We start from the raw sequence: 72,089 nt of genomic DNA on the forward strand, positions 1-72,089 counted from the left end.
TCACCATCTTTGAAAAGGGTGTGTCTATTTTTGCTCAGATTACATAGCCTGTGTATGGTCCTAGAAACCATGTGCATGGTCCTAGAAACACTCAGATTTGGGTTGCAAGCTTGCTCATTTATATAGCAAGCAGAAATCTAGAAATCTTTAAGGGCCCATTCACACTAAAACATGCCATTGCAGCAATACACACTCATTAAAGGATAAGTTCACCTTTGGGAACATGTTACATGTTCCCACCGTTGTAGCCACTACCCTTCCCCCCTGAAAACAGCTGCAGTATGCGGGGCTCCGCCCACACAGCCGTGTCATTCATTCACAGAGTTCTGTGAATGAGTGAACTACAAGTCCTGGCAGCCTTTGTGACTGTCGGCTTGTAGTTCTCAATGAACTACCAGGACACTGATGAGTACCCTCTGTAGTTCATTGATGCTTCCTGTCATTTAGTAGCTGCCTGCCCGTACAATGTATGAGCAGACAGATACACTGACAGTCTGCAGGAGCCTGAGGTTGCACTTGCAGGTGCAATGTATTACAGGCTCCTAATAAACAAAAAATAATAAACGCACATTTTTTGTACCTTAAAAAAAATGGGCATTTAGTTATTTTTTTAAAAGAGAACTTATCCTTTAATGTTTGTTATGGCATGCAATAAGGTACATTGAATATAGGTTGCCCATTCCTTATGACATAACTCACTGCACATAAATCACTTTAGCCTGTGTTGCTGTAACACACAAATGTGTGTCCTAAACATTTTTGAAAAGCAGGACATCAAAAAGTATTTTGTGTTTTGCCTGAAGTCCTGTCCCTTTTCTTTTGTCTGTGAGAGCTCACCTACCCTCTTCCTGGCTATCAAAAATGTACTATATTACAGCTTACCAAGCGTTAGATGTGGTAACCACATTCATTTTCTTTTTTAGGCTTTTTTGTTTCACCTGGTGATCTGGCCAGTAACATATTTCCTGAGTTAGAGTGCCCCTACTCTGGAAGAATGAGCACAGGAGGCATCACTGGATAGCAGCATTGTCACTCTGGGGGGGGGGGGGAGTGTTAGATGCACTAGCAGACTTAAATACACTAACAAATTGAAGCCACACTCTAGCTAATATCTATAAGCAGTTATAGCCTTTTTTTTTTCCTTTTGGGTTTTAGATCAATAAATACATAAATAAAAGCTGATTATCATAAGCATCACTGGTAGTGTTAAATGATTTGTCTTATCTCTGTAACTGATACATTTGCAGGAGAGCTTGTTCTTTTGAAAAAGAAACACACTTACTGGTTGGATCACCAGATAAAAAGAGAAGAAAGAAAGCATAAAAAAGAAAATGAATGCAGCCATCACATCTAAAAAACGGTAAGCTGCAATAAAATACATTTTGGGTTTATTACCACTTTAAGTTGGAAGTTACGTTTTATCAAATTGAACAGCAGGAGGGTTTCCCAAATTGGTCTGTAAATTAAATTTCTCTTTTCTGATATTTCATGGCATGTGTTTGTCAGTGAAAATGCAAATATCTGACAAAGGAGCATTGTGGGAATTTACATCAGCATTTGATATTTATACATTAATATTGCAGTTACATGCCACGTGAGACAAAGTGAAGCTCAGATACTAAATTATATCCTTCCTTGCTCCTGATATCTTCACTGTTAGGCCTTGTCTGCTGCCATGGTATCTTTACAGTAAAACCCTTGGTCAGGTCCAACTCCCACTGCGCATGCGTGCTACTCAGCCAATTCATTCCCACAGTTGGACTGTACTCATGACTGCACCTAGTCATCCAGTGGAGTACAGCTCCAGCTATAGAAACTATATTACGATTTAGGCTACATTGAGGATGGTGGGGGAAAATGTTAACAGACAATTGCATTAAGGTAGCATTCACACTGTTCAGGTCCAGTAACACACATTAAGGGGTGTTGCATTTAGGCAGCCTGTTCATTTTCAATGGGTTGCCAATTAAAAGAAAAGCACACTTGACCCTTTTATAGCAATGCAACATACAGCAACACACTGATGCATTGCCTTAATAGGTTGGGGCAACATTCAAAATTAATGTCAATATAGTGTCATGGCCTTAAGTGAAGTTGTCCTTTAACCCTGGAGAAGTAGTGCAGTCTGCTTAACGAAGCATGCATGTGCTTTGTAGGATCTATTTGTTATTTAAAAGCCAGAAAACCTCAGCTCTGTTTACCTACTGTACATAGACTAAAAATAAAGACAATAATCTAAGGAATAAAAATATAACAGCAGTACATTAAGCCCTTGAGAAAGCCTAAACAGGCTATGTATCCTTGTCCAAATATAGATGTAATATTAGAGCACTATTGTAGTAGTCACAAAGTTCATAGGAAATACTCATTTTTAGACTTCTAAAATAGTAATAGCTTATAAAACATTAACGTGAAAAAAGGATAAATAAATATTTTAAAGTTGCAATTTTTTTAATGAGCATCTCCAGCAAAGCAAAATACCTGTGTGAAGAGCTTCAGACAGAAGCTGTCATTTTATGACTCCTAAACCACTTGCTAGTTCCTAGGCAAAGGATTCAGCTTAGTATCCAAAATATGGTGCGCAGCATGGGAGTCAGAGGACAGCAACTTCACCTGAGGCATCCCACATCGGCATTTTGCTTCGTGACAGGTCCCCTTTAACATCCAGTTCAGTTCTAGCAGCAAAAACGAATCATTCCTTGGCTCAAGGCTGTATTTTCTGTAACAGAAAATGTACATCTGTGGCAGGGCAGCAGGTTAGGGAGCAGCTCCAAACCTCTAGATTTAAAAACTGTAGGGGGTGCAGAGGATAATGGGAGGAGCCAGAAGGATTTTTAGGGTTCAAGAAACATTAAAGGCATAGCCTACCTTTCACAAAAAATAAATGTGTACCCACATGAATAAAATAAAAAAATGTGCATTTATTACATTTTTGTCTGCAAGATCATTGCGACCGTGATCATTGCGTCGTGGGTGACAATGACAGGCTCTGGCATTGTTTACATTCCAAAAGGAAACAATAAACTACAGTTCAGTAATGTCACTGCACTTGTGCGACGCTCTGGGAGTCTCTCTGCTGTGGTGGTAGATGAGACTTCCCATTCACAGATCCATGTGAATGAGTCTGTGAATGGATGACACAGCTGTTCAGATAGAGCCATGTACAGCTGCAATAAATTAAAAAAAACTAGGATGATCCAGGAAGAAGCCTTCCACAATTCAGGTAAGTGGTTTGAGGTTGGGGGATTGGGGAATACCAGCCTGTTTCATGCTACATCCTTAATATGGGTGTAGCATTGAATATAGTCACAGTGGTGGACTGTGCCTTTCAACCATCAATCCTTTGTGACAGCAGTGTTCTCCCGAAACCAGTCCCACTTTCAATATAGCATTTCATCATCAGCAAGCAGTGTGAGCTTTACAGAGCTATAGTTCTGTCTCTGCACTGAGCACATCAGACCTGTGCAGAAAGACCACTGCTCTCACACCTAGAGAACAGTGATCTTTAGCCCCAAACCACTGGCAAGGGAAAGGCTGTTTTAGTGGTAGTGTTGTGATGTTACACTGATACCACAGGTAGGACAATGAAAACCTGTTATGCTACACCTCGAAAAGCTGAGTGTGATTTAAAAAAAAAAAAAAATCAATTGGCCTTTAACCCTTCATAACTGAGCATATCATGTACATTTGTTATGTGACTACAGTAGAGGGCAGGACTCCAATTATTGGCAGGAAAGGGAGGCTTGAAGACTACTGTAAACAGAATTGCATTGTTGCAATGCCTATCTTGTTTCTAGAAACTACATACAGTCATGGCCGAAATTGTTGGCACCCTTGATATTTCTCCAGGAAATCATGTATTTCTCACGAAACGTATTGCATTAACACATGTTTTGCTATACACATGTTTATTCCCTTTGTGTGTATTGGGACAAAACAAAAAAAGGGAGGAAAGAAAGCAAATTCGACATAATGTCACACAAACCTCCAAAAATGGGCTGGACAAAAGTATTGGCACCCTTTCACAACTGCGGATAAATAAGAATGTTACAAGCATGTGATGCTCCTGTAAACTCACCTGGGGCAAGTAACAGGTGTGGGCAATATAGAAATCACACCTGAAAGCAGATAAAAAGGAGAGACGTTCACTTAACCTTTGCATTGTGTGTCTGTCTGTGCCACACTAAGCATGGACAACAGAAAGAGGAGACGAGAACTGTCTGAGGACCTGAGAACCAAAATTGTGGCAAAATATCAACAATCTCAAGGTTACAAGTCCATCTCCAGAGAACTAGATTTGCCTTTGTCCACAGTGCGCAACATTATCAAGAAGTTTGCAACCCATGGCACTGTAGCTAATCTCCCTGGTCGTGGACGGATGAGGAAAATTGATGAAAGATTGCAACGCAGAATAGTCCGGATGGTGGATAAGCAGCCCCAAACATGTTCCAAAGACATTCAAGCTGTCCTGCAGGCTCAGGGAGCATCAGTGTCAGCGCGAACTATCCGTCCACATTTAAATGAAATGAAACGCTATGGCAGGAGACCCAGGAGGACCCCACTGCTGACACAGAGACATAAAAAAGCAAGACTACAGTTTGCCAAAATGTACTTGAGTAAGCCAAAAGCCTTCTGGGAAAACGTCTTGTGGACAGATGAGACCAAGATAGAGCTTTTCGGTAAAGCACATCATTCTACTGTTTACCGAAAACGGAATGAGGCCTACAAAGAACAAAACACAGTACCTACGGTAAAATATGGTGGAGGTTCAATGATGTTTTGGGGTTGTTTTGCTGCCTCTGGCACTGGGTGCCTTGACTGTGTGCAAGGCATCATGAAATCTGAGGATTACCAAAGGATTTTGGGTCGCACTGTAGGGCCCAGTGTCAGAAAGCTGGGTTTGCGTCCAAGATCCTGGGTCTTCCAGCAGGACAATGACCCCAAACATACGTCAAAAAGCACTCAGAAATGGATGGCAAAGAAGCGCTGGAGAGTTCTGAAGTGGCCAGCAATGAGCCCAGATCTAAATCCCATTGAACACATGTGGAGAGATCTTAAAATTGCTGTTGGGAAAAGGTGTCCTTCCAATAAGAGAGACCTGGAGCTGTTTGCAAAGGAAGAGTGGTCCAAAATTCCGGGTGAGAGGTGTCAGAAGCTTATTGATGGTTATAGGAAGCGACTGATTTCAGTTATGTTTTCCAAAGGGTGTGCAACCAAATATTAAGTTAAGGGTGCCAATACTTTTGTCCAGCCCATTTTTGGGGTTTTGTGTGACATTATGTCATATTTGCTTTTCTGCCTCTGTTTTATATTTGTTCCAATACATACAAAGGGAATAAACATGTGTATAGCAAAACATGTGTTAATGCAATACCTTTTTTGTGTGAAATACTTGATTTTCAGGAAAAATATCAAGGGTGCCAACAATTTCGGCCATGACTGTACATTTCCTTTCCAGTTACAGACCCCAAAAAAGTAGTTGAACATGTTTTCTTCCAAATTGTGTATAAAAAAACGCTAAATCACTTTTTCATATTTGACTCAATTGTCTGTTTTGGAGTTGTTTTTTAAAGTCTAAGATACTTTAAATATCTATTTTTTTCTGTGTGTGTTCAGATATGTGTATTTTATAAATCGTAGTCCCTATCATTTCCATCATATCTTTCTTGTAATAAACTCACCAAACAGAAGCTGATCTGTGTTTGTATGGCCAGTTTTCATCCTTTGGCTGGCTGTTCAGATGTACAGGACACTGTGCAGACACACAACATGCCTTTATAGCATAGTTTGTTCAACCTCTACACCGCCTGACCAATCAATCACAGCCTGACTCTGGCTCATCTTCCGTCTCAGCCAATGACGAGAGGGAATTCTGGGATAGCCGAGACTCCAGTGCACATTGCTGGATCAAGAGGGGGCTTAGCTGAATATTATAGAACGCATGAGGGTAAAGAAACCTTGAGCCTTACGAATCACTTTAAAGGGACTTACTAATAAAAGAAGTACCTGCAATGAAGAAAGTAAATTAAAATCTTTCCTGCTTACTACGCTGCTGAACTTCGCTCCATTGAAGGGAAACCAATTTCTTTAGAAATCGAAATTTCCGAGAATGTTCTCCTTTGTCTATCTGCTGTGCTCAGTGGTTCCTTCTAATATCTCCTCAAGTCACTGCAAAATGCAGTAGTGACATGGGAGTTGATTGGAGAAACCACTGAGCACAGTTGAGGGATCGGAGACTGACACTCCAGGAAGTGTAAGGTTCTGAGGAAGACTTGGGGCCCTGCTGCCCAATTTGTGCCCTTCCACATCTTTTGTGTGGCTCTCAGGGGTTCTCTAGACAGTTGTCTGTGTTTTGATGTTTACTAGAGAAAAAAAATGTTTTTAAACTGGGTTCTGGTAGATAAATGGTTTGGTTTTATTCTTTCACTTTATCTTCATTTTCTGAGCTCTTCATCCATTTTATATTCTTTTTTCTTCTGATCCAGGCCTGGATCTAGGGGGGTGCTGGGGTGAGGTTTCAGTCTTGACTCCTCTAAGGTCAGATCGGCGCATTCACTGAGCCATGACCGTGTTTGGTCCCCAGCATTTACAGGAGGACAGAAGTGGAGCTTCCTCCATTCAGATTTGCAGCCCTCTTCACCTCTATTTCCTGTGCTCTGACTTCCTGGCCCTGAAAGATACAGGACACTCTGATGGGGACAGTTGATGTAAGGGGGCTAGCTAATGGGGACAGATGTTGTAGGGGGCACTCTTAATGGGCAAAGTTGATGTAAGGAACACTGATGGGGACAGTTGATGTAAGGGGCATTCCTGATGGGTGGGAGGACTTAGATAAAGCCTCCTGATGTATGGGAAGACTCTGATGTGAGGGGGGACAGTGATGGGGACATCTGGTATAAGGGGGCAGAGGTTGTCTTTACCCATCCTAATCTAATGACAGCCTAATACATGCACTTTTCATGGCAGCCACATAGAGACATAGGGAACTCCTGCACCGCCTCTGTACTTCTTGGAAGTAATGTCAGACCTTACTTCTTGGCAGTGGCTTGTGGTACAGAAGCATGCTAAATGAACAGGGAATACTGGTTCCCTGCATCTCTGTCATACTGTGTGACAGACTGTTAGTGACTAAGACACAATTTTGACAGTATGCCTTTTTTTTTTGCACCCCCAGATCAGACAGGTTAGAACCAGAACTGCGCCCCCCGACAAAGTTACCGGTGGCTAATAGACAGCTCCCGATCTCTACTTGCAATCAGGAGCTTTCTGATTATGTGGCCAAAAACGGCAGTCATAGAAACCCCACCCAGCTTCCTGGCATCTAAAACCCCTTTAAGGATCAGGAGGTACCGGTGCCAAGTGGTTAAAGGGGGCTGTAGAGAGCTCAGCAATCTTCAGTCTATGGCTGCCTCCATTCTTCTACCATCTCCTGTTGAATATCTGATATCTTTGACAGAGTGGTGTCAGCGACCATACCTGAGGCCCCATATGTTCACAAAGTTGACCACCACTGACTTGGAGGAATGATTTCTCTTCAGTGGAATGGAGTTTGACTATGCATGGATAAGGTAAGCATTTACTTTCTTATTTGCAGGTGTTTCTTTTATTAAATAATGTATGTAAGTGGCAGATGCTTGAATGTAAAACCTTCACCAGAGAAATAAATAGGATGCCATTACCAAGCACCTTCTAAAAATAAAAAGTAGTTAGGCCACACTATCAACATTACAAACAGGTAAACAAATCACTGACAGGTATGCAGTGACTTTTTAATCGAGTAAATATATTGTTAAATACCAACTCCAGACCTAATTGGGCCACAGCTTAGTTCAATGTCTACATCAACTAACTGACATCTGAATGGGCCTGCACAGTGCACCAATATAGATGTGCACAGTGCAGTCTCCTAAACATGGAGATGTTCAGGAGACGGCCCAGGTACAGCCAGCTGTGAAGTATTTGGTTGCAGGATGTAAACATTAGAGCAGGCTGTATAAATAGTACTTTTTTTTCCTGTGCATTAAATGTGTCCCTGTACAAAAGACAAAAAAGTCTGAAAAAGACCTGCACTATCCACATGGTGTTCGGGCCCATAACTCCAGGGGGTGCTCATAATGGCCAACACAGATAGTGCTGTGTATAACCAGAATCAAGAGCAGAAAATCAACAGCACTTAAAGATATGCATCTCAGTGATTTATTGTAAATATAAGACATCACATAGGTCAAAATGCAATGCCAACACTTAAAGATCCCTCAGGGTCAGTGACCACTAAGTTGCCCTGAGGAAGGGGATCCTGAAAGGGCTTAAAATGTTATCATGGCAGTTTGAACTATGTGACGGTCTATTTACAATAAATCACTGAAATACATTTCCTGGAGTGCTGGTGAATTTCTGCTCTTGATTTCTATACAGAAGACTTCTCTTCCATGTTAGTCTCTTCTATAGATATATAAATAATGCTCTATTGCAATTTCAGTAGTAAAATCAAATATTCTGTAATTGCTACTAACACCACTCTATGTAAAGGACTGTAGAACACATTTTACTTTTTGTTCAAGAAGCTCTTTTTGTACCATGGTGGCGAATCTAAACTAATCCAAGTAAGTATACGGCAGCGGCCCTGAAGTGAGACTGTATTCTAAAGAAACAGAGTGGGAGCCATGTATTACTATATGTTAAGGTCTGTTTGATATAAATACCAGCAACTTCAGATTTCTGTAGTTTAAAACAGACATGCACATATGGTAAAGCCATTTTAATACCACAGACTGTATGTATTAGATCTAAACCCAAATCCACAGCTCCGCTCAAGACTTGCCCCTCCTGTACATGGATAATCTGGGTGCTGGCCACTGTAGTCCATCTCCACTCCCTATCACACACACAAAAAAAATTATCAGCCTAACTCCACTCTTAGATCTTCTTTCCGTATGGATTTTTTGTCAACAAAATGACTTCATACGGCAATGTCTCCACCTGGGAACCAACTTTCCTTGATGTATTTCACCATTCCTGCTTGCTCACAAGGACAGGAGATCTAAAATCTCATATAAGGTTTAACAGAGGGATCTATGTTCAGCCACTTTTTGTTATGCAGTGACTTCTATCTCCCAGTGGTGCTCCTGCGTTGTCACCCTGTCACATATGCCCCAAGAGAGACTACAAGCTCACTGTTGTCACCATGATTAGGCAGGTCCAGAGCAATGATGGGCATCCCATGCAGGATAATGTACATCTAGTCACAGTAAGTATGTAAAAGAGGTTCCAGGAGATCAGCAGCACAGAGGCACAAAAAAGGATGGGGAAAAAAAAGGTGAAAACATTTTATGTGTAAAAAAGGCAGTTGTCTATGATACGAAGTACTTTTCCAAACTACATGTCCCCCAGTTAGAACTCAAATTTACTTTTATAAATTCTCATTATTAAAGCCAAGTAGAATGTTACTGTAATGCAGTCAGGCAGAGTAACCAGTAAAGGATGTGTCAGTTATTTTTTTTTTTTTTTAATATATGGTCTACTAGTGTGCCTTTGTGTTGATCAGCGATCCAAATCTCCAGTGTGATGCCAGCACAGGGAATTCTTCCAATCAACAGCACTCAAAATCCCTGTGCAGCATTGTTGATTGGAGAACTGTGCTGGGGATGTGTTGGACCACTGGAGCATCAGACCACTGCACTTTGTGTTGAGCACGCTACCATTGCTACGAATTTTAATAAAGACTACAGGATACTAGTAGGTTGTAGTAACTTGGATACTAGTAGGTAGTAACTTGGACATATCCTTTGCTGTCTATGAAGCCTGGCAGCATTACAGTAAGAAAAAAAATTGAAGGTTCCATTGGGCTTTAAATTGACAGTCCTATAAAGCAAAAGCAGAGCCATCTATTTTCTCATTAACAGCAGTTGTTGCTGTAACTACATACAGCATTTATGCTTATTTTTAGACTGCACTAAATAGTTGTTTTTTCATTGTGTCAGGACAGGTACACTTTAAAACTGATTGTGGAATATTGCTTTAGTCTTGGAGTCTGTACACTCTGGATACGGTAAATAGAATGTTAAAGATCTCCTGGAGAAGTTGCACGCTAGTTAGTTTGATATTACACAAGTGATCACAAGTTATTTGGAGGGTTCCATGACTGCTGGGACTCCCCATTTCCTTCCCAAAAGCAGCAGTCCTGGGAACAGCTTTGATGGTACACGGTGAAGCGTTGGAGGTGGCTGTTATGCAATATTAAACATTGTGTTGCAATGTTATTTTCCGGCGCTGCTGAGCATACAGACCAAATGTGAGTGTTTTCCACTCTATGTCGTGTTGAAGAGAACAGATGGATGGACATCACAAATATCATACCATTTGGAGTTAATCTTTTTCCTGGGCCATAGTCCATTCAGAGGAAGGGATGCGTTGGCTTGTCTCACTTGATCTTTCACCATTTTCCAGTAATAACTGTCTTTCATGAAGTAGGTTGCCTGATGTGTATAGGAAAAGTAGACTGTATCTAGGTACCCTATTGGATGGTCTCCAGAGTCCACCGCTGGGAAAACGTCTATGATGCGTTTTGGAAATCCTTCCACCAACTTATTCTTATCCACGCTGAATGCAGTTACCTAGAATGATTAGGGTTTATCAATGTTTTTTAGTAATAAAATTAACAAAAACAATTTCAAGCTTTGAAATAACATCATCAGTAGAGTCATTCTGGTGGGGTGGCACTGGTCATAGCCGCTTGGAATGCTTTACAGAAACCTTTACAGCTGTACCAGTGTGGACACGGCTGCAGGGTACCTGTCCCAGACTACCTTGGCTATCCTCTGCAGGTGGTCCCCATGCAAGTGAGAGGCTGTATTCCGTTCCAGGGAACTTGATTGCCCAAATTATCAGTTCATTATCCACATTGTTTGTTTGCCCCAGACTCTTTCCCCTCAATACCTGAATGGAAGAATTGTTGCTGGCATTCCTGTTACTCTGTTTTTTTATAACCCTCAGTTTAGTATTGGATGGATCTCTTTGTACCTTTTTGTACTGTATACAGTCTGTAAAGTTCAAGTAAACATCACTGTGTCTTTGGTCCCTGTTTGATATAGCTGTACAACTCATAATTATGAAATATACATAGACACCTTTTTTACAGTGACAAATATGTGATTATTTATTGCTGATTTATGTTGCTCATAGCTCTTACAGTAGTGATGTTTCAGTGTGTATTTACACTGCTGACTAGAAATTTTAAAGAGTAACTCAATGTTTGTAAATGTTTATAAAAAAATTCTTTCTATATTGCTGTTTATTGTATAGTAATTATTATATATATTTCTATCTATTCTATAGTTTAGAGTAATATATGCGTGAGGAAGACATATGTGCTCATTAAATACTCAACTTTTGCTTTTCTTTTTTTGTAGCACTATACAATGGTTTTTGGTTTGCTGCTCCATCCTACAGTACAAATCCTTGAAATGGTTTACCAACTGAAGACAAACATTTTCAATGAAACAGGAGGTAAAGAGAAATCTTTCAATAGGGACGCCTCTTCCAGTAACAGGAGGAAAAATCCTGAGAGGAAAAATCCTCCCTTTTCCCATTGTGTCTCTGGCACAGGAAGTAAATGGAATATTCCCAATAGGGCACCAACACCAAACAAGGATTGGCTGTTGGCTAGAGATACATTTTAAAGTGACCCAGTCAGTATGTTAAAAGAAATCAAAGACAATAAGGCTGTAATAAAATAAGGCTTTTAATTACCTTTCCAGTGGGAGTTATGGCGCTATGTCAATACTGTTTCCTGTAGTGACTTAGGGACCAGTGGAACAAATCACAGTGCCAAGCATGGGCCAGCTATCTGGCATCTGGAGGTCTTTGAGAGAGCGAAGATTTAACACACCACCTGCTGGAAAGGTGAATCTACTTTTATAGTGTTGCCATATAGGAGCTTCTTTAGCATAGCAACAGGGTCAATTGCTTGTCATAACCCCCATACTAAGCTAGAAGACCATAGGTTGTCTGCTTTTGCTGTAGATCAGTGGTACACACCCTATAAGTTAGCGTCACAAATGGGAGTCTAAAAATTCCATTTTAGTCTCCAGATTATCAGAAAAGGGAAAAGGTGCTGTCATCAAGGCCTAAAAAGGTTGAAACATGTTTGAAAATTAATTTCTCTCCCAGACTTTAATAAAATAAATAATGGATTGTTGTCTGATAGGCTGATCATCTCTTTCTTTGTTCCCACATACGCCAGAACACACCAAGCATGCACTTCGATTGCAATAAAAAAGAGCTATCTGCCTTACAAAGTCAATCTGAAATTAGTAGACATAAGTTTTTTTTCTCCAGCATAAGGAAGCCAATGTTGACCTTGTTTTATGCTTATCTGTTGCCTGGCTGTCTCTGGCTTCAATGTTTTCTGATCCACTGACTTAGAACAAACATACAGAATCCCTGATCTGCATACTAGTTCTAGGTTAGGGTATTGAGCTACTGGTTCAGTATGACAGCCAAGCAACTGGCATTTTTACAAGGAGAGGCAATCTATCTCATCTTTCTCAAAACAATAGGTGACTTTCAAGCAAGATTCCAGGTAAAAAATACTTGAAGTCCAGTCATAAACATATTGCAATAACCAATAAAACTACATATATGGGTACTCAACCATACATTGTTTTCTCTGAAGAAATATATGAGACGCTCCTTTTTGTCAAAGAAAGCTGCATCAATCGGACTTGGAGCCCCAGGGAAAGCCTCCGATATGAGTTGAGGGTACTTTTTTTTCTTCCAGTCTTCTGTATAGGCTGTGTCTTTGTCAGGGTCATAACGCCAGACTAGAGTACCTTCAAAGGAAGGAAGCCAATATAAAATATCTGTTTGCATAAGATCACATGTCTGGCAGAGTTTGTGGGCTCCTGATTTACAGTAATGCCTCCTTGGGAGTTGTTTCAGTGAGGTAATCTACTATATTACCAAGAAAGATAATTTTCCACTAAAACAACAAAAACAAGAAGGAAGGCCCAGGAAATGGAATTTATAGGATAATGCACCATTCACCTGGCCATTTAAAGGCCAACTCCAGTCAAAAATATTTATTCTGTTTTGGTTAGAGATGGGATGCTTTAGAGCCCCAGTGTCCAACCTGTGGTCTGAGGGTTGCATGAGGTCCTTTGGCACCTATTGTTTGACCCTTGGGGGGCCCTGCAGACAGTAGTCTTTGTTTTGGTGCTTACTCAGAACAGTGAAGGAAAAACATTGTTTATACTGGGTTCCAGTTAAATTGCTTGCTATATTATTATCTTACTTTGTTCTGTGCTGTCAATCCATTTTTTCTTTTTAAGTCTTCTCCCCTGATCTTTTAAAGTGGTTGTAAAAGTAAAAGGTTTTTTTACCTTAAAGCATTCCCTTCATTAAGGTAAAAAAAAAACTTTTTTCACTTGCAGTGCATCCCCCCCTAAACACTTACCTGACACCACTCCAGAATCCAGTGCTGTCCCGCTGGCAGCCCTTCTCTCCTTGCTTCCTGCATTTATAGGCTTCACTGAGAGCAGTCATTAAAATCCTATGAGGAAGGATCGGGGGCAAGGCTGAGCTGCGCTGTGTGTGTCTATGTACCGGTACACACACAGCTCAGATCGGACCTGCGCCCACACATGTGCCCGCATAACACACGGCTTGCTATGCGGGCACACGCAGAAGAGGAGGAACAAAGTGCACCAGCGGGGAGCTCCAGAAGAGGATAAATGGCAAGTATTATTATTATTATTATTATTATTATACAGTATTTATAAAGCGCCAATAGTTCGCTCAGCGCTGTACATTACAAAGGGAGACAGAACATGTGACAGAACAATACCAATACAATGCAAAACATGAGGGGATCGAGGGCCCTGCTCTTTCGAGCTTACAATCTAGGAGGGAGGGGGTGGTGGCACAGGAGGAGATAGCTGTGGGGGATGGAGTGGTAGGAAGAGTGGAGGAGGGAGGCAAGTTAGCAGGGGGTGGGGTAGGCTTCCCTGAAGAGATGGGTTTTCAGGGTGCGCCTAAAGGAGAGGAGAGTAGGTGATAATCTGATGGGTTGGGGCAGGGAGTTCCAGGGGATGGGTGACACCCTGGAGAAGTCCTGGAGGCGGGCATGGGAGGAGGAGACCAGGGAACTAGAGAGAAGGAGGTCTTGTGAGGAGCGGAGTGTGCGTGCTGGGCGGTACTTGGATATTAGGTCAGTGATGTAGTTCGGGGCAGTATGGTGGACAGCTTTGTACGTCAGCGTTAGGATTTTGAATTTGATCCGTTGCGCAATCGGAAGCCAGTGGAGGGATTGGCAGAGGGGGGTGGCGGAGACAGAGCGGTTGGAAAGGTGAATGAGTCTGGCAGCCGTGTTCAGGATGGACTGAAGAGGGGATAGCCAGCGGCGAGGCAGGCCAGTGAGGAGGGAGTTGCAGTAGTCGAGTCGTGATATGATGAGGGAGTGGATGAGCTGTTTAGTGGTTTCTGGGGTTAGGAACGTGCGGATTTTGGCGATGTTGCGGAGGTGGAGTCTGCACGAGTTTGTTAAAGATTGGACTTGGGGCTGGAAGGATAGGTTGGAGTCCAGAATGACACCCAGTACTCTGGCCTGCAGGGCGGGTTTGATGGTAGCGTTGTTGGATGTGACGGAGAAATCAATGGGGGGTGGTGTCCGGGCTGGGGGGAAGACAAGAAACTCGGTTTTGGAGAGGTTCAATTTAAGGAAGTGGAGCGACATCCAGTCTGATATGTCGCTCAGTAGGTGTGTGATTCGGGCTGAGACCAAGGGGGTGAGGTGGGGTATAACATGTTTATTATTTTAATGCCTATAGAACTGCTTTAACAAAGGATCTTGCTGAGAGAAATATATCAAATATAGCACAAGTAATTTGTAAGGGAGCTGTAGGGGGCTCAAATGTGAAAGCACTGATTTTGTAATGACAGTTATCTGTAGTATTCTCCTGTAGGATGCCCCCAGTCTCTGATCATCTTCTGTAGCATTTCTACAGCCACTGAGCATCTCTTGCATCATGTCTGCAGTCCCTGACCATCTGTTTTACCATGTCTGCAGTCTCTGACCATCTCCTGTAACATGTTTGCACTCTATGACCAACTGTTGTACCATGTCTGCAGTCTCTGACCATCTCCTGTAACGTTTGCACTCTATGACCAACTGTTGTACCATGTTTGCAGTCTCTGACCATCTCCTGTTGCTTGACAACTTTCTGTAGCACTATATTCTCTAAATAATATTTGTGGTCCTATAGTGATGTCAGGGGGGGTATGATGCCCACCACTGGTTTAGAGCCTGTGTTGGGTTTGGATTATCATCTGTGAACAGATTAACCCTTACTTCCTGTAAGTAGTAGTTGATTGGGCAGAGGTTGGAACTTCTGAAAAGGTTTTTTTTATTGCAATCCAGACCTTCCTGTCCTTTATGATTCAATCCTTACCTTTAAAGAAATACTGAGCATCTATATTCCATGTCCAGACATGTACATAGGCATCTATGTCTTTCTCTGGAAGTCCCTTCCAGCCTGTTTTAATTGGCAGAGGGTCTCCGAATCTTGTTCTGTTACTCTTGTTTTCATACATCCAGTACCAGCCAGTCTTGAAGAAGTAGGTGTTGAACCTGTAGAAGGTGTCTCCACGTGAATTCCGTTCCTTCCTCACCCAATCAAACACTGCGCTGAAGCTACCATCACATGAGCCTGGTGACCAAGAGATGAAGATTAAATCTGTTGCTCCTAACATCTGCAAAAGTAAATTCTGTATACAGCATATTAAACTATACATGGAACATAAGTACAGATAGGTAGGTTTATTACAGCTACTCTCGCTTGAAATTGAGAAAAAAAAGCATGGCAGGTATTTATACTTACTGGTCACCTGATTAGTGACTTCAATCTTCACTCTTCTACAAGGTGATACTGTCCAAAAAATATTTAGCAATTGACACTTCCAGGTATCTTGAACGCCTAGTAATATTACACCAATAATATGCAAATAACCATCCACACCTATAATTATGTAATATAAATAAACAATACATTTATAATTGCAACCGCTATCCCTTCTCAAAAATAGATTCAAAATAACGCATACACCTGATAGCGCTTGCAAATTAATAATCTATGTGCAATTCTAAAAAAATGATAACAAAAAACACTTTTCACATTCCAAAAAGTCCAAAATTATGAATCTGTGTTCAAAACAAATAACTTTTCAAAGTCCCAAATAGTGTGTATTTCCATTGATTCCAACACCATGAAATTATGGAAACTCCATATGTTGCAATGAAAGTGCTCTTTACACTGATCCCACCATCCAGTGGCCACCACCAAAATCTCACTCACCAGGTTTCATTAACCTCCTTGTTATACAACAAGAAAAGTCAAATACACTTTGTTGTCTCCCAGGGACCAGTTACCATCTCTTGCTCAGCACTCCTCTGCGTAGTTATCTCCAGCAATCCCAACAGAGTTCCAATGGCGATAATGACAATGTTTAAAAAAAGAGAGAAGAGGAATCCTCTCATAGTGTAAACTGTATATTTATTAAAATGGTATCGTATAAAGGATTGTGCCCATGAAAAAAAAACCAAGCAATTCCGTTCCGATTTATCGGAAGTCACCGATCCCTCAGCGTGCGTTCCACCCAAGACCGGAAGAAGGAATCAATGGAAGTACATGCTATTTGGGACTTTGCAAAGTTATTTGTTTTGAACACAGATTATCAATTTTGGACTTTTTAGAATGTGAAAAGTGGTTTTTGTTACAATTTTTTTAGGACAATTGCACGTGGCACAGAGTATTGATATAAACCCTGTATAAAAATTGATTTGCAAATACTACACCAATGCAGAGCTGTAGTAATGTTGTGACCAGTAGGTGGAACCAAAGCACACAGTGGGGGATGCAGATTCCTGTGGAAATGTCAGATGCTAAAAAATCTTCAGCCAGTGTAGCTCTGCAAGAGTCACTGCTGGCTGGACTGATTATTAAGTATTATTAACCATCTTTTACAGCTTGATTTATGTTTAATTGGCAAAAGTCAGCAGTAAAGGCTAGAATAGAAAGTGCCCGTGTTGCATCATTCTTAATTCACTATTATTATTATACAGTATTTATAAAGTGCCAACAGTTCGCTCAGCGCTGTACATTACAAAGGGAGACAGTACATGCGACAGTACAAAACAATACAATGTGATACACGAGGGGTTCGAGGGCCCTGCTCTTTCGAGCTTACAATCTAGGAGGGAGGGATTCATATTCAGTGGCACCCAACCCACTAAGGAAATGTACCTGTGAGGCCTTGTGGTGTGCTGCATCAGAAAAGATGGCGCATGTCCATTTTTAAAAATGTTTTTGTATTCCAGTACATATTATACACATATATTGGAACAGGAGGAAATGGCTGTGGGGGATGGAGTGGTAGGAAGAGCGGAGGCGGTCGGCAATTAGCAGGGGGTGGGGTAGGCTTCCTTGAAGAGGTGGGTTTTCAGGGTGCGCCTAAAGGAGAGGAGAGTAGGTGATAGTCTGATGGATTGGGGTAGGGAGTTCCAGAGGATGGGTGATGCCCTGGAGAAGTCCTGGAGGCGGGCATGGGAGGAGGAGACCAGGGAACTAGAGAGAAGGAGGTCTTGTGAGGAGCGGAGAGTGCGTGTTGGGTGGTATTTGGATATTAGGTCGGTGATGTAGTTTGGGGCAGTATGATGGACAGCTTTGTACGTCAGTGTTAGCAGTTTGAATTTGATCTGTTGGGCAATCGGAAGCCAGTGGAGGGATTGGCAGAGGGTGGTGGCGGGAACGGAGCGGTTGGTAAGGTGGATGAGTCTTGCTGCCGTATTCAGGATCGACTGAAGCGGGGATAGCCTGTGGCGAGGCAGGCCAGTGAGGAGGGAGTTGCAGTAATCAAGTTGTGATATGATGAGGGAGCGGATGAGCTGCTTAGTGGTTTCTGGGGTTAGGAACGTGCAGATTTTGGCGATGTTGTGGAGGTGGAGTCTGCAAGAGTTTGTTAGTGGTTAGTCCAGGGGTCTCCAAAAAATAGCTCAGGAGCTAAATGTGGCCTGCTGCAATATTTTATCAGGCCTGTATCTAGAGTCAATGGCCTTTCACACAGGTCTTCAGGTCAGCCTAAAGTTTCCATTTCTCTCCAACATGGATGGGGCTGGGGACCCTGATGTAAGGGAAATTCTGATGGGGACTCTCCTGTATGAAATGGAGCTCTGATAGGGACTCTGATATAAGGAGGACACTGATGGGTTCAATTTTTTGGGGAATTTCTTTGCTTTGTTTTACTAAAGTTCTTTCTCTGTTGTTTTGAATCATATCATGCTGATTACAATAACGCTCCAAATAAAACCTATTCATTCATTTGAATTGTATTCATTAATTTATAAAACTGATTTTTTTTTACCCTTTAATACTTGAAAAATATATAATGTGGCTCTCTTACTACAAACTTTGCAGACTCCTCCTCTACTTTAAACTTTTTTTTTTAATAACGAGGATAATGTGGGGAAAGGTCAGAACCTCATCAAGTTTTTCTGTGTCTTTGTTAGGAAGGATTTCACTTCACAATTTCTAAAGTGATGCTGGACACCACCAAGACCAGAGATATCTCCATTGAGGACACACTCAGCAAAACAAACATTATTTTGTAAAACAAAAAATAATACAATGTCTAAAATAAAGGGTCCCTTTCAAAGAAAAAAATAATTATTAATAATGAGGTTCAGGGGTAGTCCGGTCAGAGAGGAGAAGACTGATTTACAGTACTCTCAGGATTGGTAAGTCCTCATTCAGGACCTGGAGTTTGGAGGCTCTGAGAAACTTTGGTTGGGAAAGAGCCATCAAACCCTGATTACAGTGACTTTGATCCCATAAGGGTTAATCCTCAAGGGAGGCTTGAAAAGCAGCAGGAAGGAGTCAGCACCTGTCTATAAGATGGAGTGGCGTTGTCCACTGCTGTAAGAAAGTGTGGGCTGTCTGGCCACTGAGCTGTCTCTGTTTGCTGAGCTCCTGCAGCTTGTCTTGTCTGTACCCCAAAACAGATGGGAACCCTAAACACAAGTGTGGGACCAAGATACTGGTGCTAAGCCATGTGGTCTTAATATATCAGAACTATGGACTGTTTGCCTTTATGTTTGCTAGAGAAAGCTGTTTGTTGCTTCTTTTGAGAGACCAATAAATACTTTTTTCCATTTATAACCGGCTGGCTAATAATTGCGGGCTCTCCATATTACAATATACACACATATCACCTTATGCAATGGAACAGCACAATGGAAGCAGTGGGCTCCTAGTTCAATTCCCATCAGGGACACAATCTTTATGGAACTTGTATGTTCTCTTCTTTGGCATGTCTTCTTTAAAGCTGGCCATAGATAGGGTAGAATTTATAAAGAATGTTCTAAGAAAGTTTGTTTCTTTAATCATTAGTGGGTCAAATCAATGTTTGTTTTCAACTACAAGGAAGAGAAAATTTGAAGGAACAGGATGGAACATTTTTCTCAAAGGAACAGATTTTGAATGGTGTATGTGGTTTTCGTTCAGTAAAGCCCATTCATTGAAAAATGAAATGCTAAAAGCAAATGAAATCTGAATGGCATTTGAATGTTCTGCGTATTTTCATACAAATATTCCTAAGACTTTTCCTAAGAATTTTCATTCAAAATTCAATCCATCTATGGCTAGCTTAAAGTGAAATTTAGGTAAATAGTAAAAATGGGCGAACAGGCAGGAATTTTAATGCAGAAGAGACTAAGTTACTTACCTGCCAATCCACCCTTGTACAGTGAGCCTCATGTTCCAAATCTGACTGAACTCCCGCGCATGCACAGGAGTGGCTTCATCCCCTCCCAGCCAATGACAGTGACCGGTGATTGAGACCTGGAAGCCGGCCACCTGGAGATGTCAGCAGCTGGGTGGGGAGATCCAGGACAGCACACCGCTGGATCCAAGGTGAGTTTAGTTCTGCTTTAAGTTTTTTTTCACTGTCCAAAAGCATACTGGTATATTGATAATCTTGTACATAAGGCTACAAACTCCCCTGAAAAAGGGGCTGATGAAAGTGGTTCTACATGCTCTATGAATTAAAGGTAATACCGTATTTTTTCTGTACAGCTTTTCTGTCCTCCCAGTCCAACTCAAAGTGCTTCCCCTGAGGTGTATAGTTTGGCTGCATCACGGACCCCATGCGATTTATATGGGGCAGGCCAAGAGCATGACCAATTTCATGGACAGCAACCTGCAACAGAAAATGTTAGAAATAAATACTCTAGGTTTTAATGTACGGGTTGTGCATTTCCAGCTAAAGCAAACTGGGTATATGTGCTAGACTGTTTTAAATTAGGTGTTTTATATTTTACTTCAATATAATTTTCTCATCAATTCAGAAACATTAATATTGTCATTGAATTTGTGGTTTAACCCATGAAAATTCATTATTTCTTATGAATTTGTATATTATCTCTTTTATCTCCTCTGTAAGCTGTACCTTAGCCTTCAGTGCTGGGAATTTTGTGGCTTATGCAGCAATCCCCTACCCTAAGCTGCCCTCACACTAATCCTCCCAATAACTCTAACATTAAAACTCTGTATATTATATATATATATATATATATATATTACACACACACAGTATATTGTCAAAAGTATTGGGACACCCCTCCGAATCATTGGATGTGATGTTAAAATCACCTCCATGGCCACAGGTGCATACAATCAAGCACCTAGGCATGCAGACTACTTCTACAAACATCTGTGAAAGAATGGGTTGCTCTCAGGAGCTCAGTGAATTCAAACACTGTAATAGGTTGCCACCTGTGCAATAAGTCCATTTGTGAAATTTCCTTGCTACTAAATATTCCACGTCAACTGATAGTGGTATTATAACAAAGTGTAAGCAACTGGGAATAACAGCAACTCAGCCACAAAGTGGTAGGCCATGTAAAATGACAGAGCAGGGTCAGCGCATGCAGACTCAGTAGCTAAAGACCTCCAAACATCGTGTGGTCTTCAGATTAGCACAACAACAGTGCGTAGAGAGCTTCATTGAATGGGTTTCCATGGCTGAGTAGCTGCTTCCAAGCCTTACATCACCAAGTGCAATGCAAAGCTTCGGATGCAGTGGTGTAAAGCACGTCACTACTGGACTCTAGAGTTACAATACCACTATCAGTTGACCATGGAATATTTAGTAGCAAGTAAAATTCAAGGATGGACTTATTGCACAGGTGGCAACCTATCACGGTACCACGCTTAAATTCACTGAGCTCCTGAGAGTGACCCATTCTTTCAAAAACGTTTGTAGAAACAGTCTGCATGCCAAGGTGCTTACACCTGTGGCCATGGAGGTGATTTGAACACCCGAATCCAATGATTTGGAGGGGTGTCCCAATACTTTTGGCAATATAGTGTATATACATTAAAAGTATATAGATATATATATATATATATATATATAGAGTGTATATGCCCTGAAAAAGTATTCATGGCTCTTGAAATTTTCCACATTTTGTCATGTTACAACCAAAAGCATAAACGTATTTTATTGAGATTTTATGTGATAGACCAACACATAAGTGGAAGTCTAATGGAAGGAAAATGATAATTGTTTTTCAAAATTTTTTACAAATAAATATCTGAAAAATGTGGCATGCATTTGTATTCAGCCCCCCTGAGTCAATACTTTGTAGAACCACCTTTCAGTGCAATTACAGCTGCAAGTCTTTTTGGGTATGTCTCTACCAGCTTTGCACATCTAGAGTGAAATTTTTGCCTGTTCTTCTTTGCAAAATAGCTCAAACTCTGTCAGATTGGCACTGTATATACCCATTATATAATCCCAATAGAGAGCTCAAATTTCCACCAATTAATGTTGAAACGCACAAAATTTGACCCTTGGGATGCTTTGCAAGAACCACCAAAATTTACATCTATGATATATATATTTATATCAGTGGAACAGTCACTGCATCCTATCAGATATGGTCACTGTTCATCAACGACAGCAACCGCGGCTGAATTAAACCACTGGAGAATTCGCCATCCACGTTGTTGGGCTGAATGGCACAAATTCAGGCTGCTTATGCAGGCACACTCACCCTCACTTTTGTAAATGTAACCCTTGTTGACATACTTCTGTTGTGCATAAATATCTGATCCAAAGGCCAAACTTCCTAAGCCAGGAGCTAGCAGCACCAATGTTACAGTGCGCCAATCTCCTTCAGAAACAGTTTCATTTTCTTTTCTCTTCAATTGACAGCAGTCAGGAACTAGCAGTATTTAAGAAAAGATAATCCATACTCTAATCTTTGTGACTTTTACATACAAAATACCATAAAAATCTATACTATAGTACGCATATGCTAAATCTTTAGTGAATTAGGGACATTCATTTGTTAATAAATAAAGGATATAATGAAAGTAATGAAAATACCTGGCATATTATTTTTTAGTGGATTGACCCTAAAAAGTGTTGTTTTTCTTTTTACTTCTGGAATTGTTATAGACCCGTTATTTGTCAGCTAGCAACAGTACAACTCACTTTTAAAAGGCTGATTCCTTGTTCACTTGTTGGGCCAACAAAGTGTTCATCATCATCAAAATGAATGTCTCCCAGGTACCAGGCATGGGCAAACTCCTGCCCGACTCCATCGAATGCCTGAGAACAGCCAAGGTGCTGCCCTGTGAAGAGCCAGATCATCATTATATACATATAGGAAAAAAAATGGGAAAACGTGCGTTTGGTGCTCTCAAATTTATTTCACTAAAATACGCTAGGATAAAATTCTTGCTGCTTTTAAACACTAAAGCTGAACTTCAGGCAAACAACCTATACACCTCAAATGCAAAGCAGCATATGTAAGCTGTTTTAGCTGCCAAATGATCTGTTTTTCTGTCCATACAGTCCAAAGATTTACACAGCACAGCCCAATTAGACAACATAGCCACCCTGGCAAACTGAATTTTTTCTCCTGCCACTAAGAGAAAAAGCTAGACCACCTGCCTGCCCTCAGCCTGTGTCTGGACAATAATCAAGCAGCAGCAGATCGATGGCCCCCTCCTTTTGCTCACATTTCTTTCTTCTGTCAGCTCCTAATTGGCCTCTAGTGCTGCCACTTCCTTCCCCAGCCTTTAGCTCAGGGTATTATAAATGGCTGAAACCAGAACAGGTTCAGGTATTTAGACTTGCTGCATCTAAAAGTATAGTGCTATCAATGATGCTTTCATGAACAGGTAACTCAAATCATCAGTGTTTTGTTATTTCTGTATGGAGCTCAGCTTTAAATGGGTTTAATAAGTCAATTGTGCAATTCAATTGTATTTTTTAGCTTTATATCCATCCAGGCTGCTATGTGATAAATTCCACCTACTACAGTTCAGCAAACATCCCAACAGGCCCAGATTCTGCGGGAGTGTCCCAGAATTTTACCAAAAGTTGGCTCCAAGAATTACCTTTCACATCATTTCCCCATGACTACATTACTCTAAACAGCTCCACCCACACTTTAATTCACAACAAGTATAGCAAGCCTGCTTTGAATCATGAAAAGGGTGTCCTGGGGACAGATTAGATTAGAGTGGTGCGCAGGATGTGGAGGACAGTGCTCTGGAGTGTTGGGTGAGCCAGACAGGAGTACAGCAGTCAGGGACTGGAGTCCCTAATCCATTCATCTAGTAGCAAACCATAAGCTACTTCTTCTGCTTCTGTACCTACCTAGACCAGGACTTCAGCATCGAGTTCAGCGAGGGGCCCAACAAGTGAGACATAGAACCTCCTTCTCCATACTTGTCCTTTCTTCTTCTTTTTCCAAACCTGTATCCTGTTCTTCCTCCACACCCCTACCCTCTTCCACCTCTTCCACACCCATACACTCTTCTTTCTTCCTCCTCTACACCAGCACCCTCTTCTTTCTTCCTCCACCACTCCAGCACCCTCTTCTTCCTCCATAACTGTACCTTCTTCCTCTTCCACCACACTTGTACCCTTCTCTTTCTTTCGCCACCACACCTGTACCCTCTTCTTTTATCTCACCTCTACCCTTTTCTTCCTTCACACCTGTTCCCTCTTCCTTCACCTCAGTATCCCTACTTTCTTCTTTCTTCCTCTGCTATACCTGTACCTTCTTCATCCTTCACACCTGTACCCTCTTATTTTCCTCCACACTTGTAGCTTCTTCTTCCTCCTTCACACCTGTAGCTTCTTCTTCCTCCTCCACACCTGTACCCGTTTCATCCTTCACACCTGTACCCTCTTCTTTGTCCACTTCTGTACCCTCTTCTTACCCCCTGCACACCTGTACCTGCTTCTTTCCTCTCACCTCTACCCTCTTCTTGCTCCTGCACACTGTATCTTTTCCCCTTTCACTTGTACCCCCTTCTTCCTCCTCCATACTTGTACCTTCTTCCTTCCTCTGACCTGTACCCTCTTCTTTTTCATTCCTCACACCTGTCCACTCTGATTGTTCCACCACATCTGGCTCTGCTTCTTCCTTAACACTTGTCCCCTCTTCTACCTCATCCACACCTGTACCATCTACTTTACTCTCACCTGTACTTTCTTCTTTCTCTTCCACATCTGTACCTTCTTTCTCCTCCTCTGTGTCTGATCCATTTCCTCCAGATCACCTGTACCCTCTTCTTCCTCTTCCACACCTGTACCCTCCTCCTTCCTCTCATCTATAGTTTTTTTTCTTTCTTCTCACCTATACCCTCTTCTTTTTCATTCCTCATACATGTGTCCTTATATTCTTCCACACATCTATCCCCTGTACTTGTAAACCTATCCACACCACCTATCCCTTTTTTCCACTACACCATTGACACATCCCCCTTAAAAATTGTATTTTTGCTAGAGTACATCAAACCACATCATCTGCAGGTTTAAGGCATTTTACAAGTATGTTATTTAAAGGAATTGTGTTTTTAAATGTTGGCCTTGAAGATTTATTAAAAGATCCACTCTCCACTGAAGGGTATTTTTTTCATCAGTACATATCCCAAATGGCAGTGTCAGGCTACCCTTCTTTTTTTCCTTTACCAAAATATTGCAATTTGACATTGAAAAGGGCCAGAAAAAAATAACTAGATTTATCTATCACAGATTTCAATAGGGTTCGGGCACTATGTTTGGGGTTTGTGGATTTTTCAAGTGTTCTGTGAGTATCCAGCAAACCTCAGTTTGCTCATGACTAGTCACTATGACCAGCACAGGGTTTCATTAAAAGAAATGAGGCAAGTGGAAAGTGGTATTGTATTTTCTCTGTTCAATTACATTATCTAGACCAGTGGTGGGCAACCTTTTTTTTCAACTGAGCCAAATCTCGCCAAAACCATGATTGAAATTTATTTTGAGAGCCACATTTTTAAAACTGAAAATACATCTCCCATATAGTAATTCATCCCCCATAGTAATTCATCCCCCATATAGTAATTCATCCCCCATAGTGTAATTCATCCCCCATAGTAATTCATCCCCCATATAGTAATTCATCCCCCATCGTAATTCATCCCCCATAGTAATTCATCCCCCATAGTAATTCATCCCCCATATAGTAATTCATCCTCCATATAGTAATTCATCCCCCATATAGTAATTCATCCCCCATAGTAATTCATCCCCCATATAGTAATTCATCCCCCATAGTAATTCATCCCCCATATAGTAATTAATCCCCCATAGCAATTCATCCCCCGTATAGTATTTCATCCCTCGTATAGTATTTCATCCCCCGTATAGTATTTCATCCCTCGTATAGTATTTCATCCCTCATATAGTATTTCATCCCCCATATAGTAATTCATCCCTCATATAGTATTTCATCCCTCATATAGTATTTCATCCCTCATATAGTATTTCATCCCCCCATATAGTATTTCATCCCCCTATATAGTATTTCATCCCTCATATAGTAATTCATCCCTCATATAGTATTTCATCCCTCATATAGTATTTCATCCCCCCATATAGTATTTCATCCCTCATATAGTATTTCATCCCTCATATAGTAATTCATCCCTCATATAGTAATTCATCCCCCATATAGTAATTCATCCCCCATATAGTAATTCATCCCTCATATAGTATTTCATCCCCCCATATAGTATTTCATCCCCCCATATAGTATTTCATCCCCCCATATAGTATTTCATCCCCCATATAGTAATTCATCCCTCATAAAGTAATTCATCCCTCATATAGTATTTCATCCCCCCATATAGTATTTCATCCCTCATATAGTATTTCATCCCCCCATATAGTATTTCATCCCTCATATAGTAATTCATCCCTCATATAGTATTTCATCCCTCATATAGTATTTCATCCCCCCATATAGTAATTCATCCCTCATAAAGTAATTCATCCCTCATAAAGTAATTCATCCCTCATATAGTATTTCATCCCCCACAGTACTATTCCCCCCCCCCCTTCTAGTAAGCCAAGTCCCCCGTGTCAATTCACTTACCTTTTGCGTTCCTCTCGCTGTCTTCCCGCGCCGTTCGGGTCTTCAGGGCGGACTGTGAGAGGAGCCTAGCTCCCCTCCCCTCACGTTCGGCACGCTGCCCCGCCTACACACATCCTGACAGCCACATCCGCGGGCCGGATTAAAAGGTCCGCGCGGACTTTTGGGGCTGCCAACCGAGAGGAGGCAGGGGAGCGGCCGACCGAGAGGAGGGAGGGGAGCAGGCGCCCGGCACACAGAAGAGCCGCATTAGAGTGGGTAAAGAGCCGCATGTGGCTCGCGAGCCGCGGCTTGCCGACCACTGATCTAGACCCAAGGACCAAAATGAAATATACTGCAGCTTACCATGTGTCAATGTGCTACATTCATTTAAAATTTGTAGGCTTTTTTAACTTTAAAGCGGAGTTCCACCTGAAAGAAAAACAAAAATTCAGCAGCTACAAAAACTGTAGCTGCTAACTTTTAAAATACAGCCACTTACCTGTCCCTGGGTCCAGCAGTGTCCTCACCACCGCTGATTTCACCGGCCGTCTTCTCTCCCTGGCGCTGGCATCTTCAATATGGGCACCTGGCTGTGACAGCTTGGGCCCATGTGTGAGAAGTGCTGCACTTTGTGAATGGCCCTGTAGTCTTCTGGGACCTGTCAAGTGTCCCAGAAGACAACGGGGGGGGGGGGACGGACAGCTTCCGCTTCTGATCGCGGCAGAAGTGGGAGCGGATACCTGTCAAATTCGGGTACCCACTCCCCAAAGGTGCCAATCCTTAATGGGGAGCAGGGGACAAAGTCTTAAAGCGGAACTTCCCCTTTTGGGTGGAGCTCCGCTTTAAAGTGATTTTATGGCTCTCGCTGCTGCATGAGGAGATGAGAGCCCCAGAGCAGTAGCTCTCATGCACATTGCTGAATTGAGATGGGGCTTAGGTAAGTATAAGGGGGGCTGAGGGGGAAGCTGTAGTCAAAAGGTTTTTTACCTTAAAGCGGAGCTCCACCAAAAAGGGGAAGTTCCAATTAAGGACTGCTCCCCCACTCCCGATTAAGGATTGGCACCTTTAGGGGGCGGTGGGGGTAGTGGGTACCCGAATTTGACAGGTACCCACTCCCACTTCTGGTCTGAACGCCTAGGCGATCGGAAGCGGAAGGTGTCCTCCCTCCCTGTAGTCTTTTGGGACACGTGACAGGTCCCAGAAGATTACAGGACCATTCATGAAGCTCAGTGCCACTCGCGCATGCGCAGTGGGTATCCGGCTGTGAAGCCGCAAGCTGTCACAGCCGAGTGCCCACACGGAAGATGCCGACACCTGGATCACAGGACGGCCGGTAAAACGGGCTGCGGGGGACACACCGCGGGACCGAGGGACAGGTAAGTGTGTTTTTTAAAAGTCAGCAGCTACAGTTTTTGTAGCTGCTGACTTTTATTTTTTGACAGGGTGAGTGGAACTCCGCTTTAATACATAGAATACATTAAGCTAAAAAAAAAACCTTCTGCATTTAGAACCACTTAAATTTTTATGTGGCAATCCTGTCAGATGAAAATTAAGGTTTAAAAAGCATAAAACATTTACTTGATCTCTGAGGGAGCAGCACTGTAACCCTGGAACGGGACTACCATAGGACTCCAGATTTATTAAGAGATCAACAGATTTAATTTTTTTTTTCTCACAAACAAGTATAAAGAATAGTATATTTAACAGACCAAAGAGAGCAGATAGGAGAGGTTAATTGTTAGTTCTCTTCATATCTTGTTCTAGTGACAACTGTCTAAAATGGGATTTCCTATCACTTCATGTTCAGACAACAGTGGTTATCAGGACAAATATAGACAATGATTCTCCTCACAGGAAATACTTTCAGCAAAAACTGGATACAAATACAGCAATAACTGTTGCTATCCAGCATGGAAAGGTTTTTGGCTATAGATGCACCAATATTAGCAATTTGTGGCAGACAACCCAGCCTGTGAAATATTTTGCATGTTTGTAAACTCTCACCAACAATAGTCAGATACTTCTGTTTTTTTCCAAACCTGCACTAAATCAGTGGCATCTGGCATACCATTGGTTGTTCTGCTGTATGCACTTTCATTCATTATTACGGTTTTTCTGTATAGGTCTACTGTGTCCACCAAAAAAAAACCATTTACCTTCTCCTTGTCCCAATGTTTCCATTGGGGATTTTAAAACTGTAATATAAAAAAAAAAAAAAAAAGAGAGCAAACTAAAACACTGGAATTGTATGAGTAGTGTTTTGGTTTAGGTTTACAGGTTTGTGTTAGGATTGGGGTTAGTTTTAGAGGTTATTTAGGAGTCAAGATTAAGACACTTTCCCAGAATTATCCCATTTCAGGAACTGTCGTGTTTTAACTAATCAAAAAATAAAGATAAACTTGCCTGTTCCAAATCCAATTCGAATGTCTATATCATCTCCAGTGAGATCCTCCTCAAATTGCAGTGGAATGACCTCGCTCCACATACGGAAAGCAGTACGAAGTATTCTCCTCTGCTGTTCGATGGTTAATTGCATGCTGTATCCCTCTCCCATGAGCTTCCACTTCAATGATCTCTTGGAAATACTCATGGCATTTGCATTCTCCAGAGCATTTCTCTCATCTCGTTTTTTTCTGTAGTGAGCAACCAATGTGGACAGAACACTTCTCCTTCTACGTTGATTTCTATCTGGTTGTGTGGAATCATGGTGTGTTTCATTTGTGGCCAAAAGGCTCAAAGTTGCGTTTTTGCGTCTTGAAGGTGCTTTGCGGTCAGGAACACCACAACGGGGTTTATTCATGGCCAGTTTGGTGGATGTGTCTAAGATGCCCGTGACATTCAGCCAATTGGCTTCTTGAAACTTTTTCAAAGAATCCGAAAAAGATGCGCTTAACTCAGTCTTGTTAGGAGAAGGGAAAAAGGAGCGCTCTGATGATTCGCCTTCTGATAAAAGCTGAGAAACATCTTGTGGAGCTTGGTCAAGTTCAGGGGAATCTCCAAATGCCTGCTCCTCCCAGTTCACAGGATTCACCCAACCATATTTCACCAGATATTGCTACAGAACAGAGAAATTAAAACAAGAAACTCAGAGCCAAGTGACACACATATTATGTATGTAACCTAATTGCAGCCCTTGACACTACCAAATAATAATCAGTAAATGTATTGGTCCAGAAAGCTGTCAGAGACTGCAGACATGGGCATGCTACAGGGGATGGGCATGCTATAGAGACTGCAAACATGCTATAGGAATTGTTGGAGGCTGGAGATATGTTATAGGAAAGATCCGAGAAAAAAAAAGATGAAAAGAAAAAATGAGACATTACTAAAATGTAAGATAGTGTGAAAGAACTACTAGACTAGTCAGTCTAAAGAATACTGAAGAATATTTGTATGCAGACTGCCAAAAGATAAAGGTAATGGATAGGTAATGCACACATATGATGCTGAGCCTCCAGAAGATGCTTCCAGAAGAAGAAGTGAGGCCAAAAGATGCTGGATGTCCTTCATTCAGGACATGAGGCAGGCTCATCTAACTTCCTGCAGCTTCAATGCACACTGTGAAAGGCTCAGAGCACTCAAAGCCAGGTCTATAAGGACATGGTTTGACATGTTTGGTGTGGAGAAACTCAAGTGTCCTGCACAGAGCCCTTATCTCAACCCTACTGAACACCTTTGGGATGAACTGAAATGTCAATTTTGAGCCAGTCTTCCAGGGGCGGATTGACCATTTGAGCACTCGGGCACTGCCCGAGGGCCCGGGCTCAGTAGGGGGCCCCATGAGATGCCCCTGGTACCTTTTCATTTGCTTTTTCATAGGCTCTTTTTGGGTTTGGGTGAGGACACAGGGGCCCCATGATCCCCTATTGCCCGAGGGCCCCATGAGTTGTCAATCCGCCCCTGCAGTCTTTTCATCCAACATCAGTACCTGACTTCAAAAATGCTCGTTTGGCTGAATAAGCACAACTTTACATAGACATGCTTCAAAATCCTGTGAAAAGTCTTCCTAAAAGACTATAGTGTCTATATCTAATGCACATTTGGGTCAAACATTGAAATTTCAGAGACTAAAATTTACCCTAAAGAGCATCTCTTAAAGGCTAAGTTCACCTTTAAGAAAAAAATAATAACACGCATTTTTTTCCAAGTGAAAAAATGTGGATTTATTATTTCTTTGCACAGGAGCCTGCAAAGTATTGCACCTGTGATCAGTTGACTGCATTTGTAATGTCAGTCTCCTGCAGACACTTCCTATAGCTCTCTACCCATACCTATGTATGGGTTTTCAGTCACTGAGCTGCAGGAAATGTCAATGGACTAGGAGTGCACTGATCAGCAGACGGGACTTGAAGTTTATTAATTCACAGATCTTTGTGAACGATGACGTGGCTGTGCGGGTGGAGCCCTCATTATAAAGGGGACCTCCAGATACCACCAGGAGTACACCCTATGTACTCTTGGGGCACTTGGAAGTGGAGAAGAGGCCCTTGCCCCTCAAACCTGAGATAAGGGTACTTTGCAAGGTGGGGAAGGACTTGCCCCCCCTTGCAAAGTACCTTTCCAATGTTGAAAAGCATGTGGTCTGACATGGAATAGGAAGGGGGGCTGCATGCTCACTGCCCTCCCTTTCATAGCCACCCAAAGTGCATGCTTGGATGTCATGAACAGCAACCCTACCTATCTATGAGTCCTTCCCTGTGTAAGTATTTGCTACTCTGTTTATTAATTCATATAACCCTTTGATACACCCTTTTAGAAGTCTGTTTAACCTGGCTGCAATGTATTATAAAAAATTTAAACTCATATCTTTTATTTGTTGCCTGGGTTTGCTTTTTGATATATTTCCTCTGAAAACCTAATTTTAGTTAAACATTATTATTCTCTCCAGATGGAACATGGTGAAATGTTTCCTGGATGAGCATGTACATGTTTTGACTGCTGAGCTGAATGATGAGTGTGCAAATGAGAGATATTCTATCTCATATCTGTTAGTAATTCACATCCAAAAAAAAAGAAAAAAATAAGCAGTACGCCCACTCTTCTGCTTGGTGCAGGTTTGACAGAAGAATGTTTATGTTGCCTTGTTGCTCATGTTAAACTGAGATATTATCACGTGTTTTCTTATTTACTGGCACATTTCCATTCTATCATCCTGAAGCAGCCTTTCTCAACCAGGGTTCCATGGAACCCTAGGGTTCCTTCAGAAGTTGCTAGGGGTTCCTTGAGCAATGATCAATTTATGCCTCTCAGATAACTTCACACAGACACCAATTATTTTTTTAGCTATTTGTAAGAGGTAGATTCTTCCTATTGACCACATTAATGGACAGTGAATTACAGATATGATAATTGTTAGCATGGATTCCTTGAGACTGGAAAGTTATTTCAAGGGTTCCTCCATGTTCAATAGGTTGAGAGAGGCTGTCCTGGAGGTTTCATTTCTCACACCGGCTTTCAGGGGGCTTAAAGTGTTTCTAAACCCACAACAGTAAAATCAGTCTGTATATGCAGTAAAACATGCTTGTTATACTCACTGTGGAACCTAAGGGGTTAATCCTCCACATTGTGTAAAAAAGCTATTCAATCCTGTCTTAACTTTTCCTCCCCTTCTACTGTCCTCAATCCCACAGCTGATAGTACAGAGCTCTAGGAGTCACTCTGCACATGCTCAGTTTAGTGTGTATTGCTAGAGAGATTTATTTTTTCATTGGGAGGGTGCATGTGAGCAGCACAGGGCCAAGCAGCACTGTCCAGACAGAGGGTCACGGATTATGCAGCTTCATAGGACAGTTAGAGCAGAATGAAAAATCCTACAAGCTTTAACCAGTGCTCAGCTGGAGACTGATAGAAGTCACAAAACTGCTATATACTGCTGATAGAAAAGGTATTTGGCAGTTTATATTTACTAAAATATTGGCATTTCCATGTTCTGTGTACTGTGGAAGACCAGATATAGTGAATGATGGGTCCTGGATTTAGTAACACTTTAAAGAGGAACGTCACTCCTGTGTTTTGCGTACTCAGTTCACATGCTGACCAACAAATACACTGTAGTTCTGCTACAAGGCTTGGGCCTTGAGCAAAAATAATTACCTTTGCCTTGGCTTACATGAGAGTACTGAGGAAATGCTTCTTGCCTGCACAAAACTGGTGACATAATCTCAACCTAGGCTAGGCAACGTCACTTCAAATGATCTCAAGGTCTAATCTAATGATAAAAGGTGGACCTTTTTGAAAAATAATAAAGTTACTGTATATTGTGACATGTCCAAAAGCTGTTCATGACAAGACTTGTAAAATTATAGAAAGGTTCACTTCAATCATAGTGGCTTATATTGACAGACAAGCCTTAAATTGGAACTATATTGTTTCAAGCACCAAAACAGATAATGCTATTTAATTAATTTTTTATATTCAAAGCAAACTCACTCATCCATCCATGTCTCCATGCTTAATTTTGTTGAGAAATCGCTTTGCAAAACACCCCCTAGCATTTCTAGCTACAGCCATCTTGAGCAAGGGCAGATGATTCATGTAGTATTTACTTCCTGGAATCCATCTACCCTTAGCTCAGGCATGCAGACAGGAAGGCGTGCTTAGCTGAGAAAACAATTCATCCAGATGAAAGAAAAATGAAGGCTCCTGTGATGTATGACATAATTTTGGCCTAGACTAGAAACCAGGAAGCAACTGAACAAACGTAAAAAAAAACATTTAAAACAAGTAAATATAATATATACCTTCCTATCTATTTCATAATGCTAGCAACATAAGGATTAAAATAGTTAAATGAAAGAGTTTAGTTCCACCTGTGTCCAAATAGACCAAAGCTACAGGTGTAGTTTATGGGGCCTTGTCAGTTGCACAGGGACTCTCTCCTCACCCCCATGAGACAACACTGGGTGTCTGAGTGGCCAATCATTAGGCACCAGCCTAATTATAATCTCTGTGTGACCAGGGTGGTCCTTCCCTTCTGTTAAGTGCTGAACCTTGCAAGGATGTCTAATGGGACCATTAGAGAGAGATAGGCTTCATGGACATGGGTGTATTTGCCCATGCAAAGTGAGGAGGCTGTGTATTTCTGGTGCCCAGGATGTCCTGAAGCTGTGTACAACCACCCATTGACATGAATGACTGTAGGCACAAGCATCATCAGAAAAGCTATCAAACTGATACTGCATTGTATGAAATAGTGTCAATGAGCAAAACGTATCCTAATCTTCATACTGTATGTTCTATAGAGACATTCCCTGCTGAGGTTTTGCATCACCCCGAATATTTTTCCTTGATATTTCCATTTTATTTAATCTACAAGTACAGTATTGGCTAGAGTATGTGCAATAAAAAAACAAAAGCCTTTAAAGTGGTAGTAAAGCAACTTTGTTACTGTTTACCTACAGGTAAGCTTATAATGAAGCTTACCTGTAGGTAAAAATAATATCTCCTAAAGGTGCACTGCTTAGGAGATATTCAGGTTTTTCTTACAGCAATGCATGCTCTCTGCAGGAACAGCATACCTGCACCATTCCTTCAGAGTACTGTGCCGTGTCCTGAAACTCCGGTGCACATGCACGGGAGTGACGTCATCGCGGCTCAGCCAGCCAGATGGCCAAAGCTCACAAACCTGGAAGGAAGACTGGGTGAAGATGGAAGCCTCTACAGCGGTGACAGCGCACCGCTGGAGGGCTTAGTTTTAAGGTAAGTTGTGCATAATGTGCTAGAATGCGTTGTACAGTTGCAAGAAAAAGTATGTGAACCCCTTGGGATTACGTGGAGTTTTGCATGAATTGGGCATAAAATGTGCTCTGAACGTCATCTAAGTCACAACAATAGAAGAACACAGTCTGCTGAACATAATACTACACAAACATTAGATGTTGCCATGGTTTAATTGCACATAACATGTAAACATTCACAGTGCAGGGAGGAAAAAGTATGTGAACTTTTGGACTTAATAACTGGTTGACCACAAAACTGTTTCAGTGTAGCAATATTCTTGGGATGTCTGGTGTGAATCGCTCTCTTAAGGTCATGCCACAGCATTTCAATCGGGTTGAGGTCAGGACTCTGACTGGGCCACTCCAGAAGGCGTATTCTGTGCTGTTTCAGCCATTGTTTTGTTGAATTACTTGTATGCTTTGGGTCATTGTCCTGTTGCATCACCCATCCTCTGCGGAGCTTCAGTTGGCGGACAGATGGTCGTACGTTTTCCTGCAAAATGTCTTGATAAACTCTAGAATTTATTTTCCCATCAATGAAAACAATCCGTCCAGGCCCTAATGCAGCAAAGCAGCCCCAAACCATGATGCTCCCTCCGCCATGTTTTACAGTGGGGATGAGGTTTTGATGTTGGTGTGCTATGCCTTTTTTTCTCCACACATAGTGTTGTGTGTTCTTCCCAAACAACTCAATCTTGGTTTCATCTGTCCACAGTATATTTTGCCAGTAGTGCTGTGGAACATCCAGGTGCTCTTTTGCAAACTTCAAACGTGCTGCAATATTCTTTTTGGACAGCAATGGCTTCCTCCGTGGTGTCCTCCCATGTATTCCATTCTTGTTTAATGTTTTCTTTATTGTAGATGTGTCAACAAAAATGTTAGCATGTGCCAGAGATTTCTATAGGTCTTTAGCTGACACTCTGGGATTCTTCTTTACCTCATGCAGCATTCTGCACTGTGCTCTTGCAAACCACGCCTAGGGAGAGTAGCAACAGTGCTAAACTTTCTCCATTTGTAGACAGTCTGTCTTACCGTGGACACATGAACATCAAGGCTTTTGGAGATACTTTTGTAACCCTTTCCAGCTTCATGCAAGTCAACAATTCTTGATCGTAGGTCTTCTGAGAGCTCTTTTCTGCGAGGCATGGTTCACATCAGACAGTGCTTCTTGAAACCAGTAAACCCAAAACAGGTGTGTGTTTTTTAAGGGCAGGACAGCTGTCAGCAACACATCCAATATCATCACACTGATTGGAGTCAAGATTGGCTCACTCCTGGCTCCAATTAGCTCTGGGAGAAGTCATTAAGCTAGGGCCTCACATACTTTTTCCTCCCTGCACTGTGAATGTTATGTGCAATTAAACCATGGCAACATCTAATGTTTGTGTAGTATTATGTTCAGCAGACTGTGTTCTTCTATTGTTGTGACTTAGATGATGTTCAGAGCACATTTTATGCCCAATTCATGCAAAACTCCACATAATCCCAAGGGGTTCACATACTTTTTCTTGCAACTGTATACTAGCACATTATGCCTTTACCTTGCAGGGGATTTTTTTTTTTTTTGAAACACGGTTTAGTACCGCTTTAAGGAAATCAGAATAAAATCATACAGACTTTTGCATTTTAGGCCCCATGTACAATAGACACTTCTGAACAATGGAAACTGACTGCTGGAAAGTGTAGGTTAAAAAATGTCTGTTTAGCCGTGTTTGCATACCACGTTTATGCGTGTTTATACACGTTTGCATTTAGAAGCGTTTTTTAAAGATAAGCACAGGAGAACCTCCCAAATGCCCAGAATGCACTGAAAAGTGTTAAATTATTAACTATTTCAGACTGTTTCAGAGAAATACAGAGAGTAGAAGCAGAGACAGCAGTATGTGTTGACATTAGCTTAGGTGTGAGTTGCTCATTAACATTTCTTTTGTTTCCAAGGGTGGGAAGGTGTCTGGTGGAGTGAGTCATTAAGGCCACCTGGCAGGGGGTCTTCATGAGGAATTTGAGGTGTAATTAGTCATTAACTTATCTTTTGTTTCCAAGGGTGGGAGAGGTCTGAGGTGTGAATTGGTCATTACAATGTGTGATAAGCTTGGTGGGAACATTTTGTATTCAGTGTTTTGTCCATTTGAGTACCTTAAAAATGATTTGCATGCATTTTTGATGATGAAAAAAGTCTCTGGACAACATCGGAAACGGGAAGAGTTAAAAAAAATTTCAAACACAAACGCCTATAAATGCAATTTGCAGCATTTACAGGCATTTTGCGTTTGAAACGCTGCTAAAATCGACTACTGAACGCAAGTTTTATGCGTTCAAAAAAACGACTGTAAACCCAAATGCCTGTAAATGACTGCAAACGAAGATGTGTACATGGACACATAGGAAAACATTAGGGTGAGTTCAGGGGCTGTTGAAAAAAAATGTTGAACAGCTCCTAAACGTGAGTTTATCAGCTGCAGTGTACATGAGCTCTTAGCAGGGGCGGACTGACAATTCATGGGGCCCCTGGGCAATAGGGGATCATGGGCCCCTGTGTCCTTGCCCAAACTCATAAAATCCTATGAAAAAGGTACTAGGCGCATCTCATGAGGCCCCCTACTGACCCCGGGCCCTCGGGCAGTGCCCGAGTTTCCAAACGGTCAGTCCGCCCCTGGCCTTTAATAATAATAATTTCTTATTTTAAGTCAGAGGGAGATATATATATAACCCAGCAATAAAAATCAGGTATTAACATATATGTCATTGTACTAGCCCCAACCTTATTTCTGCACAGTGTCTCTCTGCAGTCTATATCCACCATTGAATAGTCATACTATCTCATTTGGTCATACCTGTGCTGCCTCCGGGCTCAGAATGGCATCAGCTTGTGGATGGTTTTGTAATTCTACATCGGAATGGTCTCTGTTATGGAAGAGTTTTTCTGAGCTTGTCCCCTCTAATGAATACAATAAGTAGAGGAGAGCAAATGAGATGGACACCGTTTTCAGGCAACCAGATTGCTCCATACCAGTTCCAACTGACCGTCTTCTGTTTTCATGTGATCAGCGTTCAGTACACTTGTTGTCACTTGTAATCAAGTGCTTCCACTAAGGACTAATACTTTTGTCACCTTGTCAGTTCTGTAAATTTTCACAACTACTTGATCTTCAAAGCCTGAAAAGAGTAGAAAAGAAGATTTAACTGTATCCAACACTGTTGACTTAAAATGACACAGCTTTTAGTCATTTTATGCAAAAATTGATGATTGCATTATACAGTTCATCTTACTTCTCTTTTGGAAATCGCCCAATTATATTATAGAATATAACAAATATCAGTTTACTCATATTCATATTTATTAAGAGGCTAAAAATTAACTGATCATTGGGTGTTCACTGAGCATGAAAAGCCGTTGGGTTATCTAGCATAGTTATACAACCGCAGCTTCCTAACAAGTTACCGGTAGCTAGTGTTCGCAATACATCCAGATTTCCCATATTTCAAAAGGAAATTAAATGTTGCAGCCACTGTCCCAAAACTGCATTTGGACATTTGCCATTAGTGGACAGCAAGCCAATGATTTTATCAGTGATTCACTCTTGACTTGTAGGACCTGAGGGGTTTTATCCAGCACACTCACTGCCCTACAAATGAGGTTTTAAGTGAAACGCTGCCCTTACTGTACTTACTGCCCTGCAAATGAGAATTTTAGCCTTAAAAGTATAATTTTCATTTATTTTTACTATAATGTTAGACTACAGGGCAAATGTTACTGAACAGCCAATTAATACACCACTATACACATTCTACGTACTGCGGTGCATCATAATTAAGTACATTTAAAGCCAGGGCATTTTTTTTATTTTGGATAGCATAGAAAATGGTTAGAACCTCTTTCAGGTATTCTTAAATCATCTTTTCCCCGTGTGGATATTTGCCTTTATTTTCTGTCCTGTCGACTCAAAAAATACATTTTTGGAACTCTCTAAAGTGAGGAAAACCTCCATCAAACAGTTGTCACCAGTGCAAACATGGAAGATTCCCCCTGTATTCTTGTTTGGGTGACAGCTCAGAATTTTGGCTTTCCAAACACTTTTAGTCCTGTGTAGGTGGCATCAAGACAAATAGAATAAATCTCCCTAGCAGGGTCCCATACGGCAAGGAAAACCTGAGAGTGGTTCTGATCCCTCACCACTTAATCCAAACTAGAAAGCAAAAGTTTTGATTTTGTATATACTTATGTTACATACACATATGTAAATGTGCACTTTGTTGTAAAGAAGACATGACAGAAGAATGTAATGGATTGAAAGTCAAATAGCTCATTATACTACAAAGTGTATAAATAGTTGCTAGACAGAGACTTCTGTTATAAAGACTCTCAAAATATAAACAAGAGCAGTGAGGGAATGAACTAGTTTAATGCAATTAATTATATTTTTTCACTCCTTTTTCAGAAACAAAGCCCAAAAGGAAAATTTTTTTAGATCCCACACTTTTATACATTTTTACAATAATTTTTTCCATGGAAATTGAAGTAAAAGCCAAAAATGTACAATATACAAAATAGGACAAAACCAGTAATTGGATAGTATTTATTCAATGTCAAAACATAGTATAGCTGTCATGTTTCAAAACTATATATATATATATATATATATACATATACACACACACACACCGGTGTGTATATATATATATATATATATATATATACACATATATACTGTGTATATATATATATATACACACAGAGTATACATTGTCTATATTTATATAACACTTTTTTTTATTAAGGAAATTTCTCTTTTGAAGGATCTTAATTTGCCATAACAACATAACAGCAATAACGTGCATCTGACACACACTGTATCTTCACCCCGGAGCTTGTCTCACATTTCATAATTTCTGTCTATCCATCAAAGAACATATAACACAGATTTAGTTTTGTACCACTATACAGTAGGTACCCCATATCATGCTGCAAAAAAAGGGGGTTGTGAAAAGAAATTCACAAAGAAAGCGGCTACATTATGAACAGAATGTGATACTCAGAAAAATTTCCAAAAATTATGCTTTATTACACATACAAATTTGACATATGGGCAATCGCCCTGGTTTACCATCACCTCAGTATGAGACAATACACACAGACCTAAAACCATATAAAATGACACCAGTACCGGTCTAAATGCATGTGCAACAAGGACAATGACTACAAGAGTCTAAAGTCCCTGTAGCACTGGCGCATAGGTGAACACTTCCCAAAGGAGGTGTATACAAAAATTATACCATAGGTATACCATAACACGTGTTATAAATATGTAGACTAAGCTACTACCAGAATGGTTATATCCCAAACAGGGAGTTTCAAAAAATTATACCATAGATATAAATATCACATGTATGCAATGCAGCAAGCACAGTATGCGTCAAAAAGAAGGCATGCCTCTAGGCCTATAAGAGACAAAACATAAATGTCATGTAAATGATGCAACACATTCCTATGCCGGCACAAGTGGTTGGGGCCCATTCATCTGTGATTATTACCAGCTGTTTCCTAGGGCTCTTGAATAAAAATATGCCCCATTTTTTACCAGGATGGAAGGATAGATGCATAAAGCAGCGCACTGCTTGAAATGGTTTCTTCACCACTGCATGTGGACTACATACCACTTTCTGTGAGAAAAACAAGACACATCCCAATAGATCTTCTGCCTGTTGAAATACATGTGGTATATCTTGTTTCTTATATAAAGCACCATGATGTCCCCATCCTGTAGTGAAACAAACAATATGTGGAAAGTCACTGAAAGAGCTTTCACTCTATATAGGATATATAGGTCATATATGTCACATAGGACCATATATCTAGTGTCCTGCAACAGTCCACTCACCACCTGTGCAATGGATAATAGGAGAGGAAAGAATATCCTTCATAGGTGCTGCCATACAAGGCCGGGGAGGCCAAGGAACCACCGCTGACATCCGCCGATATACCGCGGGTTCCAGCCTCTTCTCGGCGCCTGTGCTGCCTAGGCTTGCCTCATGGCATGTGAAAATGGCTTCCTCCTTGTAGGTCAGCGTGCGTTCCACCTAATGCGCATGACCGGAAGTGACGTATCTGACGTATGACGTCAACGCGTTTCGCCGATGGGCGTATCTCACTCAGCTTCGTCAGGACCCCATACCCATACCCCATATCATGCTCCATGCACAGAGGGATAAACATGTTCTAGCCATTGTGGCAGTACGGTATCCTGCCACGGTGGAAATCATGATGGAGACCCAGGATTCTCAACTATACTGGTTGAGGGGCTCCAGGCAGTTCTCACAATGCAGAGGAAACTGATTTATAAGTTTCCTCTTTGGTTTGTAAAGCCTGTTTTGGGACCTGTAGCCTGGAGATTTCTTAGAGATTTGGGAGGGATGAAATCTCCAATCCTGGGCCCATATTTTGGTAGCAGCCAGCGTGCTGATTGCACAGGTGTGTGCAGGCCTTTTTGTGGAGGCCAGGACATGATTCTGAGCTCCACCCAGGCAGACGGGAGGTCTCTGCCTAGGAGGCAGGAGGGCTCCACCCCGGCAGGCAGGAGGTCACTGCCTTGGAGTCAGGTGGGCTTCACCTAGGAGAGGTGGAAGCCAGACTAGCTGTGTGCTAGAAGTTTGCTGTGTGCAAAAGCAACCTCGTGGAAGGCGTCTGTAGGAGACATATATAAAGCGGGATATCTGAGAGAGCCAGAAGGCTGAGTATTATTTGCATTTGTGTGATGGTGGAAACCCCTGCGCGGGAAACCTTTATGTTACAGGACTTTCATTTAAATAAAAGTGGGCAAAAAGGCCCTTAAAAATAAGCGAGTTGCCGTGTGCTTTGAAGAAGCTCTACCACTAATAAGCGAGTTCCCACACCATGTAAGAATATATAGGTCATTGGAATAAGGGGGCAACTGCCTGAGGTTTCTAACCGTCAACCCCATAGTTTCTCAAATTCAATGGTACAGCCCCGATGCTGGAAAATAAGGTGTTCGAGTCTCAAGGTATCATTCATATAATATAGCCATTCTTTATGTAATCTGGGGGAGGGGGTCAGTTGGTTTTCAGTGTTGTAGACATGTGAACATCGGAAATGTTTGTTTATTTTTGGATTCATTCATACATTGAATAATTTTTTTTCCAGCATATTCATTTTTGGTATTTGTTCTGTATCTAGCAGTTGTTGGTCCAAGTGCATTCGAAAAATTTTGCAGTTTTTACAGAAGATTGCTATACATTCAATACATTATCCAATTGGATGGATTTGAATCAAAAGGATTCAATATTTTCAGACACTAGTTCAACCCACCAAGAGAAATGGCATGGGCCAATTGGACGATAATGACTGGTGTCATGTGCATCCGAATTAACCAATGGAACAAAATTTGGACCCAATTGGTATCCGAATTATAAAACAAATTTGAAAATTGAGTTCATTTGTCCATGGAACCGAACTAATATTGCATCATGTGACATCATCCGAATAAAAACAACTGTATTCGTCCGAAAAATGAATCATAACAAAATGCATGTGTCTAATTTGGAGCATCCGCACAGCAAATTAATCTGGTCACTATGGTCTCTCCGACACCTACCGCAGGTAGGTTCATCAAGTTTACATAATTTCGATGGTGTATAATGTGCCGTTAGTGTGTCGTTGGGTCACATTAAATAAGCATTGGTTAAATTCATAGTGTTTCCCACTGTTCTCCAGTAACAAATACAACATCCATCTCCTATTTATCAATATCTTTACAGGAGAATCCATTAGGAAGCGTACTGTAGCAATTACATTTGGTGGGTGTAGTATTTTGCCAGAGAATAAAAATAGGAGGAAAACTCCCATACCAGTTAGTTGTTCCTCCTGGGCCTGTAAAGCATAACCGAGTTCTGCATAGTAAACGTGCATCAAATGCAGAATGTTAAACTTTTATTTTATTTTTTTTTTACAAAAAATAGAATGCATGTAAACCATGGTTGAGTTTTGCATAGTACAAGTGCATCAAATGCAGCAGGTTAAACATTTTTCTTTGTTTTTTTAACAAAAAAATGTAAATGTTAAAGATAACTCTAATCTATTTACATATAATCTGCTTAGTATAAAAAAAAAAGTTTTACTGAGCCGGTAAGACTGGTATTTGCATTCAAATTTTATAAGGTATAGCAAATGATAACAATTTCATAGGAATTATTTCCTAAGACAGGCAAATTTTGTTCATAGACAGAGATAGTTTCACTTCCCTCTAGATTTGTACTTACTTGTTTGGATGTTTTCTGTTCTGTGAGCTTCTCTCTACTCTCTGCAGCCCCTTGGCAGAGGTTTTTTTAACAAGGTCTGAGCTGGGAAGAGACTAGTCCGCCCCTAAATAAATCATAGACTATCATGAGAAATGTCAGACAAGCTGTTAGCTTATGACAAATAGGGCAGTGAATACTAAAGAAATTAATGATGTATTTCAAGTACAGAGGCTACCTGGCTCCACTTGACTGGTCCTAGCTGTTCCCAGGCAGCTGAAATGAGGACAGTCACCTCTGAGCGGGACTCAACACTGAGGTCTTTAAAACTTGAAAATATTAACCTACAATGTCAAGAATGGGCCAATGTCTGGTATGACATCACCATCACCATTACTTCTGGAGAAACTTGTGTTGTTTTCCCATTTGTTTCATTCCTTTGCTCAGCAGAAAGTCAAGTTAATCATCTATGCATAGGAAAATGTAAAGGATAACCACCTTCCTAAAAAACTATACGTGGAATGCAGGTCAGTAAATGTAAAAGAGGATTTCCAGCTAAACCTTTTTTTCTACTTCTACAATGAATGAGGAAATGTTAGTGCCTCCATCAAGAATTTCTTGCTATCTGGAGAGATTCATTTTTACTTTGTGTCAAGTAAAAGGAAATTTTAAAATTGCACAGTTGTCACTGGAATAGAATGACAGGATATTTCCACTGGAGAATTTCTATAGCTTTTCTATAGTTGACCGTAACATTTGAGTACTGTCTGTGATACGTATTTATTTGTACTAACATACAATTTTTCAGGACAAGCTTTTGGGTGTGCCTCCTTCTTCCCGAAGAAGGGGGTACACCCTGAAAGCTTGTCCTAAAAAAGTATATTTTAGTGCAAATACAAAAAGTATCACAGACAGTACTCAATTGTTTCTGTTGCAAGTGCACTAATATGGCTACAATCACCTCAAGCTATAGTTGACCGTGAAATATTTCTGTGGGCCCAGTATTCCACTGCCCTTTGTTACTTTGTGGCAAATCACAACATTTTAAGCAAATCTGGAGTAAAATAAGTACCTAATCCAAACATAGTAGGCACATGTTTGCTATTCAGTTTAGTGCCTGGATGTCTCTGGGTTGAGAGATGATCGCCTGCACCATCCCACCTTCAAAGCCTGTCTAGTAGCCTAAACCTGACTGGTTAATAGTGAGACTCAGGAAGTGGGCTTAGTGCTAGGGAAAGCCAACGCTAATGCTAACCCTTTCCCCATACCCCAAGCTTAACCCAACATCTTGAACTATCTTAAAGCCTAACTATGGTTCATTTTTTTAAAACTCAGCACAGGGGATGGTACTTACATTTAATGAGAAATATTTCTTAGGCTGGTTGTCCTTTTTTGAAATCTTTCACCCTCTGCCTCTCGTCAAACCCCTCGCAGTAGTAATCTTCCAGTACTATGGAGATTATTACAGCCACTGGATCTGTCATAGGCACTTTAGATATAGATACGGTGGGAGATGGAGACCAGAGGTCTCCGGATCCTTGGTAGAAGGATTTACTGGTACTGCACCCCTAAATTATATATTATTATACATTTTTGTAAAGTTCTCTTTAATGTATGGTATGGTACCTTTAAAACCCTATTAGCTTTTCTGGTTAGGGTCTTATTCATAGTGTCATAGGCACTTGTCAAGAGTGCTTACTATGCCAACACTGTCTTTCTTCATTCATAGAAGTTTGATTTTAGCAGCTTCTATCAATGAAAAGTGCTCCATGAATCGAGGATGGGTGGATAAATAAAAGGTCTGTCTCCTCCATTCATAAAGAGCTTTTTATTCATGAAAGCTAAAGTACAGTTTCTATGAATGGATGAGGGGGGGTGGAAAGGGCAGACTCTTTGCAAGTGCCTATGACCGGTCCAGCAGCTGTATTAACCCCTGTAGAACCAGAATATTAGTGCTGCGGCTGTTTGTGTTGGGCTGGAGGATGGCAGAAGATTTCAACTAGTACAGCTGGCACCAGCACAAGGGACACTTCTCATTAAATGTTTTTCCCAACTAGACCCCATCATTATTCCTAATGGTGCTGTTGTCAATATTGTTATAATGTCATTTTTCTATAATGGATATATTATAAAGGTATTTGATTTTAGGTTTCTAGGAGGTGGTTTTAAAACCTAAGTACAGACAATTTTTTACATTTGGTTTTGGATTGGGTGCATAGTTACAACCTTTGTCAGGTTTTTATTTTATTTATTATTTATTTTATTCTATGTGCCAGCATATGCCTTTTTGCCTTGACCCCCGCAGTTCAAGTTCACAAATTAAGCATGGTCAGTTGCATCATTGCTCTATGCTCAATTGGCATTGGTTTTTTAACTTTGCACCATAGACACATGCACAAAAATGAACATGCACCAGGCCTGGAGCATGAATGCACTACAAGCAGCAGCTGCAAACAGCAGTAAGTTTTACAGAATAAAAATAACAAAATTCTTGTTCTGCATTGTGTATCTGTATGGCGGCAGCTATCTTGGTAGAAGCAAGGCTTTGTTTCCTCATGCCTTCAGCCAGGAGAACAGTGAGAAACACAGTAATAACATTACCAAATCTCAGTCAAAATCTCACGAGACTAGTAGTCAGAGAGAGCAGTGCCTTAGATCTCGCACTGCCTAAGCACACACACATACCAGGAAGTGCACTGCTAATTTTCAAGAGGAGAGGAATGCAAGACAATGGGACATTTTTCCAGGTAGTGCTTAGATGTAATTAACAATTCTATATGTTCCCAATTACATAGCAAATCTTCACTTTTTTGAATTTAGGTCTACATTAAGGACTTCTAACACTTCCAATCTGCATATATGTTTTGGGTCAGTGACCAATAATGGCGTAGATTTACTAGAACTGAAGAGTGCAAAATCTGGTGCAGCTGTGCATGGTAGCCAACAGGGGCGGACTGACAACTCATGGGGCCCCCGGGCAATAGGGGATCATGGGGCCCCTGTGTCCTTGACCAAACTCAAAAAAGCGTAAAAAAAAGATACCAGGGGCATCTCATGGGGCCCCCTACTGACCCCGGGCCCTCAGGCAGTGCCTGAGTTTCCAAATGGTCAGTCCGCCCCTGGTAGCCAATCAGCTTATAACTTCAGCTTGTTCAATTAAGCTTTGACAACAAAACCTGGAAGCTGATTGGTTTCTATCTGAGCGGCCCCAGATTTTGCACTCTCTTGTTTTAGCAAACCCCAAAGTGTTAAAACCAGGGGTCCATGTAAAAGCCAGGCAACCAGCATTTTCTTATAACAGCCCCATATAGCTCTTAATTTAATGTAGCCCTCACCAGTGGCGTCATTCTGGAGATGCGGGGGGTGCTCCCGCTTGACACCCGCCACAGGTGTGACACCAGCTCCGGGACCAGGTGGACATGAACTGATGACACAGTGCAGGTAGTACCAGCTGAAGTCTGCCTGATGGTGGTTGAACATGCACAGCGGTGCACAGAGCACCGCCAAAGTCCAGGATAGACCCTGCACAGTGCCCTTGCAGAGCTGCAGTGGGGTGCCGAGTGCTGGAATACTCCCAGTGCTCCTGCACTCAGCACAAGTAGACATCCATTATACTTCTCTGTCAGGCGGAGTGAACTCCACCCAACAGATCATTTCGAGTCCCTGCCACTGACATGATGTCATTCTGAGGCTGGGACAGGAAGAGAGACAGGCACTGTGGGGACCATGTTGCATGGATCAGGTAAGTAAGCAATAACTTAATCAAAGCAGAGAATATATATTGCTTAACAGTGTAATGTTGCAGTGACTCAGCCATAAGACTTTTCCAGTGCAATGAACTGGTTTAACTCCTTGGGAAGTGTGGTGGGTTTTGTAATTGGGGGTGAAGAGGTTAATTAATTCGCACACATTCCTGCATTCAAGAGATGGCAGTGTGTATCAACGTGTGCTGCAGTGACCATCAGCTGGAGCCGAGTAGAGCTAACAGAGAAGAATGTCATCAGCACATCAAAGATCCCCAATGTGGGTCCAAAAGCTTTAATGAATGATCAAATAGTTACAGCAAAGCAACGTTTCAGAGTCTCACAGGACCCCTTCATCAGGCATGTGACCCTGAGCTAATTAACTAACACTGCTATTAGCCAGTAATGTGCAACACAAAGGGGTTAATGTACTGACGCTGGTCACTGATGCATTATTGACCGGTGGCAGTTAATTAACCCCTTTGTGCTGCATTAGTGCCCAGTGTCATTGTTAATTAACTAGTAGCCGACCGCAGATAGCCGAATGACAGTTCTGGGTGGACGTCATATGACGTCCCCCCAGAATGCGCTCTCCTGCGCGCCCCAGGGGGCGCGCACCCGGCGATCTCCGTGATCGCTGTATCCTACGGACACAGCTGATCACGTGATGTGGTAAAAGGCCAATCACAGCGGTCTTTTACCACCTGATCAGCGGTATCCAATGACACGCTGATCAGAGGGAAATGCAAGTGCCGGTTCTCGGCTGCACTTTCCTCACGCTGTCAGATCGTGAGGAAAGTACTGCTGAGAACCGGCAGTTGTCAGAGCGAGGATCGGCACCGATCATCAGGGCACTGATGATCAGTGCCCTGATGATCGGTGCCCAGCAGTGACACCCTCAAGTTCCGCCCACCTGTGCCCAGCAGTGCGCCCACTAACTCCGCCCACCTGTGCCCAGCAGATCACCCACCTGTGCCCAGCAGTGCATCCACCTGTGCCACTCTGCAGTGTCACACACCTGTGCCCAGAAGTGCCACCTACCTGTGCCCACCAGTGCCACCCACCAGTGCCACCCACCAGTGCAGCCTAGCAGTGTTGCCAGTCAGTGCCACCAGTCAGTGCCCAGGGGTTGTGCCAGTCAGTGCCGCCAGTCAGTGCCCAGCAGTGATGCCAGTCAGTGCCGTCTATCAGTACCCATCATCAGTGTCACCTATCAGTGCTGCATATTAGTGCCGCCTATCCATGACACCTCATTAGTGCTGTCTATCAGTGCCGCCTATCCGTGCCACCTCATTAGTACTGCCTATCAGTGCCCTTTAGTGCTGCCTATCAGTGCCCATCAGTGCCGCCTATCAGTGCCCATCAGTGCTGCCTCATCAACGCACATCAGTGAAGGAGAAAAATTACCTGTTTGAAAAATTTTATAATAGAAACAAAGAAACTTTTTTTTTTTTTTCAAATTTTTTGCACCTTTTTTATTTATAGCGCAAAAAGTAAAGCGCCCAGTGGCGATTAAATACCACCAAAAGAAAGCTCTATTTGTGAGAAAAAATGATCAAAATTTCATATGGGTACAATGTTGCATGACCGCGCAATTGTCAATCAAAGTGCGGCAGCGCTGAAAGCTGAAAATTGGCCTGGTAAATAAGGGGGTATAAGTGCCTGGTAGGCAAGTGGTTAAGCCAAGGGGCGGACTGACCATTGGGGAACTCAGGCACTGCCGAGGGCCTGGGGTCAGTAGGGGGCCCCATGAGATGTCCCTGGTACCTTTTTATAGGCTTTTTTGGGTGTGGTTTGAGTGTGGGCGAGGACACAGGGGCCCCATGATCCCCTATTGCCCGGGGGCCCCATGAGTTGTCAGTCCTCCCCTGATTAAGCCATTCTTGCAGCAAAACACAGGGGTTAATTAACACTGGCCACTAGTCCAGCATAAAGGGGTTAATTAACACTGCCACTGGCCACTACTGCATTAGTGATCAATGGCAATGTTAATTAACCCTTGTGTTGAATTGAATTTTGTGGCCAGTGGCAGTGTTATTTAGCTCCTTAATACTGCAGAGTTTTAAAATAGCATAACACCACTGACCACTTATGCTGGGGGTGCAGCTTCTGCACCAATGCTGGGGATCATTGGAGAAACTGGCACCAATTCTGGGGCTTATTATTGCAGAAACTGACACCAGTGCTGGGGGTCATTATTATATAAACTGGTACAGATGCTGGGAGCTTTTATTCTAGAAATATGCACCGATGTGTCGGGTTATTATTGCTGCTACTGATACTAATGTTGGTGATTATTACTGTGGAAACTGGCACTGATCCCGGGGGTTGTTATTTTTTGGGAGAGTTCTATTATTTTCATATTTATTTATTACAGGTACTTATATAGCGCCGTCAATTTACGCAGCACTTTACATATATATTTTACATTCATATCAGTCCCTAACCCTCAAGGGGCATACAATCTAAGGCCCCTAACTCACATTCATACATACACATACTAGGGACAATTTAGACAGGATCCAATTCACCTACCAGTATGTCTTTGGAGTGTGGGAGGAAACCGGAGTACCCGGAGGAAACCCACGCAGGCACAGGGAGAACATGCAAACTCTAGGCAGGTGTATGATATAGTTCAAATTTTCTAGTTGATTGATAGTTAACAGCACTACTTTTGCCATTATATGCATTTATTGGGGGGTGACGCCATGTTTTACTGCACCAGGCGACACTAACTCTAGTGACGCCATTGACCCTCGCACCCTGTATCTGTAGAACAGCAATCTATGCAGTGTTGCTAAAATCTGCAGTATTAAAATGTATGAGCAGCATTGCATCTTCCAGTAAAATCCTGTTTTGTTTATTATTTTAGAGTGATAAATCTGTTAAACACAAGTACATTGAAGTGTGTGAGACATACCTGGATCATTTCCATAGGCACTTTCACACTCTTTATGTAGCTTTGACATAACATGTCTGAAATAGAGGCCAGCACAGTTGTTCGTTGGTCAAGCTGTGTGACGTAGTAATGGCCTGTTTATCTTCTAACAATCACTTCTCTCCTTCTAATTTTATTTTTCTTTCCTCTTAGGGATGTCACCAGAAGATTATCATAATGAACTGGCCCCAGAGCTTACAGTAAAAAGCTTTCAACAGTTGATAAAACTTATGTATTTATAATAATTATTTGTCAGAATGTTCAAAGAACCAAATGCCTTTAGACCACCTACAGACCTGGGTTCTTGGTGGGGATCCAATGTAATGAGTCACTGCCAAGGCTGCACAGAGCTGTAAACTTATAGTCAGAGTACAGATGTGATAACTAGCAGTGTGAAGACAGTACCGCCAACATTTTATATTATTATTATTATAATACAGGATTTACTGTATATAGCTCTAACTCTTTGTACAGAACTTTCAAAATAAATGGAGATGGTTCAGTTACAATACGCTATAATACAAGAGGGTGCAGAGAGACCTGCCCATGAAATACTACAACCAAAATGATAGATTTTTTGCATGGTTGTTGGTAAATTGAACCCCTTGTTAGCTTCTTGTATGTCTTGGGGTCTTCAGTGCTAAAGCTCCCCACCAGGATTATCAGTTGTCCCTCCTGTTATACAGAAGCCAAAGCCATATGATGGATGTACAGTTGTGTTCAAAATAATAGCAGTCAGACATCACTAACCTGATCAATCACTGTTTTTAGTAGAAATGATATTTCTACATGGCAAATAATTTACTAGCAGGTGTAGAAGACTAATAGGAATCCAACAGACCCAACAGTCATGACATGCATGCTGCTGATTCTGTGTAATTGAATCACTAATTGAAAGGGGCATGTTCAAAATAATAGCAGTGTGGAGTTCTATTAGTGAGGTCATTAATTCTTTGAAAAACAGGTGGCAATTATTGCCCTTATTTAAGGAAGGAAGGCAGCAAATGTTGTACATGCTGGTTACAGTGCATTTCTCTCTGAAATTCTGAGGAAAATGGGTCGTTCCAGACATTGTTCAGAAGAACAGCGTATCTTGATTAAAAAGTTGATTGGAGAGGGGAAAACATATAAAGAAGTGCAGAAAATGATAGGCTGCTCAGCTAAAATGATCGCAAATGCTTTAAAATGGAAACCAAAACCTGAAAGACGTGGAAGAAAGCGAAAAACTACAATTCGAATGGATAGAAGAACAGCCAAAATGGCAACAACTCAACAATCAGCTCCAGGAATATCAAAGAAGGTCTAAAGTTCCCTGTGAGTACTGTTACAATTAGAAGACGCCTATGTGAAGCCAAGCTATCTGCAAGAAGCCCCCACAAAGTCCCACTGTTGAAAAAAAGACGTGCTGAAGAGATTACAATTTGCCAAAGAGCACATTGACTGGCCTAAAGAGAAATGGTGCAACATTTTGTGGACTGATGAAAGTAAGATTGTTCTTTTTGGGTCTAGTGGCCGGAGACAGTTTGTCAGACGACCCCCAAACACTGAATTCAAGCCACAGTACACTGTGAAGACAGTGAAGCATGGTTGCGCAAGCATCATGATATGGGGATGTTTCTCATACTACAATGTTGGGCCTATTTATCGCATACCAGGGATCATGGATCAGTTTGAATACATCAGAATACTTAAAGAGGTCATGCTGCCTTATGCTGAAGAGGAAATGCCCTTAAAATGGGTGTTCCAACAAGACAACGACCCCAAACACACCAGTAAACGTGCAACATCTTGGTTCCAGACCAACAAGATTGACGTTATGGAGTGGCCAGCCCAATCCCCGGATCTCAATCCAATATAAAACTTGTGGGGTGACATCAAAATGCAGTTTTTGAGGCAAAACCAAGAAATAGAGAAGAACTGTGGAATGTAGTTCAATCCTCCTGGGCTGGAATACCTGTTCACAGGTGCCAGAGGTTGGGTGACTCCATGCAACACAGATGTACAGCAGTTCTCAGAAACAGTGCTTATACAACTAAATATTCATTAAGTGATTCAAAGGAAAGCAAAATCTTCAAACATTTTTCAGTTTATATAGTGAATGTTTGAGTTTGTAAAGAAGAATACAAACACTGCTATTTTTTTGAACAGTCTAATATTCACTTTTCTTCAATTTTTTTAGAGGAACAATACAAATTTGATATATTTTTCTTCATGTTTTGATTTGGAATAGAATGTGTAGTGTTCCCAATGCATTTGAGTGTATGGAAATAAAAGCTATTAGAAGGATTTTGAGCTTTATTCACTTTTTCAACACACTGCTTTTGTTTTGAACACAACTGTATATCATATGCACTCTGTGTGTTGTACACTCTTGAACCTTGTACTCTGTGTGTTATGCAATCTTGACCCAGAGCAGAGTAAGCTCAGGTTTATTTAACCATACCCCTTTAAGTCCCTCCCACTGTCGGCACAATTTTAAAACTGCTCCTCTCCCCAACCTAAGTGGGCATGGTCATGAGAGTGTCCCTGGATTTCATTTCGAAAATGTGGTCACCTTAATTTGTGAGTATCTCTGCCACAGTGGCAAATGGCTCTTGCAGTCTTTTCATTCACAGATTATTGTAACTTTACAACTTGGCTGTTCAGGTGGAGTTACATACAGCATGCCAAAAAATGAGCAGCAGAACACTGAAGGAAGAAGCACCACCTGATTTAGATAAGTGGGAGGGTTGTTTAATGTTTGGAGCTTAGGTAATGCAGCCATGTTTCATGTTACACTCTAAATCATGGTCAAAAAGGTGGACTAAACCTTTAAGGTCCAGGGCAGGTAATGAAGGTAAATATCTGATTGAATATCACTGAAAACTCGTATACATCAGAACTCCCAGAATTCACATTTTGACATGTCTTAGAAGGTAAGAAGTTAGCACAGATTATATTGCTCTGAAAGCACGTACCAATGGTTAACAGCACCAAAAACCAACATACCATGATTGTGATCTTATGGGACAGGATAAAGATACAAAATACTGCATGGAAACATGACCTAAGGAGTCACCGGAGGTGACTTACCCCAACGGTGTCTGCATGAATAGGAAATATTGTACACGTTTAGAATGAACTTTAAAGGAAGCCCATATTTTAAAAATGATTTCAATTGTTTCAAAGTGAACTACTCAGTTTGAATGTCCCCTCAGCAGTATCAATAAGTTGTTCCTCCACATAGTTCTGATTAGCAAAGCTCTGGCTTTCTTTACACAAGTGGGCCTACGGGACCAGATTGCCTGATTTGCCACCATGGGCAAGATCTTATGACAAATGCCAGTTTTTCAAGTGAAAAGCCTCTCTAATTAGAAGTGAAAACATCACTATTCATCATCCTAGACAAGAGCTTTTTAAAACAAAGAATTGTAAGTGACCCCTCTCCAAATGGAGACTGTCCAACATGTCCAATCAATTACTTTTACTTAAAAACAAACATGACTGAGGTCTGAGCATCCCTGTACTCTGTGTGTGCCTCATTCCTGTTCTAGACCAGTCTATTACTTACAGTGATTTATCGACAGCAGATGAGCAGGGTTACTATCAGTTGAATGATTTGGCAGTGCATGTAGTTTTAACGTGCAGGATTATCCAAACACAGCAGTACCCCCCACTAATGAACTGTGATTTATTCACATTGACTGGTTATTTTGTTCTATAGGGATTTTGTGTTCTTCTATAGTCAGTTACAAAAAGTAGATGAATAGGATTAATGTACTGAACCTTTAGACCTGAAACACAAAAACAGGCCAAATTAAAGCATTAAAGAGGAACTATCATTAAAAAATGCTTTATTGTTACTGAACTCCCCAGGGGACCAAGTGCATATGGCACTAGGTATTGTTCTGACTAGTGTCTCCATTGTCATCAAATCACACCCCTATATGCTGGCAGTAGCTCCATCCCCTTTTGAAACCCAAATTATGGGAGTTCCTGTGGAGGATGGTTCAGCCAACACAGAACCCTGCCCTCTCTCTAAGATGAATGAGCTGTCACTATAATAGTAATAATAGTAAAAGAACAGGCAGTGCAGAATGCTCAGTTATAATAGTGACAGCTCATTCTGTCTGTGCATTTATCAGCGGCTGCTTATGCACATGCACAGCCGATGGATCACATAGCACTTTTATAAATGAATGATCAATGCTGTCAGACCAGCGCCATATATGACACAACCGACAGTGCTGAATGTTTTTTCATAAAAATTAAAGATCACTGCCGCAGTGGTATGTGATTCATCAGCTGTGTATTTGTAAATGCAGCAGCTGATAGCTACACAGCGCTGCAGGCTGTATGACTTCATATTGTGAATGGCAGTGCTGATCTCCTTTGACCAGAGCTGTCAATCACAAATCTATCTGCTTTTTAGTGGTGTTGTCAGACAGGAGATAAACCTGTCTCACCATGGTGCAATTTGTCTTGAAGCTGACTTTTCATGGAGGGGGTTGTATTTGGAGGATAGGGGAGTTTTTGTTTGGGAGGCACTCTGTGCATTACTTATTCCTGACCCTTAATTCTGTTTTTACTTACTCTTGACCCCTATGCTCTGTTTGTTAATTACTCCTGAACCTTGCACTCTGTTACTTACTCCTGACCTCTGCAAGTTGCTCATTCCTGACCCCTGCACACTTTGTTCACGTCTCCACTGTGTTGTACACTCTTGAACCTTGTACTCTGTGTGTTATGCACTCTTGACCCAGAGCAGAGTAGGCTCAGGTTTATTGTTGGCTTCTTGTATGTCTTGGGGTCTTCAGTGGTAAAGCTCCCCACCAGGATTATCAGTTGTCCCTCCTGTTATACAGAAGCCAACACCATATGATGGATGTATATCATATGAATCTGTGTGTTGCACACTCTTGAACCTTGTACTCTTTGTGTTATGCAATCTTGACCCAGAGCAGAGTAGGCTCAGGTTTATTCAACCATACCCCTTTAAGTACCTCCCACTGTCGGCACAATTTTAACACTGCCTCTCTCCACAACCTAAGTGGGCATGGTCATAACAGTGTCCTTAGATTTCAGTTTGAAAATTTGGTCACTTTGATTTGTGAGTACCTCTGGCATAGTGGTGAACGGCACTTGCAGACTTTCCATTCACAGATTATTGTAAATGTATAACTTGACTATGCAGGTGGAGTCACATTCAGCAGTGCCAAAAAAGAGCAACAGATCATTAAAAGGAGAATCACCACATGATTTAGATAAGTGGGAGAATTGTTTGAGGTTGGGAGCTTAGGTAGTGCAGCCATGTTTCACGTTACACTCTAAATCATGGTCAAAAAGGTGGACTATTTTTTTCTTTCTTTCTTCTCTGCTTTTCTTCTTTCCTTTTCTGTTTGTTTTGATGTGACAGTGGACAGCTGTCTTTAGTTGCGATAATCTGAGTTTCACTGCTGTTATTGTAACCTATGTGCCATTGATAGCCCCTACGTGGGCATACGTTTTGCCTTATTGGAATTAGAGCGTTGTCTGCTCTATTATGCATTTTCTATCGGTGCAATTGATAGCCCCTGCGTGGGCGTGTTTTGTTGCCTCTATTTTATACTGTTTAAAATTAATAAAAACCATTGAAATACAAAAAAAAAAAAAAAAGGTGGACTAAACCTTTAAGGTCCAGGGCATGTAGTAGGCCATTTTTTTCTTTAGCAGCAAAACACCTGCACCGAATACTGGATGTTCATTGTCAAACACCAATGTACTATTTCACACAGATTTGTCATGCAACATCTGAAAAATTTTTTTGGCCGTAGTAATCAGGTAGTTTCCCATTGCCATTTTTTGGCTCAGATAAAAATGAAGGTGAACATCTGATTGGCTATCATTGAAAACTCGTATACATCAGAACACCCGGAATTCACATTTTTGACATATCTTAGTAGATAAGGAGTTAGCACAGATTAGCACCTTTTTCATGGATACCGGAAATGTCACGCCCAACCTTGTTTACAAGTTAGAGATTTTGTTAATAGGAATTCTGTGTTGGAATTCCATCTATAAAAACAGTTTCTTGCTCTGAAAAACTCAGTCTGACTTATGTTAGCTTAAAGAAGAAGCACAAATAATTCCATAAATGTGTTACAGGAACTTTCCTTTTAATATAAGGATACAAATCTATCGCTCTTGAAAACATTTTTTTAAATGAAAATGGCTAAAATGCATGAACATACTATATATACACTGTATAACAAGATATATAATGTATGTGTGACATTTAGATCAGGGTTTTCCAACCTGTGGTCCATGGGCTGTATGTGGCCCAAGATATCTATGAATGCAGCCCAAATCAAAATCGTAAACTTACTTAAAAATGTTTTTTTTTTCTTAAATGCATTTAAGCTCTGTTCACACCAATGTGTTTTTTAGTGCTTTTTGCAGCTCATTTAACATGGTTTCCTATAGACCATGTTCACATCTATGCTTTTTTGAGCTGCTGCATTTTTGGAAAGGGTCAGGGACTTTTTTAAAAGCAAAAAGCAACATGTTGCTACAATAGAGTTCAATGGAGAATCTGCTGAAATGCATGGTAGTGCGTTTTTGCTGCATTTGGCATTTTCATTCTGCTCAGATAGGTACATTATCTATATCAGTGATCACTAACTTGTGATCTGTCTGACGTTTTATTCTCATCCGCTATCCTTATTGTTAGTCTAATTTATATGTGACCCAAAACAATTCCTCTTCTTCCATTGTGGCCCAGGTCAAAAGGTTGGACACCCCTGATTTAGATGAAATGCATGTTTAAAACATTTAAAGGATTAGTTCACCTTTCTACAAACAATAATAAAGGCACATGTTTTTTTTGTGCACGTAAAAAACGGGCATTTATAATTTTTTGTAGTATGAGCCTGTAAAGCATTGCACCAGCGATCAGCAGATCACTGATGCCATGCAGGTCTCCTGCAGACTATTATTGTATCGGCTTGCTTGTAAGCTGATACCTCTGACAGGAAGCCTCAATGAACTACCAAGGCACTCACAGCACCGTGGTAGTTCATTGGGAACTACAAGCCGACAGCTGCTAAGCCTGACAGGACTTGTAGTCCATTCATGCACAGAACACTGTGAATGAATGATGCGACCATGTGGGCGGAGCACTGTTTTTAAAACGTGACAGCTAGTACGAGGAACATCTCCCCCTACTGCTATCACAGGGAGGGGGGAGGGAATCGGACAGTGGCTGCAGGATCAGCAACATCTTACATGTTCCATCCTAAAAAGTGTGGAATATGTAACCTGTTCCCAAAGGTGAACATATCCTTTAAGAAGCTATATATAATTATATAAGTGCTATAAAGTTATCTTCATCACTAGAGAAATTGTCTTTTAGATAAAGATCAGAAAGACAGGGGGCCACACAACATTTTTTCCATCACACAGAACTACAGCCCTGCGTGGTAGGTGACCCTACTATAATCATCTCACCTGCTCCTCAGTCTAGTGAATACTCCTTCACTGATGTGACTACTCCACATCTTCTGGATTTAAACTCTGGGACAGCAAAGGTGATCTAGAGCAGCCTTTTTCAACCAGGGTGCTCAGGCACCCTGGGGTGCCTTGGCAAAATACCTTAAAACTGTCCAAAATTTATATACATACAAGCCAGCAGGTGGAACAAGCCTGCGTTTTAGTTAACAAAGCCAGAGGTTTTCATTGTGCACCATTACAACCTTCTAGCCACCAGCGTCCTAACAACCAATGACATTATCAGTTGATAAGGAGGATATTGGTTGCCTGCACAGCATCCTTGTTTGGCCCTACCCTGCCTCTCTCCATCAATGCTGGGGTCACATTAGCTGAGTGATGGAGAAAAACTGAGGGAGAAGAGAAACATTGGAATACTAGTCAGTACCAGCATGCAGAAGGGTATTTGCTTTGAAGATTAAATCACCTCTAACATTGGGAGTCCTACAGGTGTGGATGTTGCTGTGTTATTTAAAACTATTAGAATAGTTATTTACATTTTAGAATGGTGTTCCTTGAGACTGTCCATACGTTTAAAGGGTGTCTCGAGACTGTCCATAATTTTAGAGGGTGCTTTGAGACTTTCCAAAACTCTAAAGGGTGCCTTGACTGAAAAAAGGTTGAGAAACACCGATCTAGAGACCTATCTAACAGACTGAAACCTTGCTGTCAGTGGTGGTCAGCTTTGAGTAACATTGTTTGAAGAGGTGGGAAGAGTGAAGTTACGGGGATTGGCTGTAAATGTTTCTCCACCTCCTTAAGATAGAAAACTGTTTGCCTATTGGACCATTTGCATCCAAGTGGGTGGTGGGGATTCTTGTCCCATAAGACCCTGAGGTTGTTTACTGGAACCTGCTGGGTGACCTGTTTGTGGAAACCCACTGCCACCCTACTCATTGGAAGCACATCTGTAACAGACATGCTGTATGTGCGCACCAATGCTCCTTGTTAAGTATTTGCTCAATAAGTACTTGGGCCAGCCTTTTCTGACCCTCACTGCTGGAACAGCCAAACATCCCACAGCCCTGTTCCAGCAATCAATGTATATACACACCTGCCAAGACTTTGTTTTTTTTCTCTTGTACCACCTGCCAAGACTGAATGCAGGTTACTATTTTGAGAGGAGTATTATTCAGATTTATAGGTCTTAAGATCCACCATAAAAATATTTACAGTTGGATCTAATAAAGTTTTTAAAGTGGTAGTCCAGTGCAAAATGGGAAAACACATGGTGTTTCTTTCTGTCATTCAAGCTTATAGAGATTATGGGGGTTTTGAAGTGAGTGTACTCTATGCAGGGCAACACATTGTTTTTGTCCACGCAAAGCAACAGATTTAGCTGACTGAAGAACTTACTCCCCTCTACATGGCTGCTTATACTCACTTTTTCTTTCTTTAACTTACACACTAAAAACCTTTGTACCCACATTTATTTATGGTACTTATATAGCGTTGCCTATTTAAACAGTGCTTTAAATATGTATTGTACATTCACATAAGTTCCTAACCCTCAAGGGGCACACAATCTAAGGTCCCCAATTTACATTCATACATACACATACTAGGGCCAGTTTAGACAGGATCCAGTTAATCTACCAGCATGTCTTTGGAGTGTGGGAGAAAACCCATACAGGCACAGAGAGAACATGCAAACTCCAGGCAGGTGGTGCCGTGGTTGGGATTTGAACCAATGACCCTAGTACTTCCAGGTGGAAGTGCTGACCATTTAGCCACTGTGCTGCCCACATGACAGAGCTTGAGCTTGGTGAATGGCCACTCCACCATTCCTAAGCAAACCAGGTATAAACAGAGTGGTGGGGAAATGAATGGAAGGTGAGTTTAAAGTGTAATAAAACCCAAGAATAAAAATGTAAATAATTGTAGTTTATTAGTCCCTAGATGTGGTAGCTGCATCAGATTTCCTTGGTTATGCATTTTCCTTTATTATCAACTGAAGATACTGCCAGTAACTCACTTAGAGGTCTATGTATAAAATGCTCACTATATCAATGTATCACACATCCACACTGTCAAAATGAAAGAATGCTAGATTTTGTAATATGTGTTCCTATATCATCATAACCATTAAGTGGGCATGATACATTTTGTTTTCCAGAAATACCTTAATCATTAGCCAAGTGTCCCAGAACTGTCCCCCAAAATCTGAGACACTTGGCTAATATATCATTGTGGGCAATTGGTTTTAGATTGTTGATGGAATCAACTGACCAAATTTATAGAACTTATGAAGAGAAAAGGCTTGCAGTCTTTGTTAAGGGAGGAAAGATGTATCAAGCTTTTAGTGTAGTATAACATTTTAGGTAGTTAAATCTTAACCCCTTGGCGCTGAGCGTACTCATATATGCAGCCCCACTGGACTGGGCTTTTTTACGTGGGGACGCAGATATGCATATGTGTCTTTGTGCTGGACGCATGCTACATAGTGCGCTCCCAGTACAGAGAACAGGGTCTCACCGGGAGCCCGGGTCCTGTACTAATGATTGGGACCCGAAACTCCAGCTTCCGGGTCACCTGATTGCTGTGTTAGCCTCTGATTTGCTATCACAGTGATCAGTCACTGTGAAGCCCGCCACTGTGTTTCTCTGTGAATGGAGAGGAAAGATACATTGTATCTCTCTGTCTCCTTGCAAAGAGAAAAATAAACAACAGTGTGTAAAAAAAAAAAATAAAAAATAAAGAAAAATTACATAGATCAAGGTTTGATCTAGGTCAGTGCAAGGGTTAGTGTTTGTGTCAAGTAAGAATCAAAGGTCATGGTCAGTATATTTTGGGTAGGATTTATAAAAAAAAATAAAAATTAGTATGAGTGTCAGTTAGTGTCAGTGTGTTTTTAAGTAGGATAAAAAAGCAAAATGAGCACTATTGCTTCTGGGCCTTACTACGGGTACATCCAACAACTAACATACACATATGTGGTATCGTTGCGATCGTTGGTGGTAGGTTATGCTAGTAACAAAATATATACAGCTAAATGAAAAAAAAATGTTTTTTTCTATTATTATGGCCCAGTTTTCCTTTGATAAGAAAAAAATCAGGAGATATCCATCACAATTTACCACCAAATGAAAGCCCAAATGCAGTATAATCCACCTGGATTTATTTTTATTTATTTCAGGTACTTATATAGCGCCGTCAATTTATGCAGCACTTTACACATATACTATATATTCACATCAGTCCCTAACCCTCAAGGGGCATAAAATCTAAGGTTCCTAACTTGCATTCATACATTTACTAGGGCCACTTTAGACAGGGGCCAATTAACCTACCAGCATGTCTTTGGAGTGTGAAAGGAAACCAGAGTACCCAGAGGAAACCCACGCAGGCACAGGGAGAACATGCAAACTCCAGGCAGGTGGTGCCGTGCTTGGGATGCGAACCAATGACCCTAGTGCTGCCAGACGGAAGTGCTAACCATTTAGCCACTGTGCTGCACCTGGATGGAAAGAAGTGTGTGATGTGTAAGGCTTCAGTCTATTATGAATGCTGCTGCTAGACTCATATACCTTACCAACCGATCAGCAACTGCTGTCCCTCTCTGACAATCCCTTCATTGGCTTCCACTAACCCAACATATAAAATTCAAAATACTAACCACAACATACAAAGCCATCCACAACACTGCCCTTAGCTACATTACCAACCTCATCCTCAGATATCGTCCAAATCGCTCACTCTGCTCCTCCCAAGACATCTTGCTCTCTATCTCCCTCATCACCTCCTTCCACGCTTGCCTCCAGGACTTCTCCAGTGCCTCTCCCATCCACTGGAACTCTCTACCGCAGTATGTTCGGTCAGCCCCCACCCTGCCTTCCTTAAGGAGATCTTTGAAAACTCACTTATTTAGGGAAGCCTACCCCACCTCCACCTAAGAACTGTACTTGAGCCACCTCCATTAGATCATCCCTGCAGCTATCAGCTTTTGTTGTTACTTTAGATTGTAAGCTGCACGAGCAGGGTCCTCATATTCCTTCTGTACTGAAATGTATTGTAATTGTACTGTACTGTCTTTATATTGTAAAGTGCTGTGCTAACTATTGGCGCTATATAAATCCTGTATAATAACAATAATTGTTTTCAGATTAAAAAAAAAAATTGATCGAATACTTTCCCCCCCAAAAAAACTGGCATTGTTTACATCGGCAGTAAACCGGAAGCTGCTTGATATAGGAGGAGCCTCAGAAACGCGGTGCGGCCCACATACCTGTCACTCACGGCACCTGTCAGGAATCCCGGCCAGCTGGCGGGAGCGTACGGATAGACGCCGCAGACCTCCACCTTGCAACGGGTCTCTCTCCATGTCTTGCAGCGATCATCAGCTCCACCACACTGGAGAGACCTGTCTCTACACGCCGCACGGACCTTGGGAACTGACTGCGGGTTTTTCACATGTAATTGCACTTTAAATAAAGTTCCTTGTTTGCACTCATGCTGACCTGGTGCCCTGCTGTGTTCCTTTTGCATGTCTCCTGAGGGATTCCCCAGATCCTTGGCAAGGAGCTGCCGGTGACTGTACATGTGCCATAGCTTCCCCATCATCCATACATTTTTTAATTCAGCTACATTCCAGATGGACTGATCACTGAATACATACATTTTTTTGTATGCTGACAGGTCTGGTTACATTACTAGTGGTGACATTGGTTATGTTATGTATTTTCATGTGGACCCCTCTATTTAGTCCATTATTCAGATTACATTCCATCATCATCTGAGTGCTGGATATGCTTGTAACACTTACAAGGAGCTTTATATAGTATAAAGATCAGCGGCTGGGGACATTTTTAATATCAGGGTTGTGGCATCCAGCTGCAGCCATAACCTCGATAAACCAATATTGCGATGTATATTTACACTTAGGTGATCTTGAAGTAGCAGGAGAGAAACCAAAAAAATTTATATGTGTATTAAATGGATATTGTAGCCTTTAGTCCACACACAAACAGACCTGGTAGAAAAATGGTCATTTATATGATTGACAAGCTGCTACTTGTTTAGATTTTGTATAGGGTAACTTTCCCTTTAATCTTCCCTACTGATATGTCTTGTTATAGTATGATATGTAGCACGGTTCGGTTCGTGAACTGCTCAGCTATATTAAGAAACCACTTAGTTGTGCAGACTCCATATCACAGTCTAAAGGTCAGACATTTACCTGGTCAGCGGGAAGGAATGCGCGGTGTACAACAGATTTCAGGCCCCCTCCTGTTTCTTTAGCTAATGGCCAGCTCAGTGTGTCAGACATTGTAATGTTGACAGAAAATAGTGGATAATATGTTATGTAAACTCAGAAAATGTAATTCTTGTAAATTATCCTGTTTACTTTTCTTAAATATCATGGAAAGTGTTTTTATATCTGTTTGATAAGTTATAAAAAAACTGTTGATCCTGCTAGAAATCTTGTGAGCTGATAGCTTCCTTTACTTTCTGCCTGCACTGCACTCTTATCAATTACATTATTTTTAGCTATATCTGAGGACTACAGAACTACATCCCTCTATGTCAGAGGTCTCGAAACTTTCTAAACAAAGGGCTAGTTTATTGTCCTTCAGACTTTAGGGGGCAGACTGTGGGCAGTGGGAGTAGAAAATGCCCCAGCATCAGTGGAAGTAAACAATGCCTCAGGCTGGATGCTCAGTGGGAGTAAAAATTTACATAGTACCTGTGATCAGAATGAGGAGGAATGGTGCTCAATCATTGGTATTGGTGGGTGGAATAGTATCTTATCTATTGTAATGGGGGAGGGAACAGTGTCAAATGCCTATGTCAGTGGAAGCAATAGTGTCCTATCGTTGGTGTCAAAGGGAGGAATAGTGCCCCAACGTTGGTGTCAGTGGGAGGAGTAGTGCCCCAATGTTAATGTCAGTGAGAGGAATAGTGCCTTAACGTTGGTGTAAGTGGGAGGAATAGTGCTCCAACGTTGGTGTCAGTGGGAGGAATAGTACCCAATGTTAATGTCAGTGAGAGGAATAGTGCCCCAACGTTGGTGTAAGTGGGAGGAATAGTGCTCCAACGTTGGTGTCACTGGGAGGAATAGTGCCCCAATGTTAATGTCAGTGGGAGGAATAGTGCCCTATCGTTGGTGTTAGTGAGAAGAGTAATGTTTTATCGTTGATGTCAGTGGGAAGAATAGTGGCCCATGGTTGTTGTCACTGGGAGGAATCATTTTATGTCTATTTATCTTTTCATGTGACAACACTGAAGAAATGACAATTTGCTACAATGTAAAGTAGTGAGCGTACAGCTTGTATAACAGTGTAAATTTGCTGTCCCCTCAAAGTACGTCAACACACAGCCATTAGTGTCTAAACTGCTGGCAACAAAAGTGAACACTCCTAAGTGAAAATGTCCAAATTGGCCCCAAAGTGTCAATATTTTGTGTGGCCACCATTATTTTCCAACACTGCCTTAACCCTCTTGGGCATGGAGTTCACAAGTTGCCATTGGAGTCCTCTTCCACTCCTCCATGACGACGTCACGGAGCTGGTGGATGTTAGAGCTCTTCCACCTTCCGTTTGAGGATACCCCACAGATGCTCAATAGGGTTTAGGTCTGGAGACATGCTTGGCCAGTCCATCACCTTTTACACACACACACGCAGGCAGACCCTGGACTACAAACAAAATTCTGTAGGTTTGTTCTTAAGTGAATTTGTATGCAAGTTTCAACAAATAAATTTTTTAAGTGTAATTCCAGCCAAAAATTATTTTTAAGTTTTGGGTAGCATAGGGAAGGGTTAACTAGCCATGCAGTGATGTGGGATTGCTGACAGGTCAGCCGAACAGTAGGCGGCAGCTTGCGGTGAGCAGCAAGATGGCCTCCTAGAGGAGTGGTGTGACGTCACGGTGCCTCAGTTCTTAAGTATGGGTCATATGTAAGTCGGATGTTTGTAATTTGGGGACTGCCTGTATTTCCTTTACAGCTGAACTTTGGCATAACAGCTCCAGATAAAATAAATACATGTGAATTGTTTTACAATTTAATATATTTGGGACAGCACTTTGTAACACAGCAGAGACTGCTTGGCTAACAGTGTTGACGTTTCCTCCTCCTATCGCAGTCTTGCAGTGTCGCAGGTTATAAAAGGTAAATACATTCAGTGTGTATCAAACCAAAAGGCGAGCAAAGTCTTCAAGTTGGTTTTTCCTTAGAAAGAAGCCACAGCCTAAGCAGAAAAGCCTGTTCCTTGCCAGCATGCTGCAGCAAAGTACACTGTATGGAAGCAGTGGTCTCTCTGCAAAGGTACGACACTCCCAATGAGTCAGACCTATAGCTCAGTAATCGGTGTGCTCCTTGCTGATTGGATAGGTCTAGCTCAAAACACACAAGGGACACTTTGCAGGCAGACCACTGCTTCCACACAGAGAACAAGGGTTCTTCTCTACAGCATGCTGGCAAGGGACATGCTTTTTAAAGAGAAACAGCTGAAAGACTTTGCCAAATTTTTGCTATGATGCACCTAGAATATACATAACTATGGCTAGGTTTACACCTTTGTGCCAGCATTTAGCTTCAATTTTAGCATGCACGCATGTGTTTTGGTTTAACCTATGAAGATAAAATAAATTAGTGGTTGCTAGGGCATGGGTGGTTATTGTCAGGTGCTAAAATGCACAAAAATATGTTACATTCATGTATTTGCATGCTCTCATTGAAGTCCATGCACCAAAGTATGCACCTGTACTATTTTTCCAAAAGCATGGCATTGCAGCACACAGGGGTCAATGAGCATCTTGGAAAAAAATGAAAACCCTCTTGTTGTGCAATAAAGTTTTTTAGTGCATTAAACACAGGTGTGAATGGGGCCTTAGGGTATGCCTAAAGGCAAAACATTTTTTTTTGCTAGCTTTGGATAGAGTGGGGATGGATTAGAACACTCCATTAGGTACATTCACCCTCTCTATTTGTCCTGTTTTCTGTCATTGAAAGTGAAAGTAAAAGAAAATCCCAAATTCTGGGTTGTCCCCAGAAAAGAAATAGGGAAAATCTCCCAATTGGGACATTAGTTCTGGCGACCTTGTGGGCCAAAAAGGATTCCCTTAATTTAGAGGGATTTCCTCTCACTTTCTGTTTTGGCTATGGGACAGGAAGTAATGGGAAATCTCCTCTATGGGACACAGATGGCAAATAATTGTTTGGGGTTGTAACCCTCCCTTACTCTATCCAAAATGAAAAAAAAAACGTTTTGCCTATAGTTCTACCTTAAAGTGTTACTAAACCCAGGATCCTGCATTCACTCTATCTGGTCTCCCACAGTACACAGAGCATGGAAATGCAATTATTTTAGTAAATATAAGCTGCTAAATACCTTTTCCCATCAGCAGTTAGACCAGTCTTGTGACTTCTATCAGTGTCCAGCAGAGCACTGGTTAAAGCTTGTAGGAGGAGTTTTCATTCTCCCGATTGTCCTATAAAGCTGCATAACCCCTGACCTCTGTCTGGACAGCACTGATTGGCCCTGTGCTGATCACATGCACTCTCCCAAGAATAAAAAAAAAACTCTCTCGCAATACACACCAAACTGAGGATGTGCAGCTTGTCCCCAAAGCTCTGTCCTATCAGCAGATGGATTGGGGACAGCAGAAGAAGGGGGGGATCAGAGAAGACAGGATCAAACATCCTTTTTACACAATGCAGAGGATTAACCCCTTAGGTTCCACAGTGAGCATGACAAGCATTTTTTTTCTGCATATACAGACTGATTTTACTGTTGTGGGTTTAGTAACACTTTACTGTTCAGATGGACTTTAATGGATAGTGGATTTTAAAATATGCCTTGAGTTGAGCTTAATAGAGTTTAACTTATATAAAAAATTAGTGCGCCGTACACATGAAAAATGTAGCAGCATTTATTTGATTGATTATTGTTTATGATTAATTAGTGTACAGCGTACTCATTTTTTTATATATGTTTTGTGTTTTCTGGTGTTCAGGGAAAGAGTAGCAGCAGTTCACTAATTGTTTTATTATTGTTTCAGAATATTATTATTATACAGGATTTATATAGCGCCAACAGTTTGCTCAGCGCTTTATAATAGAATACATATTTTTTTCACACATTGTATTGTCTGGGGTGTAGCGCAGAGGTTTTTTTTCTTTTTTCTGTCTTACATATAGAGTTTAACTGTTGTTCTACATATGGTCCATGCTCTAACATGAATGTTCATATAAGAGTGCACAGGGTGAAATAAGTAAACCCAATTCCAGTGTGAGGGAGGAATCAAGGAACATGTGCTTATACTGATGAAAATACAGAATAAGGCAACAGTATAAAAAACTAGCTAATGCTGTAAGGATAATAATAATATAAAACAGTGATAAATAATAATGTTGTTATTACAATTATTATTATTTTTAATGATAAGGACTATAGTCATTTTCAGTATATGTAATTTTTATTTAAATGGTATGTCAAGACATTTTTTTTAGTTTTAGGTGAGTTGGTAAAGATGAGAGTGCTTGTATGGTTTATACTGCAATCTGGGGCTCCATTAGCGAGATTTTCCTTTACTGTCTATCCCAGTGACAACTGTTTTACTAGACAGGAAGTGAGGAAACTGACTGGGACATAGCCAGGAATACAAATATGATAGGAGTTCTGTCCTGTCCCCACTCTTGAATTTCTAATGAATGGGCTGCCCTACAGCAATGCCAATCAACACATATGTGTTAACACAATGCAACAGATTGCTTAACGGCACCTCAGAAAAGTAACAGATATTTTTACAAGGAAACCTTTTAACAATATACATAACATAAATACTGTATACATTCAAAGTTCCATCTGGCTTTACATTGTCTAATCAATCCCATTCATTTACTTCTCTATATTTGCTGTAATTGCATTGTGTGCGTTTTCTGTTTCGGCATAGCTGTTTATTTTCTTTACGTAACTCCCTGACGTATGGGCACTTTCAGTATGTGTACATTCATTTATAAAATTAGCTGAACATCGTAGTTATTTAACCAAATGCAAGCTCTGCTGAAACCAAAGAAAAAAAAACACGTATTTGTTATCCACAGCTTCATAAACCCCATTACTCACAAGTTGGGGCTAAATAGGTTAGATTAAAAATTACCTTTTTTGTTCTGTTTTTGTGAAATTCCTTCTGGTCATCAGACAAGCAGGCGGCTGAGCTAAATGCAGTTTATGCAGCTTCGGTGATGGGTGTGCTGTAAAATAGAAGAATCCTGAACTCCCAACAGCTGTGTCTCTTCAGCTCCTCCCACACACAGCCATTTTTAAATCATGTGGATTTTTTTTTTGCTTTTAGAATCTATTTTTTCTCTGATAGCGAAATATGTGGGAAGGTAGCCAAGGAGCAACTTCTTCTACTATCCCACTAAAAACAATGGTGGAAAGATTGGTGTACATGTTATTACTAAACCTATCAATACTGGTATAATATTTGTACATATCCACACTTAAAATAAAAATCCTTTGTTTTTTTCCTTTTCTGTAATTTTATTGGTCTCAAAATAAAAGTAGAACAGAGTACAGATACATATGCGTACTTCTGGAAGTGGTGATACATTGTTTTATGTTCATTATGTGACATGTAAAGCCGGCCATACATGGAACGAAATTCAGCCAGTTCAGCAGGGACTTGACGTGATTTGATCCAACTGTGGGCAGGCTGATTGTACTCAAGTTGATCCATTGATTGACCTGCGTACAATCTGGGGGAGGCTGTTGGATGTTGACTGTTCCAAAAGACTGCAAGGCCACCAGGTTCATGTGGGCTACACTAGGCACTCTAAACAGGGTCACTAGCTCTACACATGGGGTACCTTTACTGTAATATGCTCATCAATGCCTCGGGACAAGGCGGAGGCTGCTTCCAGGGATAACTCAACCTTAAGGCAGTCCTCAAAGTTAGAGATGGCTATACACCATGTACATTGAACAATAAACTGGACTGCCGGTAACTCTCTCTGATCCCGTGTCAATGCACACCTTGACTGCAACTGTTGCTATTAGGAGAGACATGCTAAACCTATGCCTGCTCCACCCATCTATCACCTCACACCCAGTAAAAAAATGGGGTACTACCATGCAGCTAGCCGGGACCTCGTGCGTGCACTTATTTAACTCTTCCTCTTCCATACACAATGGCCAGGGCGGGGGCCTCTACTGTGCTAATCTGATCCTTTTACTATGGGTGATGGACCGCTTGGGGATGGAGCACTCAAAGCAACTGCTTGTACTCCACACTGTGGTAACTCTTGCAGAGGCTGACTTCAAACCCAAATGTGCTTTACTGACTGAAGCTGCAGACTGTGTGTAGTGCTAGTGTTAGGGATCCAGGTATGACCAGAAATGTGTGGACTGACACAGGGAACTGCAGGCTTCAGAAATGAAATAATAATAGAATTAATTAAGAGCCCCAACAAAATAAACAAACGCAGTGCAAACAAAACCAAACCTTAAACTAATATAAATAAGAACAAGTGACATCAGGGCTGGAGAGGTGGAGTGGTCAGGCAGGCCGGGTCAGGAACAATCGGGCAGACAAGGTACAACAGGAGAAGGCAGGACAATGGTCAGGAATAGCCGGGGTTGGTGCAGGCGGAGTTCAATCAGTGTCAGGGTCAAGCAGAGGAACCAGGCAGGCAGACGACAGGAACAGGTACAGGGACTCATGGGAAACAAACACCAAGGCACTGATTGCAGGCCTGGTCCTGCTTAAATAGATCTCCTGCAATCAGCCTCAGATGATGGCTTGATTGCAGGAATGAGACCCTGGCTGCTGAAAGCACCCTCTGGTAGGAGCTGGTACTGCAGCCCACAGAGCAAGTGAGCCACAGCACCACCAGTGGTGAGTCCATTCCTGATAGCTAGTTACTTTCATACACCCCTTTGAATAACTTTAGAAGAGGCATTAAAACTTTTCAAAACTTTACTGAAAGAACTCAAGGTCAGCTCAAGGTAGACAACAGTCTTTACCCTAACTCATACCCTAACTAGACTTTGGCTGCCCCAGCGTACCTGCACAGAAGTCCATACTTGGCATAGTCCATAATGGCAGTTCTCCAAAGGCTGGTAACTGCAGTCCCCAACAGTCCTCCTACATGTTGAAGGCACAGGCAGACAGACTGACTGCAATGTTCAGGAGTTCTCCAACTCTCTGCATTTCAGCTTACTCAGAGTAAGCTCGGCTTAGCTCAAGAGTCCTAGGATCCAGATCACCATCCTTTTTATAACAGCACAGGACCGGTGGGTTGTACCCAGAAAATTCAGACCGGGAATGAGGCAAAAGACATTAACCCCTTCCCATCCAGCCGGTGCAACAACAGGCTCACTAACAATAGGCAGCCTGCCTACAAGCCAGCCTGTCGGATTTTTCTACTGTGCATGCAATTACCCCCAGCGGCTATACAAGTCAAGATACATTAGTGTGATGGTCAGTGAGTGGAAAGCTCCTTACACTTGTGGACCTTGGGAAGAATTACCCCCTTGCAGATAGCTAAAATGATCAATGGTGTCAGTGGGAACTTATCTGAGAGGCAGAAATTACTCATTGGTCAAGGAACCCCTAGGAACCTTTGGAGGAACCATAGAGTTCCATGGTGCCCTGGTTGAGAAACCCTGGTCTACAATAAAGCCAAACAGGGCTGTTTACGTGCTGCGGGGATTTTAAAAAGGCATGTTTAGTTGACTGACATTCAAGTCAATGGGGATGGAAGTGACATCTTGTAACACACATCCAAAAAAACCTTGTCGTAGAACACAGGACGTGTGTAGCACAATCAGTCCTTCTGTACCTTTGTTGTGTTCAACCCCCCCTCAATTGCTGGCAATTCTCAGCTCTGTCAATGAAACCTGGAGTTGCCCTGTACATACAGAAGCTCCAACTGCTGCAGCTATCAAAAAAAGAACTGTCTAACCCAGACCTCATTCACACCTTAAGCAGAGAAATCGCAGGCAGAATCGCTCCTGAGGATGTCCTGTTGGATGAAGCCTGTAGGCCTGAGTCTATAGTTCTGATGTCACAAGCAGTGGTTTCTCATTTGAGTTTTTTGGCTGTTCTTTATACATAGTGCTACATTATGACTATTCTCTGTTTGCTCTGCCTTTGCGCTTCATTGATACAGTGCATATCGATGTTTAATCCTGCTGTAAGGAAAAGACAGAGACAGCAAGAAGAGAGTAATTGGTGCAGAAAGATTAGGCTGTTGTTACACTTGCTGTAGCCAATGATTCTGGTGAGTGTGCAATTCACTGGATGCCAATGAATGGTCATACATCAGAGGATCTGGAGCAGATTGCATCTGGTGGTTTACAGCATCTTTTTTGTTTTTATGCACACATATATGGACTTTTGGATATAGAACATTTTTGGTGAAATCTTACAAAACACTATACAAAGCATTTTTTGTGTTTATTTGGAGCACCTTTTTTTCTACTCAGCATGCTTCTTCAGTATATTCCCATTAGTGCTACATGCACTTCATTGACTGGATGACATCGGACTGTGGAGGAGGAGATGCTATTAAATAGGACTGTGGGAGGTGTAGTTTCACTATGTACAAGCGGCACTTCTCCACAGCTGTGAGGAAACTACAGTTCCCAAAGAGCCTTGTGACCTGGAGGAGGAGTGGAGATATACTTAGTGAACTGCTGGGGCACTTAGCACCAGAAAGGTCAAAAGAACAGTCAACCAGGGTAGTGTGCTGAGCCTTCCAAGCAACCTAAGCAGCGGCCACCACAGTGTTCCAGTGCGGGTTCCCCGACCATCTTCTGCATCTAAAGAGTACCAGTGTGGTTCACTGGTCATCTTCTTCATCTCCAGCATTCCAGAGTGGGTTTGCTGAAGCTCAAGCCATCAAACCATGAGGAGCCCCTCCACCATAGGCATCCACAGCTGAAACACAGGATTGATGGAAGGGTTGTCAGCCCATTGCACATACTGTACAGCAGGAACTGAAACGTTAGCCCAACACAGCCTCATCCTCCTGCTCCCTGGGCATTGCCATGGCTGTTCAGTCTACCATAGAGCACTCTCATAGCTTCCATCCAGGATTATCCCATTGACATAGAATTATATCTACTTTTTTAATCTGCTCCATTTCTGGTTTAAGTTACATATAGTTACATAGTTACATAGTCTGGCTGAAACAAGAAAAAAGTCCATCCAGTTCAATTCTTTTGCAAATTACCTACAAAAAAAATCACCTTCCCAATAGTTTGTTATTTTGAACTGAAAGCAGGTGGAAACATTACTTGCTGTACAACAGAACAACAGGACCCCAACAGAAGCTGGCACAAATAGCTATCCTGAGACTAAATATTCTGTCTCATAGCAATCTGTATGGATCTTGCCACCTTAAGTTCTTGAGAACTGCTTCACCAATTTTATACGTAAAGTCCTGCAGGGTCATTCAAGGGTTTTGGTGGCAGTGCAGCCTCTGGGGGTTTATTCTCTTTTTGTCAAGCTACACTTTTTACACACTTGGTGACCCTGTTATAGTTTAAGTTGGTTGAGGTATAATATATATTTTACTTTCACTTTCAATGATAATGGTAAATAGGACAAATAGAGGTTGAATCTCCTTAACAGGGGCACAGACAGCAAAAAAAACCTAATAGGTGTTCTAATCCTTTTGCACTCTATCCAAAATGTAAAAAAAAGTTTTGCCTTTAGTTATACTTTAATCTACTCTGGTGTTGTTCACCTTATTGTAGTGAGATATATCAGAGTGGTAGAGGCGGCATTCCAATTAATCAGGAAAAAAGGCAGTTTTAGGGGGCTTATCCAACTAGTGGCTCCAACTAGTGGTACATACAGTCCTCCAGCTGTAACAGGAATCCAGCTAGTGCCTCCATGGGGCATGTCCAGCGCTGGCTCAACCTTATTCTACACAGCTGGAGCCAATCAATAGGTGGGGGTGTGCTCTGGTTGCAAGGTTAATCCTATGTGAGTAGGGTGATCGGGCCTGATGTGTCTGAGAGGGAAGCTGTGTAGTGCTGGGTGCCTACCTGTCCTCACTGAGAGCCGCAGCCTGGACTCCGCACCCCGGCAGGAGCCATCAAAAGTGAGCAGAGCCTAGGAGGATGGCACCTCATGGAGGTGACAGGAGGAGGAGGGGGGCGGACAATGGTCGAGGTGAGGGGAGCAGATACTGATTGATGGTGTGGAATGCCGCCACGTATTGAATGATCCTTCAGCTGAGGGGAGGGGCAGCAGAGGGGGAGGAAGAAAGGAGAGAAAGAAGCTGGGCATTCCAGGGCAAGTGTAGTGGCTGAGCTCCTTCCAGTGTTGCTCTCACACTCAGTCCCTTACTGCAAGTCAGCTGGTGGCTGCCAATCACTGTGGAGTTTTGTAACTCTGTCTCTTTTTTTTGTTTCTCTGTCTGATTGGTTAATACAGTTAATTTATATTTGGTTAATATATATTTTGTCTTTAATGTTGGTTCTGGTGGCATCTTATGGCACTTATTTTTGCAAATTAAAATAAATTTAGCAG

The 72,089-nt window shown here is 41.6% G+C and overlaps 1 protein-coding gene across 1 annotated transcript; it reads right to left on the reverse strand.

Annotated features, from left to right (window-relative positions):
- Positions 1-9,304: 9,304 nt before the first annotated feature.
- On the reverse strand, positions 9,305-42,533 carry LOC149458044 (matrix metalloproteinase-21-like). Its single transcript, XM_089682861.1, has 8 exons — positions 42,442-42,533; positions 37,002-37,323; positions 28,853-29,504; positions 22,549-22,688; positions 20,106-20,247; positions 15,447-15,704; positions 12,658-12,830; positions 9,305-10,613 (listed from the first exon to the last, which is right to left on the reverse strand). The coding sequence occupies exons 2-8, from the start codon at positions 37,173-37,175 to the stop codon at positions 10,308-10,310; spliced, it is 1,845 nt and encodes a 614-aa protein (XP_089538987.1). The 5' UTR covers positions 37,176-37,323; positions 42,442-42,533; the 3' UTR covers positions 9,305-10,307.
- Positions 42,534-72,089: the final 29,556 nt, after the last annotated feature.

This window comes from Staurois parvus, unplaced genomic scaffold (genome assembly GCF_062004578.1).
Source record: "Staurois parvus isolate SC_StPar_1 unplaced genomic scaffold, SC_StPar_1.0 ptg000298l, whole genome shotgun sequence".
In the NCBI taxonomy this organism is placed as follows: Eukaryota; Metazoa; Chordata; class Amphibia; order Anura; family Ranidae; genus Staurois; species Staurois parvus.

Coding starts and splice junctions, on each gene's coding strand:
- LOC149458044 (XM_089682861.1), bottom strand. CDS start 37,175: ATGGAGCAATCTGGTTGCCTGAAAACGGTGTCCATCTCATTTGCTCTC. Junction 29,505..37,001: donor TGAGCCCGGAGGCAGCACAG/GTATGACCAAAT, acceptor TCTGTTCTGTAG/CAATATCTGGTGAAATATGG. Junction 15,705..20,105: donor AGCTGTACAGAAAAAATACG/GTATTACCTTTA, acceptor CTTGGTCACCAG/GCTCATGTGATGGTAGCTTC.